At 37.6% G+C, this 61,593-nt stretch overlaps 2 protein-coding genes across 10 annotated transcripts; one reads left to right on the forward strand and one right to left on the reverse strand.

Annotated features, from left to right (window-relative positions):
- The first annotated feature begins 14,731 nt into the window (after positions 1-14,731).
- Positions 14,732-50,150, forward strand: LOC127538193 (uncharacterized). Of its 3 annotated transcripts, none has more exons than XM_051961819.1 (9): positions 14,732-14,896; positions 20,147-20,209; positions 29,117-29,218; positions 31,827-31,895; positions 32,992-33,132; positions 35,673-35,753; positions 37,319-37,381; positions 37,531-37,641; positions 49,583-50,150. In XM_051961819.1, the coding sequence occupies exons 1-8, from the start codon at positions 14,783-14,785 to the stop codon at positions 37,639-37,641; spliced, it is 744 nt and encodes a 247-aa protein (XP_051817779.1). In that variant the 5' UTR covers positions 14,732-14,782; the 3' UTR covers positions 49,583-50,150. The 3 variants fall into 3 exon arrangements, with proteins under 3 accessions (XP_051817779.1, XP_051817778.1, XP_051817780.1); XM_051961818.1 differs by lacking the exon at positions 49,583-50,150 and adding an exon at positions 39,063-39,307 and having other exon boundaries at positions 14,735-14,896; XM_051961820.1 differs by lacking the exons at positions 35,673-35,753; positions 49,583-50,150 and adding an exon at positions 39,063-39,307 and having other exon boundaries at positions 14,735-14,896.
- Positions 50,070-54,948, reverse strand: LOC127538194 (zinc finger protein 397). 7 transcript variants are annotated; one of them, XM_051961826.1, is made up of 3 exons: positions 54,793-54,810; positions 53,449-53,504; positions 50,070-51,225 (listed from the first exon to the last, which is right to left on the reverse strand). In XM_051961826.1, exon 3 carries the CDS (start codon positions 51,209-51,211, stop codon positions 50,684-50,686), a length of 528 nt encoding a protein of 175 aa, XP_051817786.1. In that variant the 5' UTR covers positions 51,212-51,225; positions 53,449-53,504; positions 54,793-54,810; the 3' UTR covers positions 50,070-50,683. The 7 variants fall into 7 exon arrangements, with proteins under 7 accessions (XP_051817786.1, XP_051817785.1, XP_051817783.1 ...); XM_051961825.1 differs by lacking the exon at positions 54,793-54,810 and adding an exon at positions 53,825-54,628; XM_051961823.1 differs by lacking the exon at positions 54,793-54,810 and adding an exon at positions 53,825-54,628 and having other exon boundaries at positions 53,449-53,554.
- Positions 54,949-61,593: the final 6,645 nt, after the last annotated feature.

Consider the following 61,593-nt stretch of genomic DNA (forward strand, 5'->3'; position numbering starts at 1 on the left):
TATCCACATTTTTTGCAATAAGTGTCCATCAATTGATAAATGGTTAAACAAATTATCTATTAATGTAATAGAATATTGTTACAACTCCCCCTCCCCTCAAGAAAAATGGTTAATGTGAAGAACTCAGAGAAACTTGAGAGCAACTGATTCAGAGCAAAGGAATAAAAAATTAATGAAATGATATCAAAGAAGTTTGGGTCAAAAACCTGACACATCAACTCTCCTGAGTTTCCATCAAACACATCAATCATCCAAAGCTCATGAGGGGTAAAATTTGCAAAATTGGAATCTAGTTATGTATTGAACACAGTAACACAGAAGAAAAACTTCAAAAGTCTGATAATAAAGCATATCTACAACCTTTCAAGAAATAGATGATGGATTATAGGTGTTAAAAAAAAGGCATACATTTTTCAGAAACAAATGTGTTGATTTACTCTATCTGATCATAATGACTTATCACAAGAAAGTGTTCTATGGGGAGGAGAGAAGGGGACATCAGTAGAAAGTAATAGCAATCATTGGGCAACAATAAAATATTTTAAAAGAAAAAAATCTTGGAGGCCATAATCTTCAGCCTCCAACTAACTGCTGTTTCTATGATATATTTCTAGCAGATTTTAAACTCCATTTACATCTCCATATTTCTATCAAGCCCAATATCCTCAAAAGGCAACATGTTCTAGTATTTGGAACAGACTTTTCTTGGTCCTTCCTTTGCTTTCTGCTGATTATTCATAGGTTCTAGATTCAGAGATTCTTTCTTCTCACAGCAAATTTTACAAGGAACCCTAATTCTCTGGCAAGCCACTGGTAGCAACTCTACTAATTTTGGCCCTAAAGGCCCTAGCATTTTCAGAGTCATAGGATGATGTTCCTTATTCTGAACAGAAAAGTTAGATGAAATCCAGGAGAGATAAAGCCCTTACTGAGGTCTTTCCTTCACCCCCCTGAACCTCACATTGAAGGAAGTAGCCATGCCAGCAGCATACTCATTTTGAACATGGCTTTGAACCTAGGATTTATCCAGTTCCGTGTCCTGATCTAATACAAGATTTTGTCAGAGTGTTATCAGTGAAAAGATACCCTGTGAAGACATGGAATAGTCCTTAATGGATATGATGTGCTCAAATCTTGGATAACAGGTGCAATAGGACTGTCTAGTTCCTGTGCTAGCTTCTCTAGCTGCAGAATGTTTTACGCAGATGACTTGATTCCTTTAGGAGGTCCAATCTTGGGCTTAACCCAGGCTCATATGCCAGATTCACCTGTTCCTATTCCTCTATCCCAGTGGGATTTCAGTTATACCAAAAGTAATCCTGGCTACAAGACAACTCAGCAGCTTTAATTGAAGGCTTAATTCAGTGACAGTTTCTGATATAATTCTGACCCTTCCCAAGAACATCCCTGAATTAGCAAAGATCAGTGACACAGTGTGCCTGGTATCTGGTCAGTTTTAACTATCACTACTAAAGCTATTCCATGAAAACTACCCTTAATGTAAAAAAAAAAACCTGTATTACAAAAATGCTATTTCCATTTATTTTTAATGAGAAAAAATATGGAATATTCCTGGGTACTCCATTATCCTTTTCCATTTAAATCCAAATTTTAAAAATTTAAATTACTGTTTGCCCATTATACTTACTGAAAGTGAGAAAAGATAAGATGTATGAGTTGAGTTAGCAAGAAGAAAGAAATAACATAGATCAAGTGAAGGAAAGAATTGCCTATTTTACTTTTCATTTCATTCTAACAAAAATAAATTTGCAGTGATCAGAAACTAAATTTCTAAACCTATGGCCACTAACAAAGGACACCTGAAAGAGAAAATTCTCATCGAATATTTCATCTCATCCTCTACGTTGGCACTAAGGAACAAGAAGGAACCTGTTTTGAAGTCAAACACAAAAGCAGCATCTTTGTGTAGGGAAAAAAAAAAAAAAAAAAACCTCAGGACTTCACAGGCTTGATTGCCCTCTAGTGGCTAGAAGGCATATGGCATCCTTTTAAAAGGTGGATAGCCTATATTCATAATCCCCATATTGGAATTACCGTTTGAGAAAAGTGCCATCTGTTGGCTATCTCAGCTATTGCACTGAATTTATTCAAGCCCCTTGAAAGGATTTTTAACTAGACAAAAGCAAATCAGCACTATAAATAAATATATACATGCAGATGCACCTCACTTTTTTTTATCTTTCATATAATTTATTTTTTTTTAATTTATAATAACTTTTTATTGACAGAACCCATGCCAGGGTAATTTTTTTTTACAATATTATCCCTTGCACTCGCTTCTGTTCCGATTTTTCCCCTCCCTCCCTCCCTCCACCCCCTCCCCTAGATGGCAAGCAGTCCTATATATATTAAATATGTTGCAGTGTATCCTAGATACAATATATGTGTGCAGAATCAAACAGTTCTCTTATTGCACAGGGAGAATTGGATTCAGAAGGTAAAAATAACCCGAGAAGAAAAACAAAAATGCAAATAGTTCACATTCGTTTCCCCAGTGTTCTTTCTTTGGGTGTAGCTGCTTCTGTCCATCATTTATCAATTGAAATGGAGTTAGGTCTCTTTGTCAAAGAAATCCACTTCCATCAGAATACATCCTCATACAATATCGTTGTCGAAGTGTATAATGATCTCCTGGTTCTGCTCATTTCACTTAGCATCAGTTCATGTAAGTCTCTCCAAGCCTCTCTGTATTCATCCTGCTGGTCATTCCTTACAGAACAATAATATTCCATAACGTTCGTATACCACAATTTACTCAACCATTCTCCAATTGACAGGCATCCATTCATTTTCCAGCTTCTAGCCACTACAAACAGGGCTGCTACAAACATTTTGGCACATACAGATCCCTTTCCCTTCTTTAGTATTTCTCTGGGATATAAGCCCGGTAGTAGCACTGCTGGATCAAAGGGTATGCACAGTTTGATAACTTTTTGGGCATAATTCCAGATTGCTCTCCAGTATGGTTGGATTCATTCACAACTTCACCAACAATGCATCAGTGTCCCAGTTTTCCCACATCCCCTCCAACATTCATCGTTATTTTTTCCTGTCATCTTAGCCAATCTGACATATATGTAATGGTATCTCAGAGTTGTCTTAATTTGCATTTCTCTGATCAATAGTAATTTGGAACACTTTCATATGAGTGCACCTCACTTTTACATGTGACACTAGACCTAAAAATCTTAAATGAGGCAACCCAATTCAACACTCTTTCCAGGTTCAACATGTCTGTTATTTGTTACAGACTTATAATCCACATATATCTTTATATATATCTATAATAAAACATATCTGTGCCTATATATTTATGCCTTTTCAAATAAACCAGAGATATTTTCTTCAGAAATTAATATTCTCTATTATTTTTCTGTAAAAAATGACCAGCAGGATGATTTCAGAAAGGCCTGGAGAGACTTACACAAACTCATGCTGAGTGAAATGAGTAGGACCAGGAGATCATTATATACTTCAACAACAATACTATATGATGATCAATTCTGATGGACGTGGCCATCCTCAGCAATGAGATGAACCAAATCAGTTCCAATAGAGCAGTAATGAATTGAACCAGCTCCACCCAGCGAAAGAACTCTGGGAGATGACTATGAACCACTACATAGAATTCCCAATCCCTCTACCTTTGCCTGCCTGCATTTTTGATTTCCTTCACAGGTTAATTGTACAATATTTCAAAGTCCGACTCTTTTTATACAGCAAAATAACTGTATGGACATGTATATGTGTGTATATATATACATATATATATATATATATAGTATTTAATTTATACTTTAACATATATAACATATATTGGTCAACCTGCCATCTGGGGGAAGGGGTTGGGGGAAGGAGGGGAAAAATTGGAACAAAAGGTTTTGCAATTGTCAATGCTGAAAAATTAGCCATGCATATATCTTTTATTTTTTTGATCAATCAATAAACTTTTATTAAATGCTCATTTTGTATTAGGCACTACACAAAACACTGAGAACACAAAAAGAAGCAAAAGACAGTCCCTGTCCCAAAAAAACTTCAAAACAAGCTATATACAGGATAAATATAAAATAATTAATAGAAGGAAAACCCTAGATTTTTTAAATAACTTTTTATTGATAGAACACATGCCAGGGTAATTTTTTACAGCATTATCCCTTGCATTCACTTCTGTTCCGATTTTTCCCCTCCCTCCCTCCACCCCCTCCCCCAGATGGCAAGCAGTCCTTTACATGTTGACTAGGTTACAGTATATCCTAGATACAATATATGTGTGCAGAACCGAACAATTTTCTTGGTGCACAGGGAGAATGGAATTCAGAAGGTAGAAATAACTCGGGAAGAAAAACAAAAATGCAAGCAGTTTATATTCATTTCCCAGTGTTCTTTCTTTGGGTGCAGCTGCTTCTGTCCATCTTTGATCAATTAAAGTTCTCTTTATTGAAGAGATCCATTTCCATCAGAATACATTCTCAAACAGTATCGTTATTGAGGTATATAATGATCTCCTGGTTCTGCTCATTTCACTTAGCATCAGTTCATGTAAGTCTCCATGCATATATCTTTTAATAAAAAGCTATAACAAAAAAAAAAGAAATCAATATTCTCCTTAATTTGTATTCCTCAAATCACTCTATGGTCTTGATTTGCTATAAACACACACACATACACACATTCCATTCCATGAATAAAGTAAAAATCTATATTGCAAAAATGCTATTTACATTAATTTTAATGAAAAAAAATATAGAACAGTCTGAAATACTCTATTACCCTTTTTCATTCAAACATGCCTAAAAAACAACAACCAAAACAAACCACTACTATTATTTGCTAATTATTCTTCCTGAAAGTAAGAAAGGATAAGATGTATGTTGAGTTAGTGAGCGCAGGGAAGAAAAGTAGATCAAATTGCTACAGTCTGTAAGAAGAAACAAGATAGTAGAGGGAATGAGAGGAAAATGAAGATTAACTGCACACATAATCTCTACAGGATGGTAAATTAAAAATTTAATATATAATAAGGTCAACATGTACTGCATGTATCAAGAGACAGGACATTAGAGTTACTGTGTCTTCTCTCTATGTGGTATATTATGTCCTAGCCTACTATAATTTGCCTATAATGCCAAAAAATTAAAGAGGGATATAAATGTAGAGGGCCACAAATAGTGGGGAACCCTGGGCAAAGTATAAGACCCTTTAGTCCAGTAAAAGAAACCCTGCTGACAGGGTTCAGTTCCCCATCTCCCCCTAAGGGCTCCTGGCCTTCCTGAGAAGTCAGGAGGCATGACAATCTGTGTTGTAATTAAATCAGAGTTATACCAAGTAGCAAAGAGACATTTACACATAATAGCAAGTTATTTATGTGGTCCTGAATGCATAATATATAATTAACACATGCACAGTATGCTATAGTTATATAAGGATATTAGAATATATAAGGCTGAGAAAATTTGGAATAAACAGACACCATGTTTGACCATTCATGTGGGTCCCATCTCTTCACTCCTCTCCTAAGATCAAGGAGTCGGGCTGGTACCAAGATCCTCCAGAGATCTAGTCTGGACATTATATATAAATGGCCATATGCTCTTAAAGTAAAAGTCCAAAAAGTGAGTATCTATTTATAGTGGGGATGGGAAAGAAGATAAGGTGAGAAACCCAGAATCACAACCAAATCCAAAGTCCCAAGTGGTGATGGAGGCAAGAAGACAGGTAATCAACAAAGATCAGATATCACAGATCAGGCTCAGGAAAGGATCTGGGAAGTGATGGTCTCAAATGAGTTTAGTGATCAAGGAAACAGAACAAGAAGTGAAAGGTGAAAGTATTAAAAGGAAAAATTCTTGAGACAATTTCCAGAGGCAATTAAATAGCCCAATAGATAGAGTGCCATACCTGGATTCAGGGAGACCTGAATTTAGATTCAGTCTCAGACACTTAAGCTATGTGAGCCTGTACAAATCACTTCACCTCTGTCTGCCTCAGTTTCTTTAACCATAAAATGGAGATGATAATAATAATAATAGCACCTATTTCATTTAAATTAATGTGATATTTATAAAGCACTTTTCAAATCTTAAAGTGCTATATAAATGGGAGCTATAAACAGAAGAACTAATACTTTGGAAGTTGTGTCAAGTCACTGAGATTCTAGACTGGATCTTTTTACATAACTGAAAACATCTTCTTCCCTTAAGGGTAGGCTAGAATGAGTTTGAAGAGCCCATGATTAAATTTTCAATTTGAGTGTTTAAATCTTGAAATCCACAAATCAGGATTTGATATGTTGTTTTCTTGTTGGTCTAGATTTAAGAAAGTGTTAATAATGCAGGTGAAAATTAAAATGTGTGTGCATACATTTTCCTCTCTGGTTGTTAACATTTACCAGTACACTCTTATATTGTTTTGTAATCACAATTCCAGAGGACTGACAAGGAAGCAAGCTACTCATCTTCTAAAGGAAAGAGTGATTTGCATTATATATTTCAACAACAATACTATATGAGAATAAATTCTGATGGAAGTAGATACCTTCAGCAGTGAGAAGATCCAATTCAGTTCCAATTGATTAATGATGAACAGAATCAGCTACACCCAGAGAAAGAACACTGGGAAATGAATGTGGATTACTTGCATTTTTGTTTTTCTTCCCAGGTTATTTTTACCTTTCTGAATCTGATTTTTCTTGTGCAACAAAAGAACTGTACATATATGCACACATATATTGTATTTAAGATATACTTTAACATATTTAACATGTATGAGACTGCCTGCCATCTAGAGGAAGGGGTGGAGGAAAGGAAGGGAAAAGTTGGAACAGAAGTGATTACAAGGGACAATGTTGAAAAATTATCCATGCATATGTTCTGTCAAGAAAAAGCTATTAAAAAACAATTTAAAAAGCTAAAGAGAGAGAGAGAGAGAGAGAGAGAGAGAGAGAGAGAGAGAGAGAGAGAGTAAAAAAAGAAAGAAAGAAAAGATGATTTGGTAAGATAAAGAATGAAGTATTTTTGGACATGGATAGCATGGGAATTTGTTTTACTTGATAATGTATATTTGTTTAGGCATGGACCCACACTTAACACCATATACCAAGATAAGATCAAAATGGGTCTATGACCTAGGCATAAAGAACGAGATTATAAATAAATTAGAGGAACATAGAATAGTTTATCTCTCAGACTTGTGGAGGAGAAAGAAATTTGTGACCAAAGATGAACTAGAGACCATTACTGATCACAAAATAGAAAATTTTGATTACATCAAATTAAAAAGCCTTTGTGCAAATAAAACTAATGCAAACAAGATTAGAAGGGAAGCAACAAACTGGGAAAACATTTTCACAGTTAAAGGTTCTGATAAAGACCTCATTTCCAAAATATAGAGAGAACTGACTCAAATTTATAAGAAATCAAGCCATTCTCCAATTGATAAATGGTCAAAGGATATGAACAGACAATTTTCAGAGGATGAAATTGAAACTATTACCACTCATATGAAAGAGTGTTCCAAATCATTATTGATCAGAGAAATGCAAATTAAGACAACTCTGAGATACCACTACACACCTGTCAGATTGGCTAAGATGACAGGAAAAAATAATGATGAATGTTGGAGGGGATGCGGGAAAACTGGGACACTAATGCATTGTTGGTGGAGTTGTGAACGAATCCAACCATTCTGGAGAGCAATCTGGAATTATGCCCAAAAAATTATCAAATTGTGCATACCCTTTGATCCAGCAGTGTTTCTATTGGGCTTATATCCCAAAGAAATACTAAAGAAGGGAAAGGGACCTGTATGTGCCAAAATGTTTGTAGCAGCCCTGTTTGTAGTGGCTAGAAACTGGAAAATGAATGGATGCCCATCAATTGGAGAATGGCTGGGTAAATTGTGGTATATGAATGTTATGGAATATTATTGTTCTGTAAGAAATGACCAGCAGGATGAATACAGAGAGGACTGGCGAGACTTACATGAACTGATGCTAAGTGAGATGAGCAGAACCAGGAGATCATTATACACTTCGACAACGATATTGTATGAGGACATATTTTGATGGAAGTGGATTTCTTTGACAAAGAGACCTGAGTTTCAATTGATAAATGACGGACAAAAGCAGCTACACCCAAAGAAAGAACACTGGGAAACGAATGTGAACTATCTGCATTTTTGTTTTTCTTCCCGGGTTATTTATACCTTCTGAATCCAATTCTCCCTATGCAACAAGAGAACTGTTCGGCTCTGCAAACATATATTGTATCTAGGATATACTGCAACATATCCAATATATAAAGGACTGCTTGCCATCTACGGGAGGGAGTGGAGGGAGGGAGGGAAAAAAAAATCGGAACAGAAACGAGTGTCAATATAAAGTAATTACTAAATAAAAATTAAAAAAAAAAAGATAATGTATATTTGTTATAAGAGTTTTGTTTTCCCCTCAATGGAACATATGTGAGTGACAGAAAAAAATTAAATGTCTATCAGGGTTTTTTTTTTTAAAGCTTTAAACAATTCATGCCAGCCTTACCTTATTTTCAAATTTTAACAAGATTATTAAGCTAGTAACTGAAGAGAATGTTGTAGATATGGTTTTCCTAGACCTTAGCAAAGTTTTGATAAAGTATTTTTATATTATTATGAAGATTGAGATATGGATCTGAGCAGTGGTATCAAACTTAAATAGAAATGGAGTCTTATGAGACACATATTGACTTAGAACACTATAAATTAACATCTTTTATACTATATTGTATTTGGAAGTGGTGGAGTAAGACAGCTCTATACTAGAGGTGGACTCAGAATTGTCTAGACACAAGAATATACTGGTAAATGGTTAAAAACTGATTCTTCTGGGAGAAAAATGTACTTACAATTCGATCTTAAATTTAATCTGCATTATTAAATTTTTCTCCATAATTTTTAAGCCTAGACATTAAACAAAACATAAATAGATGCATTTATTAATTTCCAAGGTACAAATATTCACAATGAAAATTTAATAATCAACTCTCAAAAGTCAGTTCAAGCTATTTGCAGCATAACCCTGGAAATTAGATGACTGTATTCAAGGAGTAGTTGAAATAATGTAATATCAATTCAACAGATCCCCAATAGAATAGTATGTTTGACTATCTGCTAAGATTTTACATTTCTTGGGCCAATGGTTCTCATTTATTAATTTAACAGTCCAAGAGATTTACACCAAAATCTTAATGGCACTTTAAACAGCAAATAATTGACCAATTATAATACAAATATTCTTCCTCTCTGACAAATGCATGTATATGTGAAACACTATACATGTGCATCAGGTATTAATAACTAGTATAGTATCATTATATTTTAATGACATATAAAAAAATGAAATTTTTGTAGAAAAAAAAATTTAATTATAACAGCCCCAGTGGATCATTGGGTAAAAATTAGAAATGTCTGAAAAAAAATATGTTTAAAAATGTGTTAGTAAGAAATCTCAAAATATTCAAATTTAGCACACTGATCACAAAATTGATAAAAGTCATTGATTAAAAAGTCACAATTCTGAAATAAAACTGGAAGGTATAATGAAACATAAGTAAGAATTTGTACTTTTTTTTTATTTGGGGAGAATAATATTATAAGGAATAGTCTGACTGCATATGTAATTTTTTGATTTCTTGTAAATAAGATAATTTCTCCTTTGCCTCAAAATTTACAATCAAAACATAAAAGTTGCATTGATAAAAGTATTGATTTTTAAATGAAAAGAATAAAATGTGAAAACCTACAATATTGATTCTTTTATTGCTATGAATAAACAAAAAAGTAAAAATTCAATTAAGCATCATATTTAATTATGAAAGTACAAAAAATAATGGACTGATTCCATTGTGAGACAATTAATTTTTCCATGTGTCAAAACAATTTTCAAGTGTTAATTTGGAGATGAATCCATGAAAAAAGTTTCTAATAATAATACATTGTTTCATTGGATGCTCAATATGTCTGATAATATTAAATCAGTCATTATAGAAAGTATCCCCAAAAGTGACATTTACAGTTTGCAATTAGAAAAGACCATTGTTGTTTATACCTGACAACTTTAATTGTATTTGTAAGATAATTGCATGATGTTAAAGTGGAAAAGAATATACTATTTTGTCATCAGGTAACAAGATAAACAACTGGTAAAGACATTTTTTTGATCTAATTAATTCATACTCTGAAGGAAAACAAATCAGTTTATTCTCTTGTTATAGAATATGCACAGATGCAGCAAAATCAGTAACTGGGGGATTTTGAGGTACTGTTTTACATGTTTAAAAACGTAACACAAGTGTAATATGGAAACACTGAAGCACACACATAAGTTTGAGCTTTCAAAAGAAAGCCACAATAACTTTCAAGTGAGCTAAGTGATGCTACCAAAATAATAAATTTTATAAAATCAAAAACCATTAATTCTCAATTGTTTGTTTTTTTTTATGTAGAGAGATGGCAGGAGCATGTTCCATTTCTAGCATAAAGGTGTTAGGTGAATTTCTGGTAGCAGAGTTATTATTCATCTACTAGAATTGAAAGAAGACTTACTTGTCCTTTGCACTAACCATCTTTTTATTTATCTGAGAAAATATAAAAGTGATACGATGTGCTACAAATATTAACATAGCAGATTTTTTTTAAATAAAGAAACTAATCCAAAACATCATTACAGGGTACAAGTACAAACACAATCAATGTTTAGGACAAATCAAAAAATATGATTAAGAAACTAAAAATTTAGAACCACACAGTTGAGAACAGAACTGCATGCTTTGTGAATTATGGAATTTCTCTTTAGAAAATTGTCTTTTGATCACACTGTCAAGAAAGACACCCGTGATCATGTGAAATTTTTAGAAATGGCTTTTAATTTTCCTGAAATTCTCAATAAATTAAATTGGATTTGCATCCTTTTGGTAGATTCTTCACTCCCCTTATCTGATGAACTAATATTAGTTGAAAAAGAAAATTTAATTGACATGTAAAAGCATTTTGAACTGAAAGTATCATTTAAAAATTATAATCATAAATGTTTGGTTAAAATAAATACAAAATTTCTATCTTGCAGCAAGAGAATTTGTAAAATTTCCCCATTATTGTCCACTATGTATGCATGTTCACTATATTCCTGTCTTAAATTTAAATTAAAAAATAAACATAATGCTGAACCACATTTAAGACAGCTTGTCTAATGTTGAGTTAAATATTGCAAGACTTTGTATATATTAAAAAGACCAACATTTAAATTAAATTTATATATGATTATTATGTTTTGTTAAACACCTTCTAAACTATTTCACTAAAGTGTTGTTATTATATTCAATAAAATATAAAAGATAAAGATATATTATATGAAATTTTATAGATAATAATTATATGAAGTCTTGCTAGATTGTTTCTTTTAATTCTTAAAGAATATCCCACAAAAAATATTTGTAACAATTTTATAGTTTTTATAATCTTAAAATTTTCACAATTATGTATAGAATAGTATTTTGTTATTTATAATGAATCATATAATGCAAATTTTATTTTGGAAATTTGAAGGGCAAAACATCACAATCATTATAAGCACTTTATTAAGATAAAAGAGTATTCACATGTAGTAATACTACATTAAATTACCTTGGGGTTTCAAAATACAGCTTATTATTTTTGAAAAAGGTTCAAGGAACAAAGAACATTGGAAACTATTACCTTAAGCTATATAGATATGACATCTGGAGGAATGGAAACTGACACTATGATAATGTATAGATCAGCATTAGCATTTTATAGGTATTCGGTTCCTTTACTAAAGTCCTAATCTAATATCTATCTAATATCTCATCAAGACAGGGAGTTGATTCTGGGTTCTTGAAGGTCATATCAACAGAATGCAAATTATTCTATTCTATGAAGGCAGAAAAGCTTTGCATCCTGCCCCTGTGACATCTGTTACCTTAGTTTTCTAGAGGTTCATCACAGGAAGATGAATTCTTGCCCTACAGATGTTCTCAAAAAGTATATATTGGAGTAAGTCTTAAGCATTTTTATGTCACAGACTCCTTTGCCAAACTGGCAAAGCCTATAGCCTCAGTATTCAAATAATGTTTTTAAATTGGTAAAATAAAATACATAGGATTATGATAGAAATCAATTATATTGGAACAGAGCTCTCAAAATGTTAAATATAAACAAAAACAAAAACAATTTCATCAGACCATGGGTTAAAAATCCATGATCTGCTGAGGGTAGAAATGTTGTAATGTTTACCAGTGGAGGGAGTAGTCATTCCATGAAAATAACATCAAGTTCAAGTATGAAAATAAGATTCTCCCTCTCCTCTCCTACTCACATTCCCAAGATCCAGTGACAATTAATAACACTTAAATCCATAATCCTCCCCCTAAGTAAAAGTAATCTGTGGAGGATCCATGTTCATTAAGCTCCTTCTAATAATGGCTAGAATCTTCATGGGGCAACTAGGTGGTGAGCAGGTAGAATATTGAGCCTGAAGTCAGGAAGATCTGAATTCAAATCTAACCCCAGACACTATGTGACCTTAGGCAAATCACTTAATCTTTTTTTGTCTCAGTTTTCTCATCTGTAAAATTACTGAGAAGGAAATGGCAAGCCATCCCCAATAGCTTTGCCAGAAATCACAAATAGGACAGGACCAAAAAAAAAAAAAAAGTTTTAATGCTTTATGTCAGATCTCAACCCCCTCAACTTCTATGGGCAAAGGCTAAAGCTTTCTCCTCTCTCCCTGGTCTACCCCTTTGCCTTCAGTCAAATGTATACATTGCTAAAACTTTCTCTTGTTTGATCACAATTTGCATCTTTTTTCTTCATCCTCCATTACAGTCTTTCCCAGTGGTACCCTGGTTACAAAGTAGCTCTAGAGTTTAGAGCCTTCATTCAGCCTTGCTCACTTAAAGGATACCTCTCAATCCATCTCAAACCCCAGCTCTAAGCCCAGCTTTATTCCTTCTCTAACCCCTGGGCATCATGAGCTTCTAAGGATTACATGACCTAACTGTGCTATGTCACTGACTGCTAATAATTCACAACCTCAACATCCAGACAGGGACTAAGGTTCCTGGCTGGGAGTTAGTAGAGTTTGTTGCATGGATAAGGAATAGGGTATTTGTCCTATACCTCTAGTGATCATACAGATGTAAGTTATTCTTAGCATTTCTATGTCCTTTCCCCTTCTATATCTTCTCTTCCAAAGACAAATCCTCCAGTCCTCCACTATGAGTGAAAGGACTCTGAATCTCTAGGGCAACAAAGTAGCAGAGGTTCCAACTGGGAGAGTAATTCTCTGTCTGTTTACAAATTTTCACCTTCTTATTCTTTTCCCTGGGTAAGAGAACTAATTCATTCCCTCTGACTTCTCTCTGGGTCTTTGAAACCGTTTTTTGAGTCACAAAATCACAAGATCCTAAGAGAATTTAGAGGCCATATAATCCAACTCCCTCATTTTACAGATGAAGAAACTGGTGGAATAACAGGGGAGGATTCCTCTGACTCCTAATTCAGTTTTCCCTCCCTTGCATTGTAGTAGGGTACTGCCCAATGATATCTTTTCTGGTAAATTTTCTGCAGCCCACTTTTCCTTCTCTCTTCAGAGATCAGAGCACAGACATAGAAGGGGAATCCATGGAGGGTGTCTGACATCTCTAGGAATCCTGATGTCTTTTCCCTGTGTAGCTTTAAGCCATTGTCAGTCATTACCAGTAATTTCTTTCCAAGCAAATGTGTTCAGAGACAGAGACAAGATGGTGGAATGTGAGAGAGCAATGTACCAAGCTCCCATACACTTTAAAAATGTACTAGACCATATCTTGGTGGGGAGATCAGAAAGAATCACAGTGAGTCCTTTGTTCATTCCAAGTTGACATAGGGAGACAGACAGAAAGGTCTGGAGATAGGTTAGGCCAGAAGCACACCAGAAGGAGCACTCATGCTCAAGAAAGGCTATATACCAAGGCAAAAGGAAGACCCATACTAGGATACCCCCAGATCTATATGAAGCTACTGCAACAGGGAGAGGGGCCAAATGATAACTTTGTCACCCAGTTCCAGGTTACAGATCCAGAGTGGACTTGAAAAAAGACCTGCATCAGAGTTAGTATTCCCAAAAAGAGAGGTGCTGGGGTAGTAGAGGAATAACTAGGGCAGGAATCCCAGGCTATAGGAAACCTATAATTCCATCAGCCAGAACATACAAAACATTGTAGCTGACTGATGGGAGCTGAGCCCAGAAGCATCTTATCATTCAGTTATATTCAGTTATTCCAGCTGAATCTGAGGCTCAAACCAGGGGAGTAGGAATCAGACTTTGCTCTGGATCAGACTCCTTTGAGAGCATTCAAAGTCTGCAAATTTCCAGTCTTCTTTAAGAGCCTAGAATAATCCAATACTGAAGACACAAATCCAGAAGAAAATGGCTCCAAAATATCTACAAGCAAAAACCAAGCATCGGACACAAACTCAATGAAAACTTAGCCTGCCTTCACTGACTGCCTATGCTTGTCCCAGGAGCCATAAGTATCCCTATAATTCCATCTCTATAAAGTTCCTTCCTTGAAATTAGAGAAATGAAAGATGGTTTATAATTAAAACTCTGACACCTCCCACAAAGAACAGCAAAACAACCAAAGGCCAGGTCACTGTCCTATCCCAGGGAGGAGCCAGAACTGTAGTCTAAACTGGCCCTGCATTTAGCTGTAAAGAGGCTAAAATGAGACTGTGGCTTCTGAGCTTGGTGGCAGGGATTGCCCTGGGAGTGGCCGGGACTCCCCTGGGAAAAGTCTCCATGGGGAGAGAACAAATCGAGGAGAAAAAGGAGGTACAGGTATGTGATTGTCGGGGCTGAGGCCCTAGGAGGTGGAAAGAATGGAGTGTCTGCTGAGGGTGAAGGCTGGCAGGGAGGCAGAAGTAGAGTTTGAGACTGGAAGACAGAAAAGACAAGAATCCCCACTTTCTCACCTTTCTTAATGTTATTTGAGAGAGAAAAGGTTCTGGCAGACCCACTAACGCCTAACAGAGAAGGTCCAAGTGTTGGAAGCAGCTGAAATGCCCAGAGGTGCAGATTATTTAATTTTCAATGTGAACATTCACACCTAGAGAATCAGGAATCACTGAAAATTAGTGCTTGATAGTTTTGTGGAAGGTCTAAACTTAAGAAAATAATAGAAGGAACATTGATAATGCAAATTAAACTTTAAAATGTGTCCTAGTTAAACATTTGCCCCCTTTTAGTCTCTTGTCTGGGGATCTTTCATGTACATATTCTTTATCTTCAATAAACACAAAACCTTGTCCCCTCTGAGAAGGTGCTTGATATCTATTTCTCTTCAGCAAGTTATAGGATCCTAAGATGCTAGAAACTGTGGCTTTCTGTTTCTTCTAACCAGCAATCCCTCGAACCAAATAGTGGGTTGAATTCATTTTACTTATCAGAAACTGAAATGTGGAATTTAACTGAATTTTCTGAGCATACTGAGGAACTAAGTATAACATCTTCCTGTCAGGCTGTAGTGCAGAGCTTCATTAGTTTATGCAGGGGACTCTGGGCTCTGGAAGAGCACATTTCTAACAGATTTTCCAAAGCTGGAAAGTTTTTGCCCAAATGGTGTTCATTTTCTTTAGAACCAGTTTTACTCAATTCTGGGAGTCTCATGTCCAGATTGGTTACCAAGTATTAAATTTTTTTCCAGCAATTCATTGATTAAATTGTGGAGCTTTCTCTATCTGAAATGGGAGAGGGATTATTCACATGAATGAAATCTCCAATCTTTGAAATATTGATAATATTAGTGTAATATAATAGTAAGAGCCTTATTACACGACCATAGCTGGGCTTAGAGATGGACCTTAGAGGATGAGTAGGCAGAGGAGAGTTAAGAAAAGGATAATATAGCTTGAGACAAAAACTTATAAGAGAAATGATTTCTGTAATCCAAGAGTTCTGAATCCTTCCTCCCCACCACAAACTCACTGACAAGTTGAGTCCCCAGGCCTAGCCACTAAGGTCCTCCCAACTAACCTATAATAAATGTCTCACCTAATTGTACTGTAAGGATTCTTGTCTGTGGACTATATTATTCTAACATGTTGAAATTCAACTACCCCCAGAATTAGACACAGACAAACCTTGGTAAGAAAGGAGAATCTCTGTCAGTGTAAAGAATATCAAAATGTCTCCTACTGAGACATCATTTTAGTCACATAGGTAATATGTTGTGTAAATGTAATATGTAACATTAATTATGTTGACTATTTTATACAATGTTATATAATATTCAATCTATTATAATCAAGTGAATTTTTTAAAGTGTTTAACACAGTGCCTGGTATTCATAGGCACTGTATAAATAGTTATTCCCTTCTCTTCCTTCCTAAGCCCAGCTGTATCTCAGGAAAATAGATCTCTATGGAAATAAGGAACAGATACAATTAGGAAGGTGGAATAAATGAGGAGCAACAGGTAGAATATGGATTTCCTCCAAAGTTATAAAACTAAGACCACACTGAACAAGTTCAGAACTAGCTGAGTAGGGGAAAGAGGAAAAGCTGAGAGTTATGGGATAAAGTGGTCAGAGCTAGATTTCTCAACAATTCAACTTACAATATATGAGATAATTTAAGGCTCTAGATTGTAATGCCAGAGAAACTGAGGCAGGAGAGAGATTAGAGAGTTTTTAATATTTTATTAATGGGAGAGTAAAATTGACTGGACAGGACTCTCATCTCAAATTATCCAGTCAGACAGAGATAAAGATATACTGGGATCAAGGAATCCATGTTGGTCCCAAGGCTGGAGGAGACTGTCATCCCAAAGCATCCAGCGTCCAGCATACAGCCACCAGCCTCCAGCAATGAATGGAGGAACCCCAACTTCTTAAATACCTTTTCTCTAAACAAAGGAAGGGGTAAGAAGCGCGGGGAGAATTTCTATCAGGATGGGGGAGACCATAAATCCTAAAAACACAGAGACAGGATGTCTGAAAACACAGAAATAAAGATATCAGTGAGGTATCTTGGAATATTTTAGAGGGATATTGTAAATTCTTGAGGACAGAAAAGAGTCAGGAGGTCTACTCTCTTGTTTATCTTGCTAACAATTTATAACCTCAGAGCAAATAATCCTCAGTCTTAATGGACCAGAGGAGGATTTACAGCTAAGGGGATTGACACAGAACAGTTAAAGAAACTGAAACAAGGGAAACTAGTGCAGGGAAACTGAGTCAGGACAGTTAAAGAGAACTGTGGCATAACAAGATTCCCTTTTGAGCTTCCCAGAGAGCAGGCTCCCATTGAAATTCCAAACTTCATTATTGTGTGCTAGTATTTCATAAGGCCTAAGTCCTTCATTCCCTCATTCAGAGAGCACTGGATAAACCCCAGTGTGGAAACATTCTCAAGCTGGGAAGAACCAAAGGGAGGTAAGAGAAAAACTCAAACTGCCAAGGAGGCGAAGATGGGAGTAGGAAGGCAAAAGATAGTTGTAAACTGACATTCAAATGGGTATTTTGCAGTTTCACTTTGTCAAGCCCATTGGTAGGGATAAGAGAATGGAGCTGCCCCTAAGACCACCTCCAGCTCTTAAGCAGGCCCAAATCTGTGCCATCCTTGAAACTCTCATCAGATGCTGCTGTGTTTATTTGGTATGAGCTGATATCTCTCCTCCCCTGATCAGCTAAACACTTTCCTTGAAAAAAGCATCCACAATCAATGCTTCTGCTTACTCTTCTCAGTTCTGTGAAGCCTTCAACAATCTGGCATCTGATTTCCCTTCTCTCCTAATTTACTACCAATCTCTTCATTGCTTAATCTGACAGCCTCTTCTCCAGGCTCAGCCTTCTTGGCCCATCTGAAATTCTTGACACTGCTGACCACCTTCTCATCCTGGATTCTCTTTTCTCTTTTCTTTGGGCTTCTATGAATGACCCTCTTCTGCCTCTGTTTCTGCTTCTGTCTGAGTTTGTGTATGTGTATATGAGTGTATCAGTCTGTCCCTTATCTCTCTTTTTCTCTTTCACTCTCATCTCTTTCTCTCTCTGATTCTGTTTCTGTCTCTCTCTGTCCTCTGAATCCCCCCTCCTCCCTCTCTCTCTCTCTCTCTCTCTCTCTCTCTCTCTCTCTCTCTCTCTGTGTGTGTGTTTCTCCATATCTTTCTGTCTCTCATCCGTCTCTCTCTCTCTCTCTCTCCCTTTTGTGTCTATTCTCTCATCATTCTCCTTTATTGAATCTTTTGTTTGCCATATCCACTAACTGTAAGTGTTCTTCCTAATATTCTACCCCAAGATGTCTTTCTTGGTTTTTTCTTTCTACACTGTCATTTGAGTAGTATCCATGATTGTTCTCTCTAGGCTGACGATTCCTAAATCTATTTATCCAACTCTAATCTCTCCAAAGGTCCTTCACAATTCCCCCACTGCCTGATGGACAATTTGAGCTAGAAATCTTATGGTTATCTCAAATTCAAAATGTACAAAACAGAACTTCTCTTCTATCTTTCTCCTCAACTTTCTTCTCTTCTGAATTGCTCTATTATTAACAAGGGCAATACCCAACTTTAGAACTTTGTCTTTGCCCTCCAATCCTCTCCTCAAACACTCCACATATATGAACAGTTGCCAAATCTTATCATTTCTTTCTCGACAACAGCTCTTCAATAACTCTCTCTGCCTTAGTTATCATAGTTCATCTTAGTTCAAACTTCATCAGTTGTTGACTGACCACAATAACCTTCAAACTGGTCTCCCTGCCTCAAGTCTCTCCTCACTCCAATCCAGCTTCCACACAGCTGCCAAAGTAATTTTCCTATGACAGATATCTGGCAACAGCACCCCCCCCAATAAATTTCAATCACCCCTTATTGCCTCTAGGCAAACAAAATCATTTTACATTTGAAGCTCTTTACAAAATGGTTCCTTCCTACCTTTCCAATCTTCTTACCTTCTACTTTCCGCCATGCGTTCTACAGTCCAGCCACACTGACCTACTTTCTATTCTTGGCACAAGATACTCCATCTTCCATTATAAATGGAAGTATAAAATCCTTTATACTAGTTATTCCCAATGCTTGGAATGCCTGCGTTCCAAAGTCTGATTCTAAGAATCCTTGATTTTCTTTAAGACTCCTGTAGGAAGTCATTCCCCCTTTTCTCCTCCTTTTCTGGTTCTTTTGGTGCCATCCCTTCTAAAATTACCTTCCTTCTACTATGTATTTATTTTATATGTTCTAATATGAATATATATGTGCATGTATATATTATGTAGATGCATCTTTGGATACACATATATGTGTTTCTATATGCATGTGTATGTTTGAATATACATTCTAATGTGTCTGATTCATAGTGAGTATTTAATAAATGCTTATTGATGAATTGCTTTTCTTTGTTATGTGCAAATTCACAGTAAACATTAGAATTTATTTCCTTTCTTGTCAAATTTGGGGTACTGGAAGTACAAAAATACAAAGCGCAGAGGTACCAGTGACTTTGTCACTACTGTTGGTAATTGTTCTAACATAGTAACTATATTCAATGCTTCTCTTTCGTGTGCATATACAAAGAAAGAGTGGAGAGAAGGAGAAAGAGAGAATATGGAAAAGTCATATAGAAAAACAGAAAAAGACAAAATAGAGGAGATCTATAAAGAAAGAGAGGGGAGAGGGAGAGAGAGCAGAGAGAAAGGGAGAGAAAAAGGAAGAGAGGGAAGAAGGGAGATAGAAACAAGAGAGGAGACAGAAAAGTATATGTAAAATCAATCAATAAAATATTAACCCTCTTTTAAATGTTCACTATGTGGCAGGCAATGTGCAAGGTGCTGAGGCTACAAAGACAAAAATAATGTTGCAGCCCTCAAAACACTTACATTAATTCAATTTTAAAAGCTAATTGACTACTGTATGTCAAGCATTGAGAAGATGGGGGATGAAGATTCACTCCTTCATTTTTGGTGCTGTCTGATGACAATGAGAAAATATGCAGACATTATCATAAACTTCCTTGAGACTCATACCCAGGGTTCCCATAATCCCCATCCACTTTAACATGTGTACAATCTCTACCTCCCTTCTCCATTCCTACAGGACAAGCCCAAGAAAATGAAGAGACAAATCTTTATAACTGGTGCTTACACAGGATTGAGTGCTGTAAGTTTGAAAATGGGTTGAAAGTCAAAAAGGGTTAAAGATCATAACAGAGGTTGAGGAACTGGAAAAGAGCTGTGGATGATGGCATTGGGGAGGGCAGACTGTGGAGGGAGCCCAGAGTTTATGAGGGAAATGGAGAGTATTAGTGGGGAAACAAGAGTTCATCAACCTCTCAGGGTTTGAATTTCCATCCCAAAATGAGTTGTGCTCCTGGACCATGAAAAAGTTCAGTCTTGAGAAGGAAAAAAGCTAGGTAAAGTTCCTATGCTGTGTTTGGGGGGATGTTACCATCCCCCCCCCAAACCATAACAATATGCTTTGGAACAATATGCTGCCATGGGATGAAGATAAGCCCAACCTGGTTACATAATTTCCCTCATCAAAGAGAGTAAACCAATTAATCCATTTATATATGACTACATTGGCCTTCCGCTGAGCAGAAAGAGATGGCCAGGAAAATGCCATGCAGGGAGCACACTGCTGTCACAAAATGCTACTGATTCAGGTTAATTCTTCAGGGGAAGCAAAGTGATACAGTAGAGTGATAGAGCACTGGTCTTTGAATCAGGAGAAACTGAATTCTAATTTTGCCTCAGATACTAATCTTTCAGTCTCACTTCCTTCATCTGTAATAATAATATCACTTACCTCAAAGGACTGTTGAAAAGATCAAATGAAATAATATTGTAAAATGCACTGCTAACCTTAAAGCACCATATAAATGCTGCTATTTCTCCTTCGAAGTTATCCTGACCCTGTTTAGCATAGCGCCCCCTTGACCTTAACTCATTATTTGCAGCCTAAAATCATATATTTCCTGGCTAATCACTAGATTCTGTTACCTTTTATATTTCTAACATTAGCCTTTCTATTAGTCGAGTTGTTACTTTGATTCTTGAAGTGATGTTTGATTTGTATTGGGCTACATAGCCTAGCTGACTCTCTCACTTGTTAATTGCCTTCTAATGCCCCATGGCTTCTGCAGAGCCTGGCTGCTATGGCTAATGATTACTCTACACTCAAGTGTATCCAAAAAAAATTAAAAAGCATGAGAGTTCTGGCAAGTTCTATCATGCTAATAAAGCCCCAGTGATAACTCAAGTCTACTGTTCTATGACCAAAAGAATTCTCTTTAAGAGACTGACCACCAGTTTATGGATTTTAGAGGGCCATAGCAATCTATAAATTTTTTAAAAAGCATAAAATGACCCTCAGTCCTCTGTGAATCCCTTCCATCTAAGCTGTGAGGGTGATGAAGTAGCAGAACATTTGGTTGAAGGTGACAAGAATCACAGAATTTGTAGTCCATCTATAAATATTAAACTGAATGCAGGTACTTGAAACTAGTCTTTGTCCAGTGGTCAACAATTTAACACAGTATTGAAAGAACTGGACATTCTCATACTGACATTCTCAAAGGAAAGAAAACCAGAAGACAAAAGAAAGGTGCACTAAATAAAGTAGTGCCTCACAGATTCCCTTTGGAGAGACAAGCAAAGAAGTTGACATAATCTTATCATGAAAGCAAAAGCAACAAGATATATTTGCAATAACTGTATGAGATACAAATAAGTCAAAAAATCCTACAACGACTCATAAATAAAATTAGCAGAAGGGCAAAAAGTAGATGCAAAAAAGTGGAATATATCTGTCATTGTTTTCTATAATAATTTATTTTTGTCATCAGTAACAAAGGAACATAACATCTGGACTTTTAACACTTCCATCCTCTATAAGCTATGCAAAAAATGGCACTGAGGAAGATGAAGTTGGAAATAACAATCGGGCCAGATGAAGCATTTTTGAGACTTCTAGTAAAAAGCCTGCATTGTTTTTTTTAAATGCTGACAGATTTGATTGCCTCATTGTTCATTTATTATTTACAAGTTTTCACATCTTTTTGGTCATACAAGATTCCACTATATTTATTGTTCATTGACAGCAAAAAAGAATTTGACTCAATAGAACAAAACACAAATTTAGAGTTTCTTCTCCAATAAGGAATTATGCATGTCTCTTAAAAGATTGCTTAACAAATGCAGACATATCACTTTTTAGTGACTCATATCAATCAAGGCTTAAAACAAGTGACATGTGCTGTCCCATGTCTCATATAATAGCCAAATAAAATACAGTTTCCATATATAGGATGAAATAGTTTGTGGGAAATACTGCACTGATTGTGCCAAGCCCCAGAATATTGCATAACCTCATCAATGAGAGTCATCGTTATCCAAAAGAAGTAAGCCTAAAATTCATACAAAGAAAACTGTATACATAAAAAATGCCTTTTGCTCAGATTATATTATATAATTTGATAGAAAATCCATTTAGTTAGTAAATCAGTACATATATGGGGGAGAGGCAACAAAGATGGAAAATGTTGGGCCCAGAATTAACAAAGGAGAAAACAGGATGGATTAAAATTGGGTGCAAAGGCCCACTTTTCAACACAAATGTTCTTCTGATGTTGCTATAAGATTATGAATATTGGAACACCACAATCTCAAAAAGAAAAAAAATTCAAGTGACTCAAAAGGCAATGAGAGATGTATGATCATATTTCTGAAAATAGCTTATGCCACATAAATGTTAGAAAAGATATTGCTCAGGAAATGTATGATCAGAAATGTATATGTACTGCACTGAGATATGAGAAAATAATAAAACATAGATAACCAGGTAAGATTGTAGGAAGACTCTGATCCCCTAAAAAATTCCATGCAGGATTAGAAATGTACCACTCTACTAAGCTAAGTGGACACTGATCTCAGGAGTCTGACAGAGATCCTGGGATAGACCAATGGCACAAGTCAAAGGTAGAGCACAAAAGAATTCTGAAGTCTTCTTGGCAGTTTCAACACTTAGAGACTTAGCTCCTTAGAGCCCAGGCCCAGCTAAATTTGAACCTGCCCCCTAGGCCACTGCTGCAGGAGAGAAACTTTGAGGAATTCTGGGAATTACCTGTCTAAGCCAAACAGCACTGGAGCCTTTCCTAAATCTGTGGCTATATGTCTGAGCCCCATTTGAAAAGAGCGCAGCCTCAAGGCTTTTCAGTCCATAGGAGGAGTCTGGAATTGCACTTCTGATCTAAGAAAAACAGAGCCTGAGGTCTTTCCTGTTTCAACAGAACTGAATTCAGCCCTAGTTTAGCAGAGAAAACCAGACAAGTCATTCCAGGCAGGGTCCAGTAGGCTATCTGTGGCCAAAGCTAAGCTGTGGAAGAAAGGTCGTAGAAAAAAATCCAATTAAATAGTCCCTGAAGCATGTTCTGTGATCTCAGCATTGGAGTGATCCCTGAGCTCAGTAACAGGAGAGCAGGGGTGAACTCCAGGCAGATCTATAAGGAGAGATCCCAGAGCCTTTGTGTGTCACAAGAGGAAGCTCCCAGACAGAACCTAATACTAAAGTAGCCTTGTTGTACTTTTAATTAGGTACTTAATCAGTCTATTATACTAAGACTAGGCGGCCTCCACAACAACCCAAACACAGCCCTTTCCCAATGAGCAAATCAAGGATAAATCTGAACACTGAGAGGAAACACCTTGATTTGAGAGTCACTAAAGAAAGTAAACTTCTTCAAGGTTTACTTTCTTCTTTAAAGGATAGTGCCCCCAAAAGCCCAGGTAAATCTAAGAGGAAAAATTGACCTGAACACAAAGATTATGAGAGCCCAAAGGAAATGAAACAAAAGATGCAGAACAAAAGAGTTTAGAAATGGAAATATATACATGAAAAATATAGAAAGGTACATATTTTGTTTAATTAAAAAAGTGTATAAGTCATTTACATAACAATAAAAGGATAAACAGCAAATGCCTTCTAATAATTCTATTATCTTTAAAGATGAAAAAGAGAGGTTAAGATGACAGACGGTCTGTGATTGGTTTTGTTCCATTTTATTAGTCTTAGGATATTACTTATCTTTTAAGTAAAGATAAAAGGAAGAGGGAAATCACTTATATAATACAAGTACATCATACAAAGACTTTATCATCATGGAAGTAGGAGTGGGGGAAGTAAACATCTCATGAACCTTACTTTCATCTGAATCATTTGGAGTAATTCTGACCTAAACTTTGCTAGCTCCTGTTCTGGGTTTAGGTAGGAGTAATATTAAACTCAAATAGAAATGGAGATAACTATTCTATACATAAGGATCTTTTTGAATCACAAATTGACTTAATTTTAACATTTAATGTTATCTCTATCTTTTTCTATTTTTGCTTATTTTGTTAAATGTGTCCCAATTATGTTTTAATCTGGCTCAAGATGCCAGGGCTGTTGTTCAACATCTCTGAGTTAAAGGAAAATTTAATACAATTTTACACATACATGCCTATATAGAAATACTTTAAACTCAAAAAGATGAACGGTGAGGAACAGAGGAATGGTTGAGAGGAATATTTTTGGAGAGGATTTTAAAGGTAGAACAGGATAGATAAGAGAATAATCATAAGCAAAACAAACTTAAATATTGAAATAAGGGATATGAAAGAAGAATTCAAATTAAAAGAAGAAAGAGTAAAAACTTCTCAATGCTTGAGTAGGATTTTTCACCATGTATTCTAAGGTTTCGATTTTCCTTGTCATTCTTTTCTCCTTCGCTTTTCTGAAGAAAAGGTGAGGTTAGGAGAAAAGATGCAACAGAGAAAAAATAGATTGTTTTACATTTAAGATTGCAAATGTCAGGCAAATTCCCTCTCTTCTGTCATCTCTTATTTGTTAAGAGGGTAGTATGTACAAAAAAGAAGCAAAATTTTAAAAGACTAAGATGGAGGGGAACACACAATTAGCAATAATGAGTCTAAATGAAAATGGGATGAACTCAGCCACAATATAAGGGAAAAAATAATAGAATGGATTAGAAAGTAGAATCTGAAAAGGAAGCTGAAATAAATCTATTATGCTTCAGATGATCTCAAAAAAGCAGGGGTTGAAGTCTAAATAAAACAAAAAGAAATAAGCAGAGTAAATGCTTAAATATACTATACATAATAAATCAATATCTATATTTAACACATCTATATAATAACATAGCATATAAATACTTAAGGGAAAAGTCTATAGAAAAAGAGGAAAAATAGATAGTAAAATAAATAGTAAGGTACCCAACTACCCTTTTTGACCCATGCAAATATATTTTTAAATTTTTTTCAAAAGGACCTAAATAGAACTTTAGAAAAATTATATATAATTAGTTCTAGATGATTGCTGAATGGTAATACCTGGAAGTATTATATAGTATCTTTACAAAAATTGACAATGCATTGGGATCAGATATGTGCAGGATGCTTTCAGAAATACCTGGAAAAACTTATAGGAGCTGATACAAAGTGAAATATAATGTGCACAAAGTAACAATATTCTATGATGATCGGAGTAAATGATTTAGCTATTCTCAGCAATACCATGATCCAAAACAACTCTGGAAGAATTACAGTGAAAAATGCTATCCACACCCAGAGAAAGAACTGCTAGTATCTAAATGCAGATGGAAAGACCTTTTTTTAAACTTTATTTTTCTCAAGGGGTTTGGGAGAGTTTTTTGTGCATGTTTTCTTTTACAATGTGGCTATTATGGAAATGTTTTGCATGACTACAAATGTATAATCTATATGGAATTGCTTGCCTTCTTAATGGGAATGGGGGTAGAGAAGGAGGAAGGGGAAAAAATTGGAACCTGAAGTTTTGAAAAGAAATGCTAAGAGACAGCTAGGTGGTACAATGGATAGAGCACCAGCCTTGAAGTGGGGAGGACCTGAGTTCAAATCTAACCTCAGATACTTAATATTTCCTATCTGTGTGACCCTAGACAAGTCACTTATCCTCAATTGCCTCAGCAAAAAAAAACAAAAAAAGTTGAAAATTGTTTTTACATGTAACTGGGGAAAAATAAAATGCTAAAATAAAAGAATCAATTTTCAAAAGTTCAACAAAAAGTTATTGTAGGAAAGCGGAAATGATAAACATAGCTTGCTAATAACAATGCAGTAAAATTATAATTGACAAAGGGTCCTTAAAGAATTAATAAGTAATTAGAAATTAAAGAACATAATTCTAAAGAATAAGTGAGTCAAAGAACAATTTACAGAAAATTCCATGAAAGTAAATGACTTTTTGATATAGTATTAGGAATGCTAGTTACCATAAAAAAAAAAAAAAAAAGGAAAGAAAATTGATGAAATAAATATAAAGAGAAAACAAAATTATTACTTTGTGTTATTGATGTGATATAGTACATAATTAAAAATTAACCACAGAGAATCAACTAAAAATTAATTTAAATAATAACTTCAGCAAAGTTGCAGGACATAATACAAATCTACATAAAGCATCAGTAATATTATCGAATAAACCCAGGAAGGAAAACTAGAAAGAGAAACTCCACTCAAAATAACTGCAAAATCTTAAAAAATATGGGAGTATATCTACCAAGATTTACATAGGAACTATATGAATTTAACTATAAAACACTTTGTATAAATAAATACAAAACAAAATACTTGGGAAAGAATTAACTGTCCATGGATAGGCTGAGCCAATATATATAATTAAGATAGCACTACTAACTAAATTGATTAGCCTACTGAGTTCAATACCAATTAAATTCCCAAAAATTATTTTGTAGAGATAGAAAAAATTTTTTTTCTGTCTCTGTGAGTCCAAAAGACAGCATTGTGCTTCTGTGATTTGTTGTTTGACCCTTTTATTTTTTAAGATTAGATTATTTAGTTTTCAATTAATTTTTAGTCTATTTTTCCATGGACCTTTGTTACACATAATTTTTATTTCATCATGATTTGAAAATGGTGTATTTAATATTTCTATTTTCATGCATTTGATATTAAGATGTTTATGTCCTAATATAAGGTCAATTTTTATGTAGCTACCAGGTACAGCTGAAAAAAGGAATATGTCTTTCTATACCATTCAATTTTCTTCAGAGGTGTATAATACCTAACTTTTCTAAAATTCTGTTCACCTCCTGAACTTCTTTCTTGTTCATTTTATGGTTAGATTTATTTAGTTCTGAGAGAAGAAAGCATTGTGGTTCTGTTGTTGCCAGGAGTGAGTCAGAGTTACATAGAGATGTGCTGGAACTAACTCTAATCAGTTTATGCCTACTGTTAAATTTTTAGTGAAAGCATTTACATCTTTAAAAAAAATTGTCAATCATGATAGATAAAAGCCTGATTTATTGTTTTGTTGATTTTCTAGGTTTAACAAAGTATTAATGATGCAAATTAAACTTAAAAATGTGTGTTCCCATTTTTTTTTCAGAGCATCCAAGTTTTTAAATATTTACCAATATACCTCTGCATTGCCCAATAAATTTTGCTTAAGACCAGCAATAATGCAGTAAATGACTCAGAGAATGAAGTTGTAAGACTAGAGGCCTGGAATACAACAATTATTACAACAAATAATAATAATAATAATTGGTATTTATATAAAACTTTAAAATTTGCAGATTATTTTTTAATCTCATTTGAGCTTCACAATGTCCTTAGAAGCAGGGCACATAGGAAAAAGATACATTAACAATATTTCCCTACTCCCCTTGTCCTTTTACTATAACTGCCCTTCCAGCTCAGTTTATCTTATCACATGAATAGCATAGTACCATGATAATGCTGAGGTCTAGCTTTAGGGTACCTAAATGAAATTAGGGTTAAGGTCTAGTAGCAGGTTTGGGGTACAGATTCGGCGCAAGAGGGTCTAGTAGCGGCGCGAGTTCCCAATAAAAGCATTTATTGGCCCAGAGAGCTAGATTGATAAAAGAGGTTTATTATTAGATAAGCAAAGTTAAAGTATAGGGGAAGGTAGAGAAAAGGAGGGCACTGGACAGAGGGTCCAGTGGACAGAGGGTCCTCACATGGTAGCCATGTTTGGAATCTCTGCAAAGAGGGGTTCCCAGCAAGGCCTTTTTATAATAGGAGACTTAGCTCGAGGGGCTTTCGGGTGTAGCCCCAAAGTTGGCTCATATCTGGGTGGGGCTGGAGATCTGACCTGTCAGATCTTCTATTGGAATTCAAAGGGACCAGGATTTGTGAGTTAAAGGGCAATTTGCATTATTAACTAGGAGAGGGTAGGAATCTAGAAAGGAATCTTTCCCGCATCAATACTGTAATGCCAGAGAAACTGAGGTAAGATAGATGTTAGAGAGTATTTAATAATTTATTTAAAAAGGAGAGATTTTCTAGGACCAAATGGATCCATGGTTTGGTCCCAGGGCTGAATGAGACTATCATCTCCAAGAATCCAACAAACAATGTGAGTTCTCAATGATATATATACATATGGCTCAGACTCAGGGGGTAGACTGAGGCAGGAGTGAAGTCAGAGTGTTGAGAGCAAAACAGTACTCTGACAGGGTGGGGGGAACCACCGGAGATGAGATGACATAATAGGGGGAGGCACCCTGGAGATGGGGAGAGACATCTTGATAAAACTGTATCTGATATTCTGATAGCTTGGGATGGGGAGAGTCATTCTCATATTCTAAAAATAAGATCTTTCATCCTTATCAAATATACTGATTAAAAAGGAGGATTGGTTTCACAGGACTGAGCAGACAATTATAAAATGAAGCAGAACACTTAGGGAAACTGAGGCAGGACTGAGTCAGGACAATAAAAGAAAACTGTGGCATAACAATACAAGACCCAAATTTTCATCAACCCTTCTTCTCCCTCCCTTAAAATTATCACTATTTCTTTTGGGACCTCACATCCACTAAGGGAAGCATCTTTCATTGCTTTTTGACAACAGCTTTGATTCTTAGAATTTCCCAACATCAAAAACAGAAATCCCCTTCAAGTCAGAACTTCTGGCATTCTGCTAATAATAAGGGCTGACTCATCTCCCCAAATCTAACACTGAACTTGTCTTCTTGCTTCTCAGCCAGGTCTTAATATAAGTGAATTTATTACAGTTTCAAGTAAACCTATGATGTACCATTTGGATAGCTCTAAGAAAGGAAAAGAAGAAAAAGGACAAATAGAGGTAAGAAAACTGAAAATTATTTCTCTTTGATATGTTTTCCAGTTCAGTTTTTTTAATATAAAATATATTACGTTTTTTTCTTTTTTTCAATCTTTTGACTTTAATATTTTTTATTGTTTCATGGAGTCATTAATTTTGGCCTATTGTAATTTTCAATAAATCTGTTGCCTGAGTAAGATTTTGTACCACGTGTGCTATGTTACTCTCTTTCCAAGTGTTTCCTTCATAGCTCTCATTTCTTTGCCAATTTTTTTCCCATTAGCACTTTGCTTTCATTTATAAGAATCATTTTTCAACTCTTGATAGGAATTCTAATTGAACTGCTCAAATTGAGTTTTTATTTTAGGATTTTTTTGAAGCTGTTTTGAAGTCATCTTCTTCTGAGTTTTTGGCTTAGACATCTATTCCCATAATACAGGGATTTGTTGATGATGGGTGGGATTCTTTTTGTTTGTTCCATCTTTGTTTTCCAAATTGGTATTGCAGGGAATATCGCACTTTTGGAGGGAATTTTTCGGTCCCACTTGGTTCTGTTTTGTAGTCTTTTGTACCTAGTTTCAATTTTCTCTGCTTCACTGCTGTATTCTTCAAGGATATCAGAATTAAATCAAGTTGGGGACCTACAAGGTTTTAGTGTTCCCAAAGTAGTATAATCCAGGGTGAATTCTGACCTAAACTTTGCTAGCTCCTGTTCTGGGTTTAGGTATGAGAAATACAACTGAGAACTTCTGGTTAAAATTCCAATAAATTCCTACCAGACTAAGCCACTATCAGCTAGCTAAAAAGTTCTACGTGGTCAGAACTACGTGGTAAGATCCTCACTTAAACTCCCCACCTTGTTATTCCCCTGTAGGCTTCACACTAGCCTGGGAGTTGGATTTAACCCCAGTTACTGGGGTCAGAGTCACACAGCCATTTCTCACTTCTGTTCTTGCTCTTTGTCCAGTAGGCAAACTCAGTCTCACGACTTCTCATTTCTTTAATCCAATTCTGGGATGTAATCTACAGAGCAACCAGTTGGCCTCTGTTCCTGAACCATAAACAAAATCAGGTTCTAAACAGCCTTAAACCCTTTTGTGCTAAATCTAAGATTTCTTCTTGCTCCATTTCATAGTCCCAGGTCCCTATTCAGTTGTTATGCTAGAAGATTCCACATGAGCCCTCCTAGCTAGATTCCATCTCGGTGTTTTCTAATGTTTTTTATCTCCTTATGCTGACCTGAGCTGGAGAAACAACTTGTAGAGGACCAGGAAGTAAGAATCCATTTCAGGTTTTGAAACCAACAGTAACTTGGCTCACAGATTCCCTTTCCAATAAACATTTGCAGAGACAAACTTGTTTAATACATCGATTAAAGAATGCCTGTGAATGGAACAAAATGCAAACTCAAAAACATACCTTTGAACTTAGAACAGGAAACAGCATTCCACAATGGAGATAAAAGACATTTAGGAGAAATGCATTGAAGACATTGATATGATAATTTTGCTCTGATGTGTATGTGTCACAACTATTTACAATTCTAAATAGCCAAAATCCTCCTCTAACTATTTGCATTTCAGGGGATTAGGTTTGTTAAAGTTGATACAGAATATCCAAGAGTGTATTATATATTGACTCTATAAGCTTTGGAAATATATATATGTATGCATGTATATTTGTCTCTCTGACCAATAAATTTGAAGATTGCATAAGCCAATCTTCCTCCTGGCTCTCTGCTTCACACACCCTTTGTAACACATTGGAGCTGGACATCAACAACTCACTATGACTTTTTCTCATATTTCTTGATTAGTATTTAATCTGATGTGTTCTAGGTTTTTACAGAACAATTGTATGAAAGAGCTATGCCTGTACTGCTTTCTTACACTCTTTCATTTTTGCTAACCTTCATATATGAGATACAAAGGGAAACCAAGAACCAAACATCTTAGAACTTGGATCTCAGGGAAACAAAGTGACTGGCTTCCACCATCCTGACCTTGGGCTTTAGAGAAGGAGAAGGATTGTTGGATATGTTACAGTGGGAATTCTTTATGTGTATGAGCAAGCCATCGAATTCTATGATTCTGTGATCACCCCAGCTTTGTCTGAAACATTAACAAGGCCTTATTGAAAGCAGAAATAACCTGATTTTTGGACATTGAAGATATTAAAATGTAAGTTATTTCTAGGGAATAGTCAATCAATCAGTAAGCATTTATTAGTTAAGCACTGTGCTAAGTGCTAAGAATAATCTTTCAACTTTGCAACAGAAACATCCTAAAGTTCCAATAAGTTAGAGAAGGGTAGGAATTGTGACCTAAGATGCTGGGGATGCAAAATAAAAAAATGAAGCAGTCCTAGGCCTCAGGGAATTTACAATCTATCAGGGTAGACAACATTATACTAATAAGCAGATAAAACATAAGTATAAGAGTATGTATGCACATCTTCACCATTTGAGGAAGAATGAGTTGGTAATAAAAGTTATGATCAGGATGTGCTAGAGGAAATGGGATAGGAAAATAAGATAATAAAGTAATATACTCTCACTTCCTGTCTGTTAAAAATACTGCCTCAGTCCCATGGCCTCCTAACATCTTCCCTTTTGCTTTCCCTTTAACAGACTGATCCCTACAAAAAGCCTCTGAGCCTTCCAAGAACCATCCTCCTCCAGTTGCTTAACCTGACAGAGGTAAGGGACTCCCCAGCCATCTCAGCTCAAGCTGTGGCCCACAAACCAGGCTTAGGCAGAAATATCCCAGACTCCATGACTTAAAAGGGAAAGTGACCTAGTGATTCCTGCTAGGACTCCTGGAACAATCATAAGCAGTCAAGGAAAACACAGCAGAAAGGCTCTTTTACCTCCAAATTTACTAATTTTGTGACCTTAAGGAAATCACTTAAATTGCCTGGTTTGTCACTTATAAACCAAAGAGGTTGAATTCAATGGATTCTGTGAAGTCCTATCCTATCCTTTTTCTTTATAGTCCTTCGTCATAGTTAGACATGACCACTATCATTCCATTCTCATTCATGTGCACACCTGACTAGCTACACATGGCATAAACTACCTCTGGATATGTCTTTTGTTTGCTGGGCACAGTTAGGTGGAAAATCTGGTCTTAAGGAGTCATAACCACAATGCTACTTCACTGAGAGGTATCATGACAGAATATCAAGGGTACTGGACTTATGAGTTCAAATCCTACTTTCAACATGAGCTGTGTGACTCTGGATAAATCACTTAGTCCCTTTGTGTCTGAGATTCTCATCTGTAGAATAATGGTTTCTAAGGTTCCTCTCAGATCTAAATACATGATTCTATGCAGGAGGATAAATGGTATCCAGGGAATTGAAAGAAGGAGGAGAAAGTAGAAAAAAGACACTCTGAAAGAGAGACAGGAAACCAATAAAGAGAAAATTCAGATATATACAATATGTTAAGATACTCCCAGTTTGGACCTGATCACCTCCTAAGAGGGAAAAGCAAAGAAAATAAAAGAGGGAGAAGGCAGAAAAGAAAGAAGAAATGCAGGAGGGCAGACCTACTTCCTCCCCCTTCTTTTAATATCAACATGGCAAACTAAATTACAGTACTTAAGGAATTTCCCTGCTTCTATGGACTTTAAAATAATATCTAGAAAATGGCATGGGTCTAAACGGGCTGAATAGGAGAACAGAACATAGAGCATGTTTGACAACAGAACTGGTGACCTGCAGGATTGATATGCTTCTGCCCATGAAGGGAAACCTCAACCAAACCCTCTCTGCCTTCTTTCCATGTACAGCCTATGAATAGGAGCTCAGAAATGGATTTCATCAATTGGAATCTAAATGCCAGCATTATCAGAGATCTCTGTGATGGCTGCTGTGAAGGGAGCAAGGAAGAAAAGCCAAATCTAAGAAGGCAACCAAGAGAACTACCCAAGGTAAGAATAACCTCAAAAACAAGTATTTCAGAGGATTGTTGGGAGGGAAAGGGAAGTGAGGCAAGACAGCAGAGAACCAGAATGCTAAAGTCACAGCTTCTAATGTTTTTTCTCCCTATCTTATATTTGTCATTATATTATTTTGTGTGAATTTTATGTATCTTTCTTTCTGCATCTGCTATGCACATGTTATCTCCCCTGATAGAATGTAAGCTTCTTGAGATCAGAAATTGTTATATATTTAAGCCTTTGTTTCCCTAGAGGCAAACATCAGCAACTTGCATGTAATAGCTGCCTGTTGATTGGATAACTAATTGATTATTTATTTGACTGGGATCATATAGTACAATTCCCTCATCTTACAAAACCCTTGAGGAGTGAAACACCTTGTCAAAAACATAGAACTAGTAATTATTATGGGAGCTAGAATGTAAATCTAGTCCTGTATTTTTCCCAGGTTTGGTTTTAGAGATAATTTAGAAGACTTCAAAGGTCCTTTCCATACACACTACCATTCCACATTAATGGGCAAAGAAGGAAATATGCTATACCAAAACATGTCCAGAGAACACAGGAGCACAACACCAGACTCATAATTATTATTATTATTATTATTATAACTAATATTCATTTGCTGCTTACTGTGTTGCCAGACAGTGTTAAGCACTTGATCCTTACAACAGCACTGCTATTATTATCACCAGAAGAGGCAACTGAGAGGTTAAATGATTAATCCAAGGAGAAAGGGAAAAGAAGAAGTGGAATAGTGAAAATTGTCTGCTATAAAAAGACTTTTTTACAATGCAGAGGTAGAGGGAGGAAAGGAGGAGTGAGTGAACCTTATTCTTATCAAAAATGTCTCAAAGAGGAAATAACAAACACTCAATATGGGTATAGAAATCTATCTTATTCTGCAAGAAAATAGGAGAGGGATGCAATACAGAAGGGAGGGAGGATGATAGAAGAGAAGGCATATTGAGGGAGGGAGTGATCAATAGCAAAACACTTTTGAGGAGGTACAGGGGGAAAGGAAAGAAAGAATAGACTAAATGGGGGGAAATACAGTTAGTAATAGTAATTATAAAAAGAATTTTGAAGCAAGTTTCTCTGATAAAGCCTCCTTTCTCAAATATAAAGGAAACTATGTCAAATTTATAAATAACTAGAGTCATGCACCAATGGTAAATGATCAAAGTTTAATGACTTAAGCAGAGTCACATAACAAGAAAGTGTCTGGATTCGGATTTAAACTCAGGTCTTCCCGACCTGAGGCCGAGTGCTCTATCCACTGTATCAGTCATCCTGAAAAGTCCGAAGAGAAAAATGAGAGGATGGAGGACTTTGGGGATGAGGGTGGGAAGGAGAGGTACCTGAAATTCAAGTCCCAGGATATATGGCTGGATGAGAGTAGCCAGAAACTGTACCAACATACCTAATCCCTTTAGCGATCAGAGGAGCTGAATAGTCTGACGTCAGCAAGGCCATTCTCTCCTGTTCTTTCTTTTTCCACTGGTCTAGGTTCCCTCTTTTAGCTCCCATCCCTGCTCTCTTTTCCTTCAGTAGCAGTATCTTTCCCTCAGAGCATCAAAGTTCATCTCAGATATTTTCCACTTCCCACCATGTTCCTATAATAATATGAATAATCACTAGCATTTATATAGTTTTAAGGTTTGTCACCATTTAAATCTCAAAACAACTCTTCAAAGTAGGTGCTTTCATTATCCCTATTTTACAGATGGGGAAATGAGACTCAGACATGTTGAGCGATTTGTCCAAGTTTACATAGCTAGTAAATGTCTGAGACAGGATTCAAACTCAGGTCTTGCTGGCTTGAAGCCCAGCATTCTATCCATTATGTCCATGGATCTCTTAATAATCGCTCCCTCATTCTGTCTTGACAAAACAAGACTCCAGAGTATCCCAGGGATAATTCTACATTTAGAATGTCCTTGTTCCTTTTACCTTTCCATAATATTTTTAAAATAAAAACTTTTGGAGGGTCTTAAAAAAAAAAGAAAAGAAAAGAAATTTGGTGGGGCCAATACTTTGAAGAAACTATACTAAGGATAAACAGCTCTTCTTAGAGTCTTAAATAAAATAGGGGAGAGTATGCTCCAGAGGTATTATAGGAAAATATTTTTATTACTTTTGTACTTGTTATATCTTCAAAGTAAATATCCCTAGTTAAAAAGCCAATCAAAGCTGGGGAGTATTAAATGGTTAAAAGAATAGGAAAAAAAAAAAAAGAATGTCCTTGTTCCTCTATCTCTCAAACATTTGTCTGTTTGTCCAACTCAATCCCAATTGCTAGCAGGACTCATGCTCCAGCTCAAAGTTAGCTCCAGTTCATAATGGTCTCTCCTTCACTGACGTCCTGTAGCATACAATTTAATCTTTAATCATCTCCTGCTTGGGGGGATAGGCACATGCTGCCTTCCCATCTAAACTGGAAATCAAGATAGGATCGTCTACTTTTCTACATCCCCTTTGGGCCTGAGAAGGCAAAATGATCAGTAAGTGTTGACTGATTTGAATTACAGCTTCCCAGGAAGAGAAAACCTGGTCGGTGGACAATTCGTGGTAGGCCGGCTCTCCCACCTGAAAACAGTTCCATCAATGTGGTAAGGAGGAATTAGCAGTGATGAAAGAAAAAACAAAGGAGAAAGATGACCCGTAAGGAAAAAGAAGGACTCCAATTCGCTTTCCTTATGGGATTGTTGCCCACCCACAGCTGGGTAGCTAAGTGCTATGGAACTATGCCCAGAAAGTTACTAAATTTGTCAAACTCTATACCACTACTAGGTCTATAATTCCAAGAAATCAAAGGAGAGAAAAGGATCTACACATACAAAAATATTTATAGCAACTCTTTTTGGAGTAGCCTCAAACTAGAAACTAAGGGTTAGCCTCCTAGTTGGAATGGCTAAACAAATTATATTACATGAATGTAATGGATCAGAAAAACTCTGCAAATTAAGTTTTTATTTATTACCATCACTTTACAGATAAGGAAACTGAGGCAAAGAGAAATTAAATGACTTGCCCTGTCACACAGGTGGTAAGCATCTGAGGCTACATTTGAACTCAATCTACCTAGTATACCACCTAGCTCTCCTAAAGAATCTGAAAAGGAAATGGGAGGGTAGGGGATCTGGGGGAGCTAATGGAAAAGCGGGGAGAAAGGGGAAGGGAACCTGAAGTTAGGCAGCCTATGTAGCAAGGGGTCATTACTGTTTCCCAAGTCAAGGATAATGAGACCTCTGGAATAGGATATGCAGAAGAACCGATAAAAGAAGATCTGGCCAAAGAAGTTGGGACTGGAAAAGGAGGAGGCAGGCTTAAGGAGGAAGGATTTGGGGAAGGAAGAGGGAGAAAAATCTTGGAGTAGGAAGGACTTGAGGTCATATCTCTGCTGCTCTTCAAAGCTAGAGTCTGGAGCAATATAGACCATTTGATTTGGCGATTTGCAAACCCTTTCTGGCTGCTTCCTTGAATTTGGTACTTTGGTTTCTCTGAGTTCTAAGGGGAACTGGAGAGGAAGTATGGACATATCCTTATACATAAGTAGAATTGTCGGCCACTGCCATGCTATGATATAAGGGACTCTGCAAACATCAGCCCCAACCCAAAAGTGTAACTTCCTTAGAATCACAATCACACAGTTGAGAGGAATGTTCAAGATCATATTAATCAACCTCCTCATTTTACAAATGAAAAAACTGAGATCTTGAGAGGAGGAGTGACCCAGCCATGTTCACACAGAAGAGTCAGGATTCTCAAACTCCAAATCTACAAATCCATATTCCACAAATCTCTCCTTATTCCCTTCTTTCAGAACATATTTGTTGTTCAGTCATATCTAATTCTTTATGACCCTTTTTGGTTTTTTTCTTGGCAAAGATACTGGAGAAGTTCACCATTTCATTCTCCATCTCATTTTACAGATGAGGAAACTGAGACAAGACTTGCCCAAGATCACACAGCTAGTAAAAATCTGAGGCCCGATTTGAACTCAGGAAAATTAATCTTCCCAACTTAAAGCTCAGTACTCTATCCATTGTACCACTGCTCAGATGGAGCACCAAGGTGGGGGGGTTGATGATTTTGTGTGCTTCCTAACTTTCTTTCTGCTTAGTTTTCTGCTTCTTCTCAAATCCTCAAGAAAATTATTGTCCATTCTCTTCAGGTGATGATGATGTTTCATAATGACACTCATAGTGGCTCTCAAGCTAAGGAAGTCACACAACAGGTATGAACATCCTTTCCTAAGTGCTAAAGGGGGAATAACTGGGTTTTCTGAAGGAGCTTTGACAACTGGCCGACACGTGGGAGGGCCTGTGAATGTCAAGAATTCTAACCTGCCTGAAATTCTTCCCTTGTCCTCTCTTCTTCCACCAGACTGAGGACCTCAGAGGAGAGTGGTGTTCTGTGTGCTGTGAAGAGGATGAAACCCTCCAGGCCCTTGAGAGAAGAGAGGGAGAAGAAGTCAGAGAAGTTTCTCCTGCATGAGTAAGAAATCTAGCAGCACTGATCATTGTGATCAGGTCCTAGGGAACCCTGGTTCCAGAGAGATGAAATATACTCACCTTTCTGCAGTTTCCTGTGAAACCAGAGGGCAGTTTGATCTCAGACTTAGTAAATTCCCTATAGAAACCTTTCCTGTCTCTCCCACAAGTCAACAGTGTTCCAATCTAGGCCCCTACCTTTTTTTTTTCTTTTTTTTTTTTAAATTTTATTTTATTTAATAATAACTTTGTATTGACAGAATCCATGCCAGGATAATTTTTACACAACATTATCCCTTGCAATCACTTATGTTTCGTTTTTTCCCCTCCCTCCCTCTTCCCCCCCCCCCCAAGATGGCAAACAGTCCTATATATGTTAAATATGTTGCAGTATATCTAGATACAATACATATTTGCAGAACCGAACAGTTCTCCCGCTGCACAGGGAGAATTGGATTCAGAAGGTAAAAATAACTCGGGAAGAAAATCAAAAATCAAATAGTTCACATTCATTTCCCAGTATTCCTTCTTTGGGTGTAGCTGTTTCTGTCCATCATTTATCCAATGAAACTCAGTTAAGTCTCTTTGTCAGAGAAATCCACTTCCATCAGAATACATCCTCATACAATATCGTTGTCGAAGTGTATAATGATCTCCTGGTTCTGCTCATCTCACTTAGCATCAGTCCATGTAGGTCTCTCCAAGCCTCTCTGTATTCATCCTGCTGGTCATTCCTTACAGAGCAATAATATTCCATAACGTTCATATACCACAATTTACCCAGCCATTCTCCAATTGATGGGCATCCATTCATTTTCCAGTTTCTATAGGCCCCTACCTTGAAGGTAACAAGCTTCCTAGCCATACTTTAAGCCCTGTGGGTAATACACTGTAGTCAAGAAGCTTGCAGTCTAGATGGGGAGCTAAGGCACTACAACTCTGAAACAGAGAACATTATATACTATGTAAGCAAGAGCCAAAGGAGTCTCAACTTTCGAAACATTCTGAAAATGCCTAAAATAGCCATGACAATTGCTGTAGAATTCCAAAAAGTGGGAGGAGTGTAGAATAGAAATAGAGAGAAAAACAGTCTGATTATAATAATGTTTGCACACTTGATGAGCAGAAATGAGACAGGATAGAGTCAAAGAGACTTGGATTCAAGTCTTAGTTATGTTGAGTATGGACAAGTCATTTGACCCCTTGGAATCACAAGGCAACTTTAAGCCTCTTAAACTACAGATAATACCTAGACTGAATCTCTCCCTTCAGAGAAAATTTCCATACCTCAGATGAAATCCTAGGTCAGAACCAAAGATAGATAGGTAGAGTCTTGATACCAGATTAAGCAACTGGACTTGATGGCCAAGTAAAGGGAAGTTACTGCCTGGTGGATATCCAACTGACCTCTACTTTTACTTTCAGACCTAATACAATGCCCAGCAGGAACTGAGCACTACTACAAGAAATATTTTACCTAAACTGAAGCATATAAATGGGAAATAAAAGATCCTGTGTTCTGTTCCCTCCGGATAGCAGCAGGAACCAGTCACCATACGTTCTTGTTTGTGCTTCGTTTTCAAAGAACTAATGACATCATATGGTGATGTCTTGACTAGTGTGTGAATTGGATTGAAGTGAGTCAAAGTTGCATAAAATTGTTAACCTCGTTCTCTCTTCCTGAGTCATCAAAGTCCAGTGTCAAGAAAAAAGTCAGGGTAATTGGGGATGGATTGGGATGCAGCATCTTTGATGGCAAACCAAGTTCTAAGTGCTCCACAGGACTGTGTTAGCTACTTTCATGGCTTTTGGAACAAAGTGTTTTCATCTACTCAGGGCTGGGAGAATCTTCACAAGTTTGATGAGTTTGAGACTCATCAGTGACCATCAATCTGGTTTAGCTTATCGGCCAAGATGATTTTACTAAGGTGTGGCCTCTGTGCCCACTACAGCTTCTTGGAGCCTCAGATGAGAGTTGGGTTAGAGGTAGACACCAAATATGGATGAACATTCCTGAAAAGAGCTCAGCAGAGGTGCATGATCTTTCTTAAATACTTTATATACCTCAACTAGTCACCATCTACAAATGAAGCTAAGATGATACAATTGGAATAGGAAGAAAAAAAGGTTCTTGATTTCTCTCTCCTTACTTCCAGTTCTTTGCACCATTCCTGAGTTTTACTACCTCTTTTAGTTCATAAAAAAAAAAAAAAAAACTCTCTTTCCTTGATTACTCTCACAAAACAGGGTCATATAACTTCCCCAGAAAAGAATGGGAAATTCCCAGAAGGCCAGGTCACATTCCAATTAACTATTAACTACTCTAGGGAAAGGACTATTGATTTTGTCTTTGTATAAACAGAAGCCAGATCAGTTCAAACTTAAGAGTCTTTCAACAATAATAATGCCTAGGAACATCACCCATGAACTAAAAAATGTATTAAACATAGAACAGATTTGTTTAACACAGAAAGAACTCATCTCTGAATTCTTGATTAAGTAATAATAGAGAGCCCTACTGGTAAGTTCTGTTTCCCTCTCTAGCGATTTGATTCCCAATCCCCACAAACCCAACTCATTTAGTGAAGCACTTGCCTCTTAATTGAAATCACAGATCTGATGATCTTCATAGCATCTGTGATAGAGTTAAATTTCCAAAGCCTTTCTCTCCCTACTTACCTCCTTTGGCCTGCAATGGGCCTTTCTTTCCAGTCTACAACCATCCTTACTTCTGCCTTTTCTCAGCATATTTCTCCATTCTGGGCATCTTATTTCTTTCACCCAAAAAACAAGTCCTTCATGTCCTCAGATTTCTCTCCCCAGCTTAAGATCACTAACCTGGAAGTTTCATACTCTCTTGTGCAAATTCCCTATAAATTGCTGGAGAAAGAAAGGGGGAAAATGAGTTGCTTCAACTCCTAATAACCCATGCCTATGACATTTGTATCAGCAGAAAAACAGTGCAATGGAAATAACAACTATTTAACTAGTGTTTCTTAAATGGAATTGAATCAAATTGAATTGAATATGTTAGAATTTTCATGGGTGAGATACTTCACTCATTTCTCTAAGAAATTAAGTCAAGTCGAACAGGCAACTGACCAAATTGACTTGGGTCATGGGAATAACTTATGATAAAGTTTTCAAATGAGGTGAACAGAATTTGAAGACTATGGTCAACAAATCATCAAATAATTTTAAGAGCCCACATGGACATAACTCTTTACCAGCTTCCTTTAAAAAGCCTCAATTGTTCCCTGTTGGCAATTTTCAATTTAATGCAAATATAATCAGCACAGAGCAATTGAAACTTGGGTTTTCATCTCATGCAGAAAGAAAAAAGGAAAATTCTTAAAATTTTTTAATTTGTCTTTCTATTGAGTCCAAACTATTTCTCCCTATCCAAAAGGCCTATGTTTTCACAAGTTTATCCTTTGTCTGCAAGAGGCAAGATGCCTCCAAGGGAGACTCAAGGAAGATTTGTTATTAGAAATGGGGTTCCAAAATACCCAAGCTTTTTGGTAATGTTATAGATTTGGTGTTAATTTTTATCATCCTCTAAGAATTGCATGGACCAGCTAGGTGGCAGTGGATAGAATGCCAAGCCTGGAGAAAGGGAGATTCATCTTCCTGAATTCAAATCTGGCACCAGACACACTTACTAGCTGTGTGAACCTGGCAAGAGTTTCCTTATCTGTAGAGTGAGCTGGAGAAAGAAATGGAGAGCTCCTTCATCCTGAATTATGTAGTAATATATTCTTAAATTGAGACTATGTATTTCCCTTCTAGTGGCCATCCTCTAATTACTAATAGATATTCTTGCTAATTGTGTGTGTAATATTTTAAATTTTGCCGATTACAGTAGATCAGAATTTAAAGCTGGAAAGACCCCTAAGTTATGTAGTCCAACTCCCTCCATTTTCCATAGGAAGAATCTGAACTCTAAACAGGCAAAGTTACATGATTAAGGTCACAGAGGGAGCAAATAACTCAGGTAGTATTTACAACTATATGTGTATTATTGTTTCCACTATCCCCATACAATTTTATTGATAACACCAGAGTGTCTTGTCAGCCTTTTCCCAACTCTCAAATAAATCAGTGATAGGGGAGAAGAGAACATCCTTTCCTTGTTCTGTTTTCAACATTAATGAAACAGACCAATATTTTGTGTGAACCTTAAAGCCATATCGCTAGACAAGTAATATTTAAGAGAGCAAATAGATATAATTCTAGCCCATTATAACCTCTCTGAGGAGAGAAAAACCCCAAGTTCCTGTTTTCCTTCCTGGAAAGAATTAAAGTCCCACTTAGAGAAGCACATGACAACTTCATGCTACATGTGGGGAAAGCCTTGATTATATACATGTGTATATGTAATCTCATTTAATCTTCATAACAACTTTATGAAGCAGGTATTATCCATAACATTCTCTGTTCATCCAATCCATCCTAATATGATATAATTTCAAACATCTCCACTATCCTGATTGTCCTCCAATGTACATGTTTGTAAAAGACACTTAAAACAGAAGGGTTATAAATTCAGGGAATTGTAAGGCACCTCTCAGTCCAAATCTAAGATCTCCTGCCCTGGTATGCAAATACTCTTCAAAAATATAGCCTCACAACTGATCTAACAATGGGACCATGACCTCCTTGGCTCTAGACATGCTTTTCTCAATGTATTCTAAGATTTGGGCAGGGGGGTGGGAGGACTACCATTCCCATTGTTGACTTATCTAAAATAACTAGGAGAATTTTTTTCCTTATGTCTGTTTATTCAGGGCACCATTTATATATGCAGAGCAATGACATCAAAAAGCCTTCAATTTGCAATCCCAACTCCCCCACCAAAAAAAAAATCTTCCCTATCATCTATTCATTGCTGTTTGTAATTCTGTCCTTGGTGAGTCATAGCAAAAGCCAGAGGTACTTCATTGGGTCATAGACTGACTTCTTAAATTCTCTTCCAACTTCAAGATTCCATTATATTAAAGCTAAGGAAGACAGACCTTAGAAAAGATAATGTGGTCTTAGCAGGGTGTATAATGACAAATGTTTAAAAAGAAGCTCTTTCCCCACTCAAAAAAAAAAAAAAAAAAAAGCATGTACTATGCTTTTAAATTTAATCTGCATTATTAACATTTTCTTAAGTGTGGACAATCACCAAAGTCGTTTCTGAGGGAGAAATATTCATACTGAAAATTTAACCATCAGCTTTCAGAGCCTGGAGGAGCTGATTCCAATATACCTCTTGATGTAATGGAAAGAAGAGTGAATTTGGATTGGAAAATCTAAGTGTTAATCTGATTCTGTCAAAAATTAGACAAGTTACTAAATCTCTATGAGCTTAACTACCTACTCTTAAAAAAAAAAAAAAAAGGGAACGGGGAGTTTTAACTAAAAGACCTCCAAGGTCCCTTTCAACCATAAAGTCTGCTAAGTTGAAGGTTTAAGACTAGCTGCTTCCATTTCAACCTTATTGTTTGTCCTTCATTCTGCAAGAGGACCATGACATGCAAGGGAATTGGATTTAAGTGAGGCAGGGCTGTGCAAGGTAACCTGTTTCACTTTCCCCTGCAGAGCCATCTGGGTTCAGGGGCAGGATACAAGATGACTGGAAATGGCTCTGGATAAAATGGAAGACCTTGGTCTTTTTAAGTAAAAGTCTCCAACAGGTCTCAGTTTGACTAAGACAGCACCCATTCAGTGATTAAGGCAAGGCAGTAATTAAGGCAAGAATCTTCTTTTACCTAGTTCCAAAAATAATAATAATAATAAATCTAAATGAATGAATGAATCTGGGAGGGGAAGGCCCTCAAAGTTTCTGGCCAGAAGAGAAATGATTGCTATTTACTTCAGTCTGAGTCCATCAGGACCTAACCAAGGGCTGATCAAAAGAGTGGCTCTAAGTGGCATGCTGGGAACCTCCCCTAAGGTGGGTGAGCAATTTCCTTTCTTTATGAGACTAGAGCAAAGCTTCTTAAGATGTGAGTTTGATTCCTAGAATGTGGGGTGGCAAAATTGTGATTTATTGTCAATAAATGTTTGATTTGGATAACTATTTTATATACTTACATACTCAAGGTGGTGGGAAATTTTTCTTGGTAGTGGAAAAAAAGGTGTGGCAAATGGGAAAAGTTTAAGAAGCCCTGAACTAAAGAATCAACCAAGCAATCAATAAATCTCCAATGAGCAGTGTTGGGGGATGGGGAGGTAACAAAATAAGTAGATAGATGAATGAATGAATGATAATAATAATAGCATTTAAACAGGCAGCGCTTTAAATTTTGCAAAGTCACTTTATGTCTCATTTGATTTAGTTCCCATCCTCAAGTTTATATTCTTTGCAGGGAAGTCACATGTGCACATAGCGGTAGATATTGTGCAATCTAAAACGCAAAATAATGAGGGGAAAAAGAATCTTGCAGGTGCAGGGGGAGAGCAAGAAAGTTTTGAGCAGGGATTGTCACTAGAGCTAACATTTGATGAAAAATAGGGATTGTTTAAAAAAAAAAAAGGCGGGGGGAGGGGGACGGGACGGAGGGGAAGGGAGGTAATGCATTTCAAATGGGGGACGACAGTCTGTGCAAAGGTACAAGAGATGGGGAGATAGGAAATGAGACCGGGGAGGGGCAGGGAGCCGTGTGTGAAGATCAACAAGTAGGTCACTGACAGACTGTGCGATAAAGTGGGTGGAGGCGAGTAATTATCTGAAAAGGGAAGCTGGACCTAGACTGTGACGGAAGGAGGCCACCAGAGGGCGGATGGGAGCTGCTCGGTATTCGGGATTGGCCCGGGAAAGCCCGGGGCTTTCTTAATTGGAGAGCTCCTGGCAGCAGCCGCGGCCCTTCGGTAAAGGTTGACCACGGCCTCGCACAGGCAAGTGGATGGCCAAAATCCCTTCCCCCAACAGTCGGGTGGAAGGCAGGTTCGGACTGGGATGCTGAGAGTTGCAGTATCCCTCCTCCCTTTTGGAGGCAAACAGGAGATGGGGCGAGGTCCCTTGTAGGCTGGGCTTAGAAAAAGCTCTTGGGGATGTGGGAACTGTAGTCGAAACGGAGCCCAGGCAGGATTTGGGGAGAATTGTCTAGTCCTGGATGCCAGAACCTCGCTCCCTTTGGACTCCGAGTTTGTCCCGGATTCAAACGTCCAGCCTCCTCCAAGTTTCCTTGGTCCCCAGCCAGGAAGAACCCGTCCTTGATTCCTGACCGTGACTCTGACCTTGACTCAGGACCAAAGGAAAGAACACTAGCCTCCCAGCTCTTTCCCCCTGAGGAATGAGGAGCTGGCAACGAATCAGCTAGCCATGTGAGCCGGTATAGGGAGGTCATGGTCAGTGGCAGCCGGCTTTGGCCAGAAACCCTGAGGTCTTCCCCTCCCAGATTTATTGATTTATTTGAATTTTTTTGCCTCAATTGTTGCCTAGCCTTAATCATTAACTAATGGTCAAGGTTGTTGTACGAAGAATTCTGGTTCAAGTTCAGGTTGGACTCTGACTTCTAAAGTCCATTTCAAAGTCTCCAATTCTTAGATTCTGTGAGGAGGTGAATCCATTATCATTATCATCCATTAACACTTTTACAACAGGCTAGTGGAGACCTGGATTCTGCACCTACTTCTGGATTTTGCAAAAAATGCCAGTTTGAACTAAGAGAAACAGGCTACTGCTACTGCTACTGTCTCCCTCCACCTGGAAGCTTACAGTATTTCTTCTTCTTACTCACTTGACAGCCGCCAGGGGACAGAATTCATCCATTCTTTTGTGTGCACAATGAGTTCACACTTTACTTCTAGAAGGACTAAGTGAGATAGCAAATGTTAAGTATTTTGCAAACTTTAAAATGCTGAAACGTCAAAAGATATCTTTGGGTTTACTGGCTAGATTTCTTAAGGACCAAAGCCTTAAACCAAAACCAATCTGAGTCGCATTGATTGGCCACCAATAGGTCCTGATTGACTCAGAGTGAATGTAAATAACAATCATTTCTGTTTTGGCCCTTCCCTTCCCTTCCCCTCCCCCAAAAAGGGAATTTTTAAAATTTGGATTATTTATTTGGATTTCTTTTTTAAACTACATGAAAAAAGCCACTCTGCCTCAATTGCTTCCAGGCTTAATTCATTGAATGGCTGTGGCCTCAGTCGAACTGAGACTTGTTAGAGACCTTAGCTTAAAAAGGATAAGGTCTCCCACTTCATCCAGAACCATCTTCAGTTACCAGATCTTTATCTTGCCACTGGACCCGGATGGCTCTGGAGGGAAAAGTGAGGCTGGTGACCTTGCATAGCTCTCCCTCACTTAAATCCAATTCATCTGCATGTCATTACATCATCTCCCTGATGTCTTGGTCCTCTTCAAGAATACAGGACAAACAACTATTAGATCCTGACAACACCTCCTTGAATAAAATAAAACAAAGATTTTTTTTTTCAGGTGTGTGTGTTCTTTGGTATAAGTAATTTGAGGTAAGGAACCTCCCATATCCAATGCAGATCTGCATCTGTTCTATATTTTATAATCCAATTTTATATATACTTTATATATATATATATATCTGTGAGAACTGTCTAAAGGCTGGGAGATTGACTTTTTCAGTCATAATCAGTATATCTCAGAAGCATGACAAACTCAGAGCTTTCTGATTCCTAGAGTCCCTTTATTATGTTAGACTGGTCTATAAGCCCTTTTGCCAAAGAGAAAACAGGGCCCAGGAGATATAAGGATGGTAATTCTGATCCTGTGGCAAGTTAGTTAGTCAACCAATCAAAAGACATTAATTATCTACCTAATGTTGGGCATTATGGTAAGCAGTTGAAATAGACAAAATCAAAGTGGTTCTTACCTTTAAAAAACTTACACTCTAAGTTTATGACTAACTGGGACTTCCTGGATCCTTTCCTAATCTCAATCCACTATATCACATGGCCAATATATTAGCTTTGCTTCAGGTGTCCAGGAAGGCAGGAGTGCTTTTATTTTTGTCTCTCTATATGTTTATATTTATGTCTATTTATAGCACTACTATATCCAATTTATGGATTAATTAGGCCACTTATTACTTCTTTTCCTCCTTTTCTTCCTCTTCCTCATTAGCTGGGTAGTATCACACAAATCCTTTCTCAACTTCCTTTGGGTAATGGAAATATATGATTTCATTCATGTCAGTACTCTCTATACTATTGCTGATGTCAACCTTTCAGGCCTCAATAAATAGTTTATAAATCATTGTGTCCAAAAAAAGTTATCACCTAGTAGCTAACCTTTGGATAATAAGCCTCTGAATTTACCTAGGGTGAGCCTCAAATTGCACACAAGCAATATGTCCAACCCCAAACCTATACTTAAATCATTTCCTGATGGAGCCCCATGCTAGGTTTTGGTGCATTAATGTAGCTAGGGCTTTCCTTCCCATTACAAGAAGACTACAGTGGAAGAAGTAAAAAGATAACCAAACTTAAATGTAATATCACCCTCTCCCCAAAGTTATTCCTCCAGCCCATACTTTTATTGACAGGTGGTCCTGCTACTCTCAATTTTTAAGGATCATAAGACTACTGGAAAGAGCTCCAACTTCCTCATTTTATAGATGAGGAGACAGAGGCTCAGAAAACATAAGAAGCAGATGTGATAGAACAATATTTCCCTGATATTTTCCTCCTCCCTTTCCTCCTATCTACAACATAAGGAAGTTTTACTAAAAAAAAAAAAAAAACCAAACAAACAAAAAAAAACAAAAACAAAATCCAAAGATGGCTCTAAGACCTGATTGGCCCTGGATATCTAAGGGTATTAAAAACCCCAATCACATGAAGTCTAGGTAATTCTGACTTGGTGAATGTCTACAGACTACATGAGTCACCATGCTCTTCAACACTTCTTGTCCTGATGGCCAGGTATATTTCATACGGAGATGAGGAGGACTATCTCCAGAGAAGCTAAGGATTGTCTCATAGTCTCACAGTTAGGGCAAAGTATTATCTCCTTTTTGTGAACTGTTCAATATCTCACTTCAACCCAAAATCAAACCTGACTGTGAATGCTAGCTTTAGAGCTGTGCTGTTGACATAGGATTTGAAATCTGGTTTTCCTGATTCTAAATATACCTTATCTACTTGTATTACACGCCACTTCCCCATAGATAACACTGTTGGTGACTCATTTCATAACTCACAAGTCCCCACCAGAATGTGTCCCAATAACCATCAGCCAGAAGTTTTAATTAGCTTTTAAGCAAAGGCATTTACTGAGATGGTACAATAAGAATAGTTAGTATAACACTCCTCCTAAAGGCCTGGGCTATACTCTTCCACAAATAAACACACAGCATTCATGAGAATAGATTTAAGTAGTATTCAGTGAAGTACCCATATATAATACACATGTAATAAAGAGTGATTCACAATTCCTGGGACTCCTCTTTTGATTGAGTTCTCAAGCAAGTCATTCCATTAGTGGCTAGATTGGTCTACTTCCTCACAGTACAAAGTCTCTAATTGGATAGGTCAATCCACTGATTTCCCAGGCTGGTTCCTTAATGGCCAGCTGGCATTTCTACTATCTCTAACTTCAGTCACAGGTATAATCCACAGCAGGGAGACTGGTCTTATCTCAAAGCAAGAGAAAGAATACAAGGGAGATGAATTTTGTTTAATGGAAAGAGCCTAAGCCTCTCAGAAATCAGATGTAATTCTTTCTCTCTCTCTGTTTCACTCTGTCTCTTTCTCTACCCCGCCTCCATCACTCTTTTTCCTTCTTTCTTTCTTCTCCCTCCCACTGATCTCATGATCAGAATTCATATATGTTTTGAACAGTAACAAAAATATTATACTCCCTCCATGTCCTCCTCCTATCTCCTCCCAATGGAAAAAGAAATATCCTGCCCTTCCTTTTAAAGAACAGGTTCCCCTTTCTCACTCCTTAGTTACACACATCCAATAACTAAACCAGCTTAGGTCAATGTCAATTAAATTTTTTGATAACTATTTTAAAAAGCATGGGGGATAAAAGTTAGCAACTGGGGGACCAAATGTCTAAAAGATAGATGCATTGACCAAAACCAATAAGGAAAAAAAATTGTCCTTTCTCCTCTTATTGCCCCCTTCCCCTCAACAATGGAGTTGAAAGAACAACAGAGATTAGATTGGTAAATGGAGACTAGCCTACCTAAGCAGCAAGGAGAGGATAGTAAAATAAAGTGTTTAGGACAAAGTATGCCTACCTCAACTAATCTTTCCATAATTTCTTGGTTCCACTCAATTTAATCTGGTCTAGTTAGTTCCCACTCTATTCTCATCCATGACTCAGTTTCTATAACCTCCATTCAAATCTGTCTACTGGTTGAAGGCCAGCAACCATTATAAAGCTCCTAGCTCAGACCACCCCAGAAATATCATCCAAATCTCCAGCATGGCCACCATCCTTCTCAGAACTATATCAGGTTCAAAATTACAAGTACTTTAAGAACTCTGGGAAATGTCTGTCTGACTATAAACAAGCCCTTTCAGTACCTCAGGTTTCCAAGGTAACACTTTTGGATAAGATCAAAGCCAGGGTTATATTCATAAACATTTATAATAAACCCTGATCTCTCTAAATCCCAAGAATGTTATAAGGTTCCAAGATGCCAAAACATTTTGAAAATGAAAAAGAAAAAAAAAGGTTTATTGCAGTAATCACTTTGACTATGATTGTAAATTGATTACAAGCCATATCGACTATGACCAATATTCCTTTAGGAAAAACTAAGCTCCTATTATCTAGAAAGAAAAAAAATTTTTAGTTACATGAACAAAGGAAGAAAGGAAGGAAGGGATGCTTTGGTACTATTAGCATATGCATCTCTTGCATATATTCACATTAATGTTAATAACTCACATGTCTTTATTATTCCATATATATATATACATATATCAATTAAAGACTGTTTCCATATTTCTTGTAGGCTGGAAGAACAAGGACCCAACCCAACTACTGATCTACATGGAAGCTTTGACCTTTTCCATTTCTGACCTGGGCCCCTCCTTAGCAGTCCGCAAAATGGCAGCAGATTTAACCTGGTTAAGTTTTAGCCCTGATGCATCTTAGAATGTTACAATTCAGTTTAACCATCAGTCTCAGTCTCTCCTGGTAACAGAGATGAAAGGTTTGCACAATTATACCCTGCACATGAATAATTCTTAATTCAATGGTAATTCAGAATAGAATTTTTATCCCCCATCCCAGTGGGCAGTGGGACCAGGATGCCCAGAGTTGGGAATAGGAAAGGGAAAGGCTCATAGTGCCAAAAGTTTTTATGATTTTAAGAGTTAATGGGTGGAGATATTTAGAAACTGAGAAGAGAAATTATTTCCCCAAGCTCACACAGGAAATAAGTGGCAAAATCCAAATTAAGTGGGAAGGGAGAAAAACAAAGAAAAATGAGTTATAAATGGAGGGGCAAAGTACAGTAATCCTTTATTTGTACAATCTTTAAGCACACTGAAAAATATATTCTATAAAAGTGAAGTGAATTATACTGATTTGAACTTCCATCTCTCAGCCCTCTTCCCCACTGACACCACAAAATGAAGTTTCCACCCTGGAGCTCTATATCCAGGAGTCTCAAGTCTCAGATTTCTTTGTTCCCACATTTGCTACAAATGAGGTGATAATGAAGGGAGCAATAGTTCTGACCAAAGCAGCTATGCTCAGCAAGATGGGATCTCCTAAGGCTTGGGACACCAAGGAATTCCAGGGAATAGCAGACACTAGATAACCCACATACACCTACAAAATCCAGTCCCTTCCACTCTCTTGGATGTCTCACCACCATCATGGACTTACTATCTCATCTCTTCTTATAGTTAGGGGTTGGAAAGCAGAACACAGCAGATGCGAATTCAGTGAACTGTCTTTGTATGGTCTTCTTACAGAGGATATTCTAGGTGAAGGAACACTGAGCTTAGCTTAGGTGCCCCTCAGTTCCACAGCCATCGTTGAATGCATAAGTCTGGAGAGAGCTTTCTTGGGCAAAGCCCCAGCTCCAGCAAGTGCAGAAGTAGCATCACTGCTCCTCAGAGACCTCAGAGCATTGGGGTGGGGTAGGGGACATTCTGGCATGGGTACGCTGATGGTTAAGGAGGAAGCGGGCCTCTCGGAAACAGCGCCTGCACTGGGCACACTGGTAAGGTTTCTTGCCACTGTGGATGCGCCGATGGGTGAGCAGATTCTGTTTGAGGCTGAATCGCCGTCCACACTCAGGGCACGGGAAAGGACGCTCACCTGTGTGGATGCGTTGGTGGACAGAGAGATTGTGCTGGATGCTGAAGGCCTTGCCACACTCAGGGCAGACATACAAAGCCCTCCCTGCTCCATTCATTCCAGTGTGAGCCTTATGGTGCCGAACTAGGCTAGACTGCTGAGGGAAGGTCTGCCCACACAAGAGACATCGGTAGGCCTGCTCCTCTGCTGGGTGGTGGATAATGAGGACCTGATCATCACTGGGACTCTCCTCATCTGCCTCAGGAGGCTCTCCTTCTAGGGGGGACAGGTCCGACATGGGCACTTCCAACAGTTCAAGGGTTCCATTCATTAAGTCACCAACTTCTGGGGAGATAGACACAGACAGAAAGGGTTTAGGAAAATGGAATGGTTCCTCTCTCTTCCTCTGGCTTCTCTGACTAGTCCAGACGAGGGAAATTTCCCTGCTTATGTTTCCTATAGAAGCTACTAACACTTTACATATGAAATCATGCCAGTTGATTCTAGAACAAACTTGATATTGTCTACAACACAGTTGTCAAACTTAAGACCCTAAATATCCCCAGTCGTAGATTTAAATCTAATTTGGAAATGTTTAATAGAATAAAAATATAATGCAAGATAATGTTAGTTTGTGGTTTTCTAAGTCAGTGATTCCACAGGGTTCCTTTTCCTGGTCTAGATTAAAGCCATCATTTTACAGGTAAGGAAAGAAAAAAACCAGAGAAAATGTGTATTGTAGTAGTTGTTGATGATCTGGATTTGTGATTCCATGATCATGGGGAACTCCTTGTGAAGAATCTCCCTACCTAATGTAGGATAACAATTCATCTCTAGATTCTATTCTTAGAAAATTTTCTTTCAAGTCAAGGACCACTCATGAATCCAGAGGAGATGAAGCATGCTGCCCAGCTTTTGACAGGGAGATGATGGATGGGCTTAGAATGAGTTCACATGAGACCTACATTTTTGGATGTGGCCAATAAAGAAATTTGTTTTGCTTGACTATGCATATTTTTTGTGCATAGGGTTTTTTCCTTTTTAAAAAACTAATGATGAGAAAGGAGGAAAAAAGAAAGTAAATTTTTGTTGGTCGAATATAAAACAATTTCAATAAATAAACTACAAAAAAGAGAGTTTCTGAAGTATATCATGGTTAACTGACTTGTCTAAAATCATAGGGAGAGTACAATAGATTTGTATTAAGTAGAGCTTAAATGCATATCCTCAAGCATCTTGCATAATGCCTAACACTGCTTGTGAACTAATTGCCTCCTGGCTTCAAGGCCAAACTTCCTCCATTGCACTACACTATTAGTACAGTAACTCTTCATATTATGTCCATAACTAGAGACTCCATTATTATCCCTGAAGATGAAGTGATGTTTCTTAGTACCCTCAATGCTACCAGAAGTGAGCATTCATTAGAGAGTCAATAAATATTTGTAGATTAACTCAAATTAATCCTGGGATTCCTTCATTTATCATTTTGAAGTCTCAAAGGCCCTCTCTCCCACAGGATGTGTTCCAGTATAGTATAAATATTATTATTATTTTTAATTATCATAGGCAGTAGCGAGAGTGTGGGAGTTGGAGTTGAGAAGACTCGAGTTCTAAGTTCAAGTTCTAACCCTGCCTCAGACATGTATTAACTGTATGTTACTAGACAAGTCATTTAACCTTGCATGGCTCAGTTTCCTCAATTGTGAATGGAGTTAACAACAGCATCCACCTCACAGGGCTGTTGTAAGAATTGAATGAGTTAATGTATATACAGCACTATATAAATTCTATCTATCATTACAATTATCATGACTATAAAAAGGTCCTTTATACTTCTTTTAGCATTGTATTTTCTTTCCTACTTCAAGGTAGGCAGGGGTTATTTATCCCCATTTTCCAAATAAGGAAACTGAGCCTTAGAAAAGTTCAATTCAACAAATTCGATTCAGTAAACACTTATTAAGTGACTACTGTGTGCTAGGCCCTGGTGATACAAGACAAAAATCACTTGTTCAAGGTAGAAGATCCAGCTCCGGTCCCAAGCTTTCCCCTATACTCTTGCTCTCCAGCCTTTCCTGGAATTCGTCAACAAGCATTTATCATACACCCGACACTCCTGGCCATACCCGCTTCCCTTCCCAAAATTCTGCGATTTAATCTTGAAGGTCAGACTGCAGAAGTTTGGGATTAAGAGTCCTGGATTTCTCATCCCCTATAACCACAGCTACATAGTCTTCCTTTCTCCATCTTCCCATGTGTAAAGTGGGGTGAGAAGGGAGGGAAGCAGAGATGAGCGTCAGGGACAGTCAGCGGGGCAGAGACACAGGAGGCCTCACCCAGGCACGAACCCAAATTCTGGGAGTAGACAGCTCCTTTGAAAGGTCCCAAGTCCTTCCGTTGCATCAGTTCCTGCAGCATTTAGATCTCCCTATCATGTCTCCTCCCACCCCAACCCCTGCAGCCTAAGTATGGTCTTCTCTCTCAGCGTTAGTCCGAGGAAGAGCTGGTGGTGATTCCTGACTTCTGCCCCCAGCTCCTGTGCCCGTCCCTCTGTCCCAAACTCACAAGTCTGGATTGTGTCCCAGCTCCTCCTCCTGGTTCCGACCCCACGAGAAGCTGCGCTGCGTGCGGGAAATACGGTAACTTTAGGAGCCAGGGCTGGTTCCCACTGCTTCAAGGTAAATTTACAGTAAATACGGTAAATCTCCAGCTAAGCTTTCCTTTTAAATACAATAGCCCTCCCGCAGCCACCCTTCTTCAGGTACTTCGGTCTGCCCTGGTTTTGACTTACAGCTCCGTAGGACCGCTGGCCCACCCATCGCACCCCACCCTCAGCAGCAAACCTCCAGCATAAAAAGGAGGCTGCAGCCGTGCTACTAGCTGCCCTCTCAAGCCCAGGCCCCATGCATCAGCGCTCTATTCAATAATTACGGTAACCCACCCGCAGCGACCTCAGGCAGCTTTAGGTAAATAAGGTAATCTTCCTGCTGCAAAAGCCCACTCGGCTCTTCAGGGCTGGGGAGACTCTCCGCGCGGCTCTCAGCAAATACGGTAACGCTTCCGCAGTGACAGCCTCAGTCCACCCACCGCCTCCTCAGCGCGTCCTTGGTAAATACGGTAACTACCGCAGCGGTCCCTGGCTGGAGCTGGGACTTACGTGATTCTGCCGTCTGTGTGCCGAGTCCTGAGCTCTCCCCCCGACGCACGCCTACCCAACAGCCCCAACAGCCGAGAGGTCTAACTGGCCCCAAAACCTGGACCGCAGAAGGGAGGAGAGCTGGCGATGGGGGAGGGGCAACCAGCATCCCAAAGCGGGGGATTACTGGGAGAAAAGGAAGGGTCCTCCCTGCCCCTATCCCTGGGATCCAGAAATCGTATTATTTCGAGCTGAAGAGTCATTTAGTGCATCTTGTTTAACAGATGGAGAAACTGAGGCCATAAAAGTTAGTGACCACGCAGATGAAAAAAGAAGTCTTTCTCAAAATCTAAAACTCTTTATGGTACAACAGATTGAACCAATAGTCCCCTGGAGGGAGAGCTGGGAACTCCCAAGGTCACCCTCCTGTGGGGCCAAAATAAATTGTGGAGAAACCTCAGGTGACAGACAGCCTAAAATCCTTAACCCTAACAAATTCTTAACTTCAGAGAAATCCTGCCATACCTACTTGTGGGGCACTCAAACCTCCTCTGCCCACTCACTCAGAGCAGAAAGGATTTTTCCTTTCCATTCTTGTTTCAAAATTCCCCTTCCCCCACCCCCACATACATATGCACCCAGATTCCTTACCAGCTAAGTCAAATTCTCATCTCCATTTTATAAAGCCAGCTTCCTGGTTCATCTCATTATCAGGCCAGAATTTAGAGGAATTCAATGAAGGCACCAGATCTGGGCTTTAAGGATTTACTCACCAGTGATACTAGATTCCCTGCTTGGAGTGAATCCAGAGGTCCTGTCCTTCAGTCTCAGGGCTTTCATCCTTCACTATTCTCTAAAATGATCCCTAGACTAAAGACATAAAGCTTCATAAATCTGAACTAGCTTTCCTTTCTTGCATTAAATGTCCTCTTCTTCCTTCCAGCCTAAGGGGGAAAAAAAAGTGACGTCTCTAATTTCCCAAAAACTAACTTCATCTCAACCTCAACACTTCACTTATCTTAAAACTTTCTCTCTCTCATCCAATCAATTGCCAAGAGTGTATCCTACAATCACCGAAATTCCAATTCTCATTTTTTCTCTCTACCCCATAGGTCCCTCCTCTGATAAGTCAGCTTTGGCTTCCTGCCCTTGCGTCATTAATATTCCTCTCTCTCAAGAATACTCAAATAATTCCTTCTCTGCAGGCTCCTTTTTCAGCTTACAAATACACTCCAAAAGAAAATTTTCCCTTGACCCCACTACTTTTTTAGCTTTTGCTCCCATCTCTTCTCTTTGCTGCCAAACTCCTAGAAATGGGAGTTTATATTTTTCAGCACTTTGCAGTATGGTTTATAAATTGTCTCTTTAAGTCTAATGGCCTTATTACTGCTAATGATCTTTCATCTATATACCTCGTTGTTGTTTATCCTTCATTCTGAAAGAGAATCATGATATCAGAAAAGTGATGCCTTGATATTCAGGGAAAGTTGTACAAAATCACCCACCTCACTTTCTGGGTCCAGTGGCAGGATGTAGATCAGCAGATGGCCCTGGATGCAACAGGAGACCTTGGCCTTTTTAAGCTAAGGTCTTTCACAGATCTCATTTTAACTGAGGCCGCACCCATTTAATGATTAAATCTTGATATCAATTGAGGCAAGGACCTAGTCAAAACAACTAAACAAAAACCTCAATCTAAATAAATATGGGAGGGGAAGACCTTCAGGGTTTCTGGACAAAGTAGGAATGATTTCTATTTACATTTAGTTTGTGTCAATCAGGACCCAAACAATGGCAAAATGGGGCTTGGTCTAGGACCTCTTGGTAGCCAATGAAAATCAACTTGGTTTTGGTTTAAGGCCTATGTGCTTAAGAAAGAAATTTTTCCAGACAACCCCAAGATACCTTGGGAGGCTTCAGAGGTGAAAAAAGAGGGGGAAAATGCATTTAAGAGCATCTGTAGTAAGGGTATAATGTCCTATGTGGACAGAGGAAGGAAAGAGAAGGAAGGAGAAAGACAAAGAAAGAAGGGAGGAAGGGAGAGTCTTTAAACTCCTCTGCTTTCTACACTCTCCCTTGGAAATTTCATTCCTGTGCTTCGATTCCCTGTGCAGATGATCCTAAAATTAAATCACCAGTCCCTTTGTTTTCTGAGCTCCAGACCTGCATCGTCAATTGTTTATAAGATTTCTCTACCCAGATGTCCTTTAAGTAATTCAAACTCAAAATGTTCTGTAATGGGAGACCAGTTAGTGAGGGATGTATCCTTAGAACTTCCATAATATCTATGTGATGATTTGATGAACCTGCTTTTGGAAATGCTGGATGGAAAAGCCTTTTTACCCCATCTCCAACTCACTTCAGAGCATATAAAGGGGCTGTTTCTTTCCTGTTGATTTACCAAGTGAAGACAAAAAACAAAAAACAAACAAACAAAAAAATCTTTTAAGTGGCTACTGAGCAGCAACTGAGTATCTTTAAAAAGCTGATAGCCAAACTTTCTTTCTCTAGTGGTGTCTTAGTGAGATAAGAAATATGGTGAGCCTCCTGGAAATCACAAGAAGTAACAATACATAACCTTGAACACATGGTACTATTATTTGTCTCAGTTGTGTTCCTTCTTATCTAATCTTGGTAAAGGAGTAATGGAGACAGAAAGGACAAGGTTATGACCTTGAGAATTTTGAAAGCCACCAGAAATTTTCCCAAAAAGGGAGTTTATAAATAGATTCAGTCCTGAGGTAGATTGATCCAGAAGCCAAGGCTGTTTCCCTGGGCCCTACAAGCAAGGGAGAAATTTATCTGTTGGTTATGACCCATTTAGAAGTGAACTTTATGGGGAAGGAGTGTTTAGTAGCTACCACTTTAAGTTGGAGCCAACTCTTCCTAGGGACCAAAGTGGTAACTTGGAGAGTTTTGTCTTTCAGTTCCTGCTACATTTTCTTTTTTCTTTTCTTTTTTTCTTTTTCTTTTTTGCTGAGGTAAGTTGGGGTTAAGTGATTTGCTCAGAGTCACACAGCTAGGAAGTATTAAGTGTCTGAGGTCACATTTAAATTCAAGTCCTCCTGACTTCAGGGCTGGTGCTCTAACTACTGTGCTACCTAGCTCCCCCTTTCCTGCTATATTTTCATAGCAAATAGCCCTTTGTAAAAATTAGTTAATGTTACCTGTTAATTAATATTGGAGAGATATTAACTGGTGGGGAAACTTATCAAATGGGGGCTTATAAACATTAATATTAAATACTCCAAACCCTAGTTTTCCCTGCTAGGACCCTGAGAGGAACAGGAGCAGCTACCCTCTGAAAACTGGATCTGTCAATGTGAGGGTGGATGGGAGAATAAACCCCAAAGTCTATAATATAGTTCAAAGCCAAATCTATTATCTTTCTCCCTAATCCTCCTCTTCTGATTTTACCATTCCTAGCTGTTGGAATCCTAATGTTAACTCAACTTGAAACATGATAATAACTCAAGGGAGATGTTAGAATCCTAGTGTTAACTCAACGTAATTGATACAATGCTTGTGTTCACACCTTTACTCATTGGAGTTCACATGTTTAGGAGATTTCAGGGTTTAGTATGAGATATCTGAATTCACACCTCCCTTGAAGCTCTTAGGGCCAGAGAGCACTATGGGAGAAAACACATAATCCCACTCTCTGATAAGAAGAAAGCAGAGGCCCAGTGAGGAGAATTCAGCTGAATTACATGAAGAGGGGAGTGTGAAGTCAGAAGAAGCCACGCGTCAGAGTTGAGCTAGAGCCAGGAGAAAATTACTTCAGAAGGCAAGAGAAACAGATTCATCTTTGTGCTGGCTGGAGGCTGAAGGGAGCAGAGGCAAAGGACAAAGCTGCAGGAGCTCTCAGAATCAAGCAGAAAGATAGGCCTCTAAGAATCTAGCTATCCAGGCCCAAGAAAAGAGACAAGACTTGGAAGGAGAAATAAGCATTTGCATTTTTACCAGCTGGCTGCATTTGGGCCATCAATATATATTGATCTGAACTGATACTAAGGCTGCCTCCAGAAAACCTCCCCCAAGAAACCTGCTTTCTCCCAGAGAAGAACCATTATTATATTTTAAAGAAGAAAAAGAACTCCAACACCTAGCTATAGTGATAACATTCATCCATTCAATCTCCCATTCCCACTAATATAGGATTATCTTCAACTCCCTTCTTCTCCCTTATCTCTCATATTTACTCTGGTATTTATCAATCTACCAGAGACTACTGTGTCCTTCCATATACTTTCTTTCCCCCTTGATTTGATGATATGATATTCTACTTGTTCTACTTTACCTATGTTTTTCCTATGTTTCTTTGGCAATTCATCTTTCTCCTACACTTTAAAAGTAGGACTCTTCCAAGGTTCCATCCTTGGCTGCTATTTTTTCTCTCACTATGTTCTCATCTACTCCTGTAGCTTCAGTTAACATTTGAAGATGAATCCCAAACTTTTATCTTCCCCTTCAATCTTTCTCCTAATCTCTGGCCCAATATTTTCAATTCCCCATCAGATATCTCTATATGGATGTCTATAATATAAAACTTGAATTCAAGAAGTCTACATGTGAATTCTTTTTTTTCTCTCAGAAATATCATCCTTCTCTTAAATTTTCCATTTCTAATGACACATCAAAAAGTAGCATGGTACAGAGGAAATAACATGTAATGAGGTGTTAGGGGATTTGGATTCAAATTTTGACTTTTTCACATACTATCTGCATGACTTTAAGCCTGTTTCTCTGGACCTCAGTTTCCTCTGTATGATTAAAGGAATTCGACTTAAGTCTCTGGGATGCCTTTCAGTTCCAAATTTGTGGGAAAAAAAGTCACATAAGTGTATTGCCTCAAAATCATCTCCTGCATACACTCAAAATTCTCTTGATTCTACCTTAATAGAATCTTTCTTGTGAGCATATTTTATATTCATTCTACCATAATCCCACTTCCAATTCTCATCTTTTCCATGTATCTCATAAATCCTTCTATTCTGATAGTCTTCTCTGAAATAGTATCCTAATTTTTTTTACAGTACAATAATGTTCCCCTTGCATTCATCTACAACTTTTTGCTCAGCCATTCCCCCTAGATTCTAGTTCTTTGCTTCTGCTCTCTGCCCTCTCTTCAGAATCAAAAAATTTATTTTCTTGAAGTTATTCCCTTTATTATTATTACATTCCCTGTATTATCCTCTCAACCATTTCTGTCCCCATACATGAATCTTTCCTGGTTGACTATGATGTGTTCAGCCTTCCTTTGTCTATTTCAGATAAGAATAAAGTTCATCTGATATCTGTTTGATCATCATGATCCATATTTGTCCTCATGCATACCAGTTATGAGAAATCCTGATTGTGGTTTCTTTTTCCTTGAACTACTCTTTTCTAGATTCTTGCAGTATTTTTTTTTCTCTGATATGGGGACTCTAGATTTGATATGATATTCCCAGGACTTTTCCTTTTGGTTTTGTTTTCAGAAGATTAATGGTTTCTCTCTATCTTTACTCTGCTTGCTGGTTCTGATATATTTAGACAATTTTCATTTGTGATTTCTTGAAATATAGTATCCATCCTTTTAAAAAAAAATTGGTTTTCATGAAGTCCAAAGATTCTTAAAATATTTCTCCTTAACCTTTATTCCAGGTCAGTCATTATTGAAAGCTGTTATCTTATATTTTGTTTCTTCTTTCTTCAGTCTTTCGATTTTTTTTTTCTTCCCCTTAGAACTCTTAACAGCACTGTTTACAATACTCTTAAGTGCCCTAAGGAGGACTCAGTAGACAAGAAGGGTACTAAATCTGCTTGAACCTTTTTAAAGATCAAGTTCAAAGATGTACCTCACATCTACAATAAGAATATAATATAAGGCAGGAAAACAGAACCTGGAGAGTGAACATAGCACCAAAAGTGATCTAAAATCAGGCAGGGTAGTTGAGCAGCTGTACAACCTATCACCTTTCTCTACCTATTTACAGGTCAATTTCCTTGTTAAGTCTCTCTGAGTTTGTCAGTTTGGGTTATGAGCTGAATATTACTAGGAATTCAGATTCTAATCAACTTGCAGAAGTTAAAAGTATCGTAAGATGATATATTCAGGGCTTGAAGGGTCATTTACTTTAGAGCCCTTCACTTTAGAGATGAGTTAAAGTGAAGTTCAAAATCACACAGGACATCAGGAGTTTGAACCTAGGTCCTGACTCTAAAGCCAATATTCTTTGTACTGTGCCAGCTGCCTATAGTATATCCATGAAGCAGTTTTCTTCAAAAGACTAAGAGTACCTCAGTACAAGAGGAATTCTTCATACTTCATAAAGACATCATCAGAGTATCGAATTCAGTGTCAACAGGAATGTCCACATTTTGGATAGGTTACTAGGACAGGGACAAAGGTCTCATTCTCAAATCTTGTTAAGTTGACCTTGCTGCTCCTGCTCAGTGCCCTACATATGTGTATCATGGTTCTTATATTCATACTTGTATCACAGCTTCTCCCTACCTTAATAGATGGGAAACTCCCCCAAGAGTAAAACAATGTAGCTTTAAGTGAATCAGGCTTTCTTGCTATACTGAATATGGCTATTTATGTTGTTGTTCAATCGTTTTTCAGATATGTAATCCTTCATGACCCCAGTTGTGATTTTCTTGGCAAAGAGTCTGGTATGGTTTGTCATTTCCTTCTCCAGCTCCTTCTACAGGGATAAGTGACCTGTCCAGGGTCACATAAGCAGTAAAGTCAGAGGCTGGATTTGAACTCAGAAAAATGAGTCTTCTTGATGCCAGGCCTAGTACTCAATCCATTGCACCACTTAGCAACCCTTTAAAGCTTTGGGTAGAAGAAACTTAGGGTTGACCTCGTTCTAGAAGCAAGATCAACTTGGGATTCTACTTGCTGGATATGTTGACATCAGTGGGATCCAGGCCCACGATGCATTCGCTGGGGAAGTCTTCGTACTAGCTTTACTCTGAAAGTGCTATCTAGCTGTTAGCAGTGTCAACTGAACATCTTTGCTCTGAAACCCTGAAAGCTGATGTTTATATAAAAATATTGGTCTCAGTAGCACCAAGTGGGGAGTCTCAGTGGAAAGAGTATTGGAATGGAAATCAAGGGACTTGAAACCTAGTTTCAAAATTAGCTGTCATTTAAATCCTATATGCTTGTTTTCTCATTTATGAAAAGAAAGGATGGATGGATCAAGGCATACTAAAATGTTGTCAAACTCAGATGAATTGACTGGTCTTGATCCTTGAAAACACAGGATGAAATTTCCTTTCTCTCAGTAAAGAGAGGTAGGAAACTAAAGCTGTACAATGTTGCATACTATATCAAATTTAGATGCTGTTAATTAGGTTTTGCTTAACTTTTTCTTTATAACAAAGGAGGATGAGAAAGTATGTTGGGAAATGGTTACAGTGTTTAAAAAAAGCATTTTTTTAAAAAAATGAAATGGTTAGTTACCAAGGATGTCTAAGACAGAAAGTTTCCAAATACACCAAAATAGTAATGACAGCTCTCTTTGTGATAGCAAAAACCTGAAAACAAAATAGCTGTCCATTGATTGGGAAACAGTTAA

Source organism: Antechinus flavipes, chromosome 5 (genome assembly GCF_016432865.1).
Source record: "Antechinus flavipes isolate AdamAnt ecotype Samford, QLD, Australia chromosome 5, AdamAnt_v2, whole genome shotgun sequence".
NCBI lineage: Eukaryota > Metazoa > Chordata > Mammalia > Dasyuromorphia > Dasyuridae > Antechinus > Antechinus flavipes.

Excerpts from the sequence above, each read along its gene's own strand:
- LOC127538194 (XM_051961821.1), bottom strand. The coding sequence starts at position 53,301 with ATGCTGCAGGAACTGATGCAACGGAAGGACTTGGGACCTTTCAAAGGA. Across the intron at positions 51,226-53,219 it reads GAATTTGGGTTCGTGCCTGG|AAGTTGGTGACTTAATGAAT; the intron begins GTGAGGCCTCCT and ends CTATCTCCCCAG.
- LOC127538193 (XM_051961819.1), top strand. The coding sequence starts at position 14,783 with ATGAGACTGTGGCTTCTGAGCTTGGTGGCAGGGATTGCCCTGGGAGTG. Across the intron at positions 14,897-20,146 it reads AGGAGAAAAAGGAGGTACAG|GACAAGCCCAAGAAAATGAA; the intron begins GTATGTGATTGT and ends CCATTCCTACAG. Across the intron at positions 35,754-37,318 it reads AAAACAGTTCCATCAATGTG|GTGATGATGATGTTTCATAA; the intron begins GTAAGGAGGAAT and ends CATTCTCTTCAG.